The sequence below is a fragment of the Lacerta agilis genome, chromosome 5 (genome assembly GCF_009819535.1).
Source record: "Lacerta agilis isolate rLacAgi1 chromosome 5, rLacAgi1.pri, whole genome shotgun sequence".
Classification (NCBI taxonomy): Eukaryota; Metazoa; Chordata; class Lepidosauria; order Squamata; family Lacertidae; genus Lacerta; species Lacerta agilis.
The window spans coordinates 77,532,339-77,593,286 of NC_046316.1; the positions used below are offsets into that span (position 1 = coordinate 77,532,339).

A 60,948-nucleotide genomic window follows, 5' to 3' on the forward strand; every position below is an offset into this window, starting at 1 on the left:
GACAATGACAATAAATAAATCTAATCTAATCTAATCTAATCTAATCTAATCTAAACATTAGGAAGAACTTCCTGACAGTAAGAGCTGTTCGACAGTGGAATTTGCTGCCAATGAGTGTGGTGGTGTCTCCTTCTTTGGAGGTCTTTAAGCGGATGCTTGACAGCCATCTGTCAGGAATGCTTTGATGGTGTTTCCTGCTTGGCAGCGGGTTGGACTGGATGGCCCTTATGGTCTCTTCCAACTCTATGATTCTATGAACCCAAATCACATTTAAATACCCTCCAGCATTTCTCCTATGAAAATAGGAATGCCATTCCTCCTCCTCCTCCTCCTCTTCTTCTTCTTCCCCCACTCTTCTGACTGGGTTGCCGCAGCGACTCTGGGCGCTTCCAACATATATAAAAACATTAAACATTAAACATTTTAACAAATGCCCTTTAAAGGCCTGTCTTCAGATGTCTTCTAAAGGTTGTATAGTTACTTACCTCCTTGGCTCGGGTGTCGCATAACTCCATACCCTCCAACATTTCTCCGATGAAAATAGGGACATCCTAAGGAAAAGCAGGACATTCCAGGATCAAATCAAACGGGACAACTTCGGCAAATCTGGGACTGTCCCTGGAAAACAGGGATACACAGTACTTGGAGGGGCACTTGGAAGTAATTTCATGCACACCAGAGGAGGTCATTTTCCAGAAAATGTATCTGGGTCAGGATAACAGCCTTAGAGCTCAGCGCTATCCTTGTTTATGACAACAACAGCTGTAAACCTAATTAAAACTGCTTTGATTTATTCATTGGAGCTTACTTCCTAGTAAGTGTACAAAGATAGCATGACAGCGTCTGCTCTGCTCAGGCACCTGAAGGCAAAGGCGTAATTTAGATTTAGCCCTCAAGTGGGCGGGCAAGTTGATCAAGCCACGTGGGACAGCTATGCCTCATTGAGCTTGGGAAAAAATGCTTATTGACTCTCCTTCCTCAGTTTGCAATTAGCTTGACAGCCGAGTGCATCTGCAGCACTCTCTGATCCCAGTACTGTACTTGAAAGGTGAGACTTTATTCTTTTTTGAAATGGGCTATGGGAAATACAGCACACCCTTGTCTGGAAAGACACAGGATAACCTTTTATTTATTTTTTTAATTTAAGATGCTTTTGTTTTTTTAAAAAGTAAAGATGTACTGTATAACTTGGTGGAGATCCACAGTAAAGTAATTATAACTTACATGGGAATCGCAAGTTTCTTTCCTCTGATTCTTGAAGGCAGTAAGAAAGTCAAGAACATTCGAGTCTGCTTGGAGAGATCAGGCAGTATCTTATCAGTTATCCAGTTGGCAAATAGAAAGAGATCTTCCCCGGTTTCAGTTTCTGTCCCTAGTTTCAATTACTGTTTGGTTCTCCATCCTTGTAGAATTCAATGTTTTGCCCTCCTTCAAGTAAAGTAGTGTTTAAGGGGGGAGCTCTATCTTTTGTGACAATCTCCATTAGCTACTGTTTTAGAAGGTTCCAGCGAGACAAGGAACCTAGAAGACAGTTTTATACTAAACCAGGGTTACAGATTGGAGATATTCCCGGCCGTTCCTGGAGAGCCTGGGGATTTAACCTTGGGTCTTCTGCATGCAAGGCAGATGTTGTACTACTGAGCTACTGCTGCCCCTATGATTTTGCCCTTCACCTCTTTCCAAGGGCCCTCCGTGGTATATGAATCTCGTAGCCTTCCTGGATCTCCACAACCAAGTCTCTCTGGGGCTGGTGGAGACCAGCGGTCTGGTCTCCCATCTCCGCTTCGCTTCCTTACTCGGGTTGTCTGTTTGGATCCAGCCACATTCAATTATTGAATTACAAACAACTCCCCCACCCCCACCCCCAGCTACTGTCCAAGAAGTCAGTAAGGGGGAGCCCATGGCTGAGCTTAAACTGTTAAGGGGGCAGGTGAGATGTGAGGCATGTTGACTTCTTCACCTCCATAATTTGAGCATTGTGAAGAAGTACAAAGCAGCCCCATCAATCCAGGGATGGAGGATAAATTTCGCTTGGGTAAAATAAGAATTGGTTTAGGCATCAGACTGATCAGACTTGCAGCTGGATCTCTTCATCTTCTTACCACACCTGAGGTATAGCAGACAAGGCAGCCTCAGACTGCATACAAATATAACATTATCTGAGCAGTGTGAGCTGCTACGGAACATTTTTTTTCCTTCAGGATTGAGCATGGGAAACATTTATTCTATGAGTCTGAGCTCTAGACACTGGCTGTGTGCGGCAACTGATTGGCTAGCGCCAGTGCTGCAAACTCCCTTCCTCTTTGCTTTAGTGGTTTTGCATTTCTTTATTGAATAGCTTTTGTTTAGGGAAGTTTTTAATCTGTGATATTATAATGTATTTTAATATTTGTTGGAAGCCGCCCAGAGTGGCTGGGGGGACCCGGTCAGATGGGCAGGGTACAAATAATAATAATAATAATAATAATAATAATAATAATAATAATAATAATAATAATAATAATAATAATAATAATAATAATAATGAAAAGGTGAGGGGTGGACCAGAGACAGGGACAGGCAACCCACAGCCTTACAAGTACAAATTGGCCATGCTGGTTGAAGCTGATGGGGGTTGGGAGTCCAACAGTATCTTGATGTCTGCAGGTTTCCCATCCCTGGTTTGAATTAATGAAAGAATAATGTGGTGCTTTATAAAAAAATAAAATAATGTAGTATGCAGATGTCAGACCGATACCTTGAACTGGCATTCAAATTGCTGACATATTTGTCTTTTACAAAGTGAAGTCGAAAAAAGCTGAACTCGCATAATGGCAGGAAAAAACTCATTAAATGTTACACAAAGCATTATGAATCCCAGGTGCTGATGCTTACAGATTGCAAGTGATGTTCAGTATGTACTTGAGCAATGCTCTCATTTCCCTTCTCACTGACAGAGCAGAAAACTTGACTTCTGACACAGACCTTGAGTTGTTGCTGCAGTGAGGGGTGGGGAGCCTTGTGAGGAGAATGAAGAGTCCAAAGGGACTAGCACCTTTTCGCTTTCTTACAATTCCCAGAGTTGTTGTTGTTGTTGTTGTTGTTCAGTCGTTCAGTCGTGTCCGACTCTTCGTGACCCCATGGACCAGAGCACGCCAGGCACGCCTATCCTTCACTGCCTCCCGCAGTTTGGCCAAACTCATGTTAGTAGCTTCGAGAATACTGTCCAACCATCTCATCCTTTGTCGTCCCCTTCTCCTTGTGCCCTCCATCTTTCCCAACATCAGGGTCTTTTCCAGGGAGTCTTCTCTTCTCATGAGGTGGCCAAAGTACTGGAGCCTCAACTTCAGGATCTGTCCTTCTAGTGAGCACTCAGGGCCGATTTCCTTGAGAATGGATAGGTTTGATCTTCTTGCAGTCCATGGGACTCTCAAGAGTCTCCTCCAGCACCATAATTCAAAAGCATCAATTCTTCGGCGATCAGCCTTCTTGATGGTCCAGCTCTCACTTCCGTACATTACTACTGGGAAAACCATAGCTTTAACTATACGGACCTTTGTTGGCAAGGTGATGTCTCTGCTTTTTAAGATGCTGTCTAGGTTTGTCATTTCTTTTCTCCCAAGAAGCAGGCGTCTTCTAATTTCGTGACTGCTGTCACCATCTGCAGTGATCATGGAACCCAAGAAAGTGAAATCTCTCCATTTCTTCCCCTTCTATTTGCCAGGAGGTGATGGGACCAGTGGCCATGATCTTAGTTTTTTTGATGTTGAGCTTCAGACCATATTTTGCGCTTTCCTCTTTCACCCTCATTAAAAGGTTCTTCAATTCCTCCTCACTTTCTGCCATCAAGGTAGTATCATCAGCATATCTGAGGTTGTTGATATTTTTTCCGGCAATCTTAATTCCGGTTTGGGATTCATCCAGCCCAGCCTTTCGCATGATGAATTCTGCATATAAGTTAAATAAGCAGGGAGACAATATACAGCCTTAATTTAATCAATCCCTCCACCCAGGGAACTCTGGGAATTGTAGCTCCATGAGGGAAATAGACGTCTCTTAAGAACATTCAGCTCCCTTAACAAATTGTAGTTGTCCAGATTCTTTGGGGGGAAACCCTTGGCATCTTAATGTAGCATGACACTGCTTTAAATGCATCGTGTAGGTGGGGACACAGTCTGTGAGAGAGTTCTTTATTGCTCCCATTTTACAGATGGTGAGAAAAAGGCTAGGCAATAAAATGCCCAAGACCATCCATCTATTCCATTGGTGGCTGGTGCCCCCGGGACAACTAGGGAAGAAGGCAGGGAAACTAACAGTAGGTTAGTTTCCAATGATTGACAGAGCCACCCTCCAACTGGTGGTAAGGGAAAAGATGAGGGAAAGCTGAGATGGATGGGGCACTGCCTAATGCATTGGCCCTCAATGATCTATATTCCCCTCCGTCCTTTAAAAAAAGCACCGAGCACATTGTTAATGCTGCAGGGTCTGCTGAGGGTCCTACATAACATTATTTGAAATTTCAGCTTTGTCTACCCATCCCATCATGATACTATTCCTGCAGCACCAGAGGAGTAAAAGAAGTGCCTTTGCGCTGATGCTAAAACATCATCCTTCGGTTCCTCCGACCTGTGGCATTTGTACAAACAGCTGACTGAGCATTTAAAAAAAAAAAAAAAAATCTCCCCCCCAAAAATGAAGTTTTAAAGCTACAGTATTTTTAAGGAAATTCGCAAAAAGCAAACACTCACTTCCAGCATGGGTTGCCAAACTCCTGGGTTTCCCCGGACATTTACAGTGTTTTCAGACAGTCTGCCTGGACGAATCCTGGCAGCCCTAGACTGAATCAAATCACACAGCAAAATGCTGGGGCACAGGAGAAATGGAACCATCCCCCCGTAGGCTACCAACCCAAGAAAAATCAGTAATACATCATTCAGAAAAAGCCTTCTGTGTTTGCTCATACAGGTACACTTATTCATATCTAAAGGCAGTTACGTGGATATTGCCAAAAGGCACATACAGCATTTGTATGAGCAGGTGCTGCGTCTGATTTGCTTTAGGTGCCTGAATGTGCTTTTGGCCCTTGTGCCAGATACTTGCTCCTTTATTTCCCTACCAATGACGTACAGCTCAGCAACTGCAAATAAGAGCCTTCTAAAAGCTGAAATTAAAGCAATTAAAACAAGGAGTCTTTGTTATATTTCGAGTTGACCCACAGGCTGCAGTGTTGTGTACAGTGGTATCTCGGGTTACAGACGCTTCAGGTTACAAACTCCGCTAACCCAGAAATAGTACCTTGGGTTAAGAACTTTGCTTCAGAACAGAAATTGCACGGCAGCGGTGTGGTGGCAGCAGGAGGCCCCATTAGCTAAAGTGGTACCTCAGGTTAAGAACGGTTTCAGGTTAAGAACGGACCTCCGGAACGAATTAAGTTCTTAACCCGAGGTACCACTGTACTACTAATTCAAGGGTCTTGCTTACAGATAAAGATACTTAGGGCTGAGTTGCCAAATCAAAATTTCCCACCCTTTACATGAGACTTTTGTCAGCAAAGGTATACTGAATAATTATGAAATCCCATGAAAGCTGATCCGTTGGTTTGGATTTCATTTCCCAGTGTGTTTGTATTGCTTGGAAAACTAATGCTTATAAAGGGTGTTATTATCTGTTAAGAAATGCTCAGTGGGATTTTGCATAATAGTTTTTAGGTTTCAAGACAGATGAAGCAGTTCTTCACACAGCACTTAAATTGTGGCACTCACTCCCACAGGAGGGAGGGGCACCGACCTGCATGGCTTTAAAATATTGGACAAATTCATGGATGAGATGACTATTAGTGGCTACTACTCAAGAAAAATATGCTTTGGATGAAATATGCTTCTGAATATCGTTCGCCTGATCCAACAGGCCACTCTCGCGTTCTTATGTTCTTCCATGCTCTGGAAATGCTAGTGTTTCCCAACCTGCTGGTGCTGTTTCTGTTCCACCCTCCATTAAGTAATGATCAAAGTCCTCAAGTAGGTGGATTATTTCCACAACAGCCATAAGTATGGAAGTCTTCTTTCAAGCTTGTCTTAAGGCATCCATCCAATTGAATATGGAGCAACCCAGTCAGAAAGGAGACATGGAGCAATGGATTCAAACCACAAGAAAGAAGATTCCACCTAAACATTAGGAAGAACTTCCTGACAGTGAGAGCTGTTCGACAGTGGAATTTGCTGCCAAGGAGTGTGGTGGAGTCTCCTTCTTTGGAGGTCTTTAAGCAGAGGCTTGACAGCCATCTGTCAGGAATGCTTTGATGGTGTTTCCTGCTTGGCAGGGGGTTGGACTGGATGGCCCTTGTGGTCTCTTCCAACTCTATGATTCTATGATTCTATAAAAGGATTTTATTATTATTAACCTGCAGAACTTATTACCAGGCTAAATGCAGACCAGCAAACATGTATGGCAGTGCACCGCAGACCTGGTAGGAACCAAGCTAGATATTGCAGAGGCAGAGCTCTCAACCTTCCTTTTTCTTTTCTTTTCTTTTTTTGCAATGGGAAACAGCGCTGGAATAAGGGAATTTCCCGCAAAAAAAAGGAAAAGTTGACAGCTATGGGCAGAGATAGGCAAAGTGCTGTGCTTCAGATGTTATGCTCCAGCTGCCATCCGCCGCAGGCCACAACAAGACTAGCCATTTTCCAGGAATGCTTGGAGTTGAGGTGACGTTTGTTTTTTGAAAAGCTAAAGAGCTGCCACATAGGACATGGGGGCAGGATCTCGATTGCTGCGCACTTGATTTTGATTAAGAAGGCTGCTCCCCCAAGCAAAAATGGGGAAGCTCAGTACCTTCAGGCCACTGTGCTTGTCTAAGAGGCTGGCTTGGGTTGCCAAGTTGAACAATCTGCACTCACTTAGGATTTTATTTTAATGGTGGTGGTTATAGGGGAAGGCACTTTCTGTCTGCCACAGTCCAGGCTGCTTTCCGATTGCTGAGAGGCCTGTCTCAATGTGGAGGGTGAGGTTTAATTTCGTTTCATTTATTAGACTTATTAGTCGCTTGTCACTCCAAGGTCTCCAAGCAAATTAGGGCAAAACACCCCCCCCCCACCCACCCAAGATAGACAGCGTTGCTTTCACTTAACAGGCAACTTGGCCCTTTCCAATACCTGGCTGTAGTTCACCTGCTTGGAAGATTCTGCCCCAGTCCACTTCATGCATTAATTGGATGAAGGACGGTTTCTTGTGAATAAAGGCCAGCCCTTGGAGATCCATGGGTCTCTGCTCATGTCAACATGTTGCACGTGGCTTGGATATGCATAGGGTGAAAGCTTAGCACCCAAAGGCCTCCGTGAGAGGTGGAATCCAAGTTGTGCAGGGCTCCTGTGAAAAGGTTCATATGTAGCAGTCGAGGTGCATAAGCTTCCCTTCTCCATGTGCGGATTTCAGGGGGGTGGGGCGAGGAAGCCCCATGACCTCAGGGGTGGTGCTCCTCTGTCTTTTTAATTGCATGCCCCCCTTCACATGTGGGGGTCCCGAATTACAGACAGCGGTGTGGGCATCTGGTAGCTGAACGACCAGAATGAACGACCTGTGGGTCTGCCCAGGTCTATGATTCTGCAAATGTAGGCAAGGCCAATGTTGTGTTGGAGTTGGATTCAGCTAAGTTATTGTACTAGTGGAAGCCAATGCCATGAATCTAGCTAGTGCAACAGATGAGAGAGAGGAAGGGAGATTGTTCCATATGGCAACATAAATGCATGTGCTGACTGAGCAACTGCCTGAGCAACTGCTGAATTCTACCCTTGGGTAAGGTTTTTTTTTTTTTTTTAAATTAAAGATAACGGTAAAAGACCCCTGGATGGTTAAGTCCAGTCAAGGGCGACTACGGGGTTGCGGCGCTCATCTCACTTTCAGGGAGCCAGCGTTTGTCCACACAGCTTTCTTGGTTATGTGGCCAACATGACTAAATTGCTTCTGTCACAACGGAACACCGTGACAGAAGCCAGAGCGCATGGAAATGCCATTTACCTTCCCACCGCAGCGGTACCTATTTATCTACTTGCATAGATGTGCTTTCGAACTGCTAGGCTGGTAGGAGAACAATGGGAGCTCACCCCGTCGCGGGGATTTGAACTGCTGACCTTCCAATCGGCTAGCCCAAGAGGCTCAGTGGGTTAGCCCACAGGGCCACCTGCATCCCCTCCTAAAATGGCCTGGTCTTCAGAAGCATTTCTTCCTCCAACTGTGGAAGCAGAGCACAGCTACTATGGCGAGCAGGCATCAAGAGCCCTCTCCATGAATGTGGCCAATCCTCATTGAATGCCATCTAGCTTGATGGCCATCACTGCTTCCTGTGGCAGCGAGTTCCATAGTTTTCATATGCACTGCATGAAGAAATGCTTTCTTTTAGCTGTCCTGAATCTTCCAACACTCAGCTTCATTGGGTGTCCATGAATTCTAGCGTTATGAGAGCAGGGGAAAACCTTTCTCTATCTACTTTCTCCATGCCTTGCATGATTTTTTAAAACTTTTTTTGGGGGGAAGAGACTCTAGAACAGTGATGGCCAAACTTGGCACTCCAGCTGTTTTGGGACTACAATTCCCACCATCCCTGACCACTGGTCCTGTTAGCTAGGGATGATGGGAGTTGTAGTCCCAAAACAGCTGGAGGGCCAAGTTTGGCCATCACTGCCCTAGAAGCACCAGGGGAGGCATCTCTTTACATACCGGTATGTGTATCCCATGGGCTTTTGTGCTGGTGACCCACCCACCTCTTCTAGGTCAACTGGCTGATCTCTAATTTGTATTAAATTATTTAGCATACTTTCTGATACAGTTTTTTTTTTTAACATGTTACTTTATTTTGACACTTCTGGTGTTTGTAGGTTGCTGACTATGTTTCTCCATTGCTTCTTAGGAGTGGCAAGAATGACTAATCTTCAGGAAGTCGTGAGTGGATACAGGTAAGAATGAACTCATTAGTCTTGCACAGAGAATACCAAATTTCCTTCTGTTAGGGAATGTCAATGTTGCAATTCCTTTACGTACTGAGTTGTCCTTCGCTGAGCCATTCTGGATAAGCTTGAATGCGGTCAACTTGTTTTTAATCGTTGATTTTATCTGTATTTTAAATAAGCACCCCACACTGTTTTATGCAAAGCACTTAAAGGCTTTAAAAAAATCATTGTGGCACATGAATAAAAAAGAAAATTTAAAAATGGAAAGGCCTCCGAAATATATGCCCTTGATTGCATTTGGCAATCATTCTATATCCTGAACCTTCCAAATGTTTTATACTAATATTGTTCTGACATGGTCACATATAGAGCTCAATAGGTTGGCACATCTGTGCTTTAGTACAGGTGAAGAAACTTGACTTAGGGAGGCTTTTGCAGAGGCTGAAAGAAACTCAGGCCACTTCCAGTTATTGAGGCTACTAGCCATAATAAAAATAAGAATGACAACATCCAATCATAAAATAAGGCATCAAAGACAGAGTGAGACATATAAAAAAAATTAAGACTCTTTACCTGAGAGTGTATTTCTGATATGCTGTAAAACAAGTTGTGAAACCTGACATTTATTTATTTTTTTGAATTTTTGATGTGTCTGAATTTCAGGCACTCACCTGATTAGCCCTGAACCTAGGTCTGTTGATTTCAGTGGGTCTGCTCTGAGTAATACTTATTTAGATACAGGTAGGTAGCTGTATTGGTCTGCCATAGTCAAAAAATAACATCTCTGCTGCCGCCCTCTGCCTGACGAATGCGGCGGGTGGCCGGGGGGGGGGGGCGGGGAGGGGCGGAGTAGATGCTGCTGGATCATCCCCGCGGCCTCTGTTGGCAAAAACAGGCTTGTTTTTGCTAACAGAGGCTGCGGGGAGGATCCAGCAACATCTCCTCCGCTGCCCACCGCCTCTCGTCGCTTGCTTGACAGGGAGCCTTCGTTCCATAGGACGCACAAACATTTCCCCTTCCTTTTTAAGGAGGGAAAAAGTGCATCCTATGGAGCGAAAAATACGGTAGTTACTCATTTCCTTGACATCTGATGGGAGGGAATTCCACAGGATGGGTGCCAATCTATGTAGAGGCCCTCTGGCTGGTTCCCTATAACTTCACTTTTTGCAGTGAGGGAACCATCAGAACTTCAGAAGGCCCTAAATGCTGGACCTCAGTGTCCGGGATGGACGATGGGGGTGGAGACGCTCCTTCAGGTATACTAGGCTGAGTCTGTTTAGGTCTTTAAAGGTCAGCACCAACACTTTGAACTGTGCTCAGAAACATACCGGGAGCCAAGGAAGATCTTCCAGGACTGGTGTACTATGGTCCCAGTGGTCACTCCCAGTCACCAGACTAGCTGTTGTATTGTGGATTAGTAGTAGTTTCTGAGTCGCCTTCTTCTTCTTCTTCTTCTTCTTCTTCTTCTTCTTCTTCTTCTTCTTCTTCTTCTTTAAAAAAGATTTATTTTTTAAAGATTCGACAATAACAATAAATCAACAATAACTAATACATCAATTGACTATTTGCTACAGTTGACTATTTTAAACAATAGTTAACAAAGGTAGCACCATGTAGAGCAGGCGTCGGCAAGATCAAGCCCACAGAGATTGTCCGTGGGCCGGACATGCACAGCGTGATGCTGGAAATCACATCTGCGCATGTCCACGACACTGGAAATCGTTTCTGCGCAGAAGCGATTTTTGGTGTCTGGAAATGCGCAGACGTTGTTTCTGGTATCTGCGCATGTGCAAATACCATTTCCGGCATCACTCGGCAAGTCCCCACGCCACGCCGCACTGCACTGGTTTAGCATAGCGCGCGGGGGGCTTGCTGAGCGAGCGGCTCGGTTGGTGGGCTGCTCGTGGGCCGGTAAAACGGCCTTCGTGGGCCACATCCAGGCCCATGGGCAGGAGGTTGCCAACGTCTGACAAGAGTGCAAGCATGGCTGTTCAGGGGCAGTTCCAAAGGGCTGGTTTGAGTACAGTCGTACCCTGGTTTTCAAACAGCTTTGTTATCAAATGTTTTGGCTCCTGAACGCCGCAAAGCCGGAAGTAAAAGTTCCGATTTGCGAACTTTGTTTGGAAGCTGAACGTCTGACGGGGCTTCCGATTGAGTGCAGGAAGCTCCTGCAGCCAATCGGAAGCTGCACCTTAGTTTTCTAACGTTTTCGGAAGTCAAACGGACTTCCGGAATGGATTTCGTTCAAGAACTAAGGTACGACTGTATGCGTATCTTTATCTGCAAACCCCCCCCCCCAGGGATGTAACCCCTGAGCAAGACATGATTGCCCCGTATCGTTTTTTGAAAATGAAAAACAAAACCCCTAACCCCAAAAGATTGTTCTGTCTTCTCAGTTTCCTCCGCTCCCAGTTCAAACTGTATCAACCACACTTTGTTGCTCCAACAGGACGAACTTCAAGAAGCAACGATTAATGGCGGCGAGAACGATGAAGAGCGTGAAGGATTTTATCTACTGGTTTTATGTTCAGTACCTGCTGGTCACGTGTGCCATTGACATGGAACCCTGGGAAAAAATGCTGCTGCATTCTTTCACCGCCACCACTCTGACTATGTCGGTGTTCACAGTTTATTTGTTCATTCCTACCCATTTGAACCAGGCTTTCCAGTTCTTTCTACAGCTAGTCAAGTAGCTGAAGTGGATGCTTCATGACCGAGCTTGGATAACTAGATGTATTTTCGCCATATTTCTGTAAATAGAACAAATTGGAAGTACGTGCAGGTCTCTTTTCCCCTTGCCACTTTTAGTCCAGTGCATCGGTATATGAGTTTGCCAGTTGTGATGACCATTTTTTTTACAACAGTGAATCACAGAGGAACACAGGAAGATGAATCAGAGCACTGTTCCACCTGACCATCCCCAGAATTTTAGACGGGTCCCTTCCCCACCCTACTTGGAGATGGTTGGACTTGAACCTGGGACTTTCTCCATGCAAAGCCGATGAAGGAACGCTACATGCCACCTAGTCCAGCAACAATTTCTTTTAATTGTTTAACTCTCTTCTAGTGAAGAGGAAAGAGAAAAGAAAACGAGGCAGTAAAAGCAGGGAACAGAAAGAGAGAGGGGGGGGGAAATTGAAAGTATACATGCTTAAAAACCATTGCAGGTAGGCCCCATGTTACAGGCTGGCACTAAAGGCGGGTCCTTGGGTTTGAAAGAAAATTGAAGGCTGCTGAAATAAGCTATGGTTCTAAGAAAGGACACCCTACATTATGGATTTTTTATTTTTTTTTGCAAGCCACACTGTTAACACCTGCAGTTGACTAGAAGGCACCTGCAGTTGACTATGTGTGGACAAAGAGAGCCATTGCTGTCATGACTTCTTACGTTAGCGATGTTTCCTTGGCCTGCTAAAACATCCCTGGCTGATACATGCTCAACAAGTCACTGAAAACTCAAAGGGGAGAGAAGCCACAAAAGAAAGAAATCCTGCCCCCCATTAGCTTGCAGCAATTAAGGTAACAGGACTAGTTGTCCTAATAAAGTAACCTTGCTGCGAGAGTCCAGCTGTAGGAGAAGGAGGCAAGGGCGTAGCAAGGGGGGTGCGGTGGATGTGGTCCGCCCCGTGTGCCCCCACTGAGGGGGGTGACAAAATGGCGGGCGGCACTCACTGCAGGGCCTGCAGCGTGCCTGAGCCATGCGTTTCTCCTGGGAGTGACGCGGTGGCTTGAGCGCCCGCAGGCTCCGCCGCTGCCCCAAACAGTTCGTCCGTTGCCTCCCCCTCAGCTATAGGGCGGCTGAGTGGGAGGAGGCAGGCAGACTCCTCTGAGGCCCCACGGTGCCCCCATGGACAGTTGACCCCGCCCCTGGGTGCAGGGCACGCATGCTGCCCCAGGTGCCCGATTGGCTTGCTCCGCCGCTGGCAGGACGGGTGCTGAGTATTTTAATAATAAAACCAGTCACTCAAGTTTGAAATTGTCCTTAATTTAGCTACATGCAGCAACTACTTGGGCCCGTGCCATTTAAACAACGCTGTAGGTGTAGGAACTATGGGATACAGTATGGTTCTAGCACAGTACAGCAGCTCAACAAGAACATAAGGGCTCTTTGAGAAGGTCAAGGATCCTTTTCACTCAGTGGCCAGCTGGGAAGTCAGCAAACAAGACCCGGGTGCAACAGCATTCTCCACATTTGTGATTCCCAGCAACACATTCAGAGGAGTGTTTGCCTTCAACAGTGGAGGCAGAACATAGGCTTATCTTCCATACATTTGCCTCGTCTTTTAAGACATCACTATAACTTGTGGGAGAAAATTCCAGAGTTTAACTGTGCGCTGTGTGAAGAAGTGCTCTTTTTGGGTCTATCCCAAATCTTTCTGCTTCGTTGGATGGTCCCAGATTGTACAGTGGTACCTCTGGTTACGAACATAATTCGTTCCGGAGGTCCGTTCTTAACCTGAAACCGTTCTTAACCTGAGGTAGCACTTTAGCTAATGGGGCCTCCCGCTGCTATCGTGCGATTTCTGTTCTCATCCTGAGGTAAAGTTCTTAAGCCGAGGTACCCTGAAGTGTTTGTAACCTGAGGTACCACTGTAGTCGTATGAAAGGGGGGGGGGAAATGACAAAAGTGTCATCCCCCCCCCTCTTTCTTACGACTACAGTGACACATTTGTCATTGCCTCCACATCATGGATAATCTTGTACATGTTCCACACCTTTCACCTACACTAAAAAGCCCCAAATGTCACAACCATTCCCCATAAGGGAGTTCCTCCAGTTGCTAGCAGTTGTATCATAAACACATATAGGAGGAAGATGGTTGGCATTGGGGATGTGATGCAAGCAGAAACTCACTTACACTTCATCCCATTAACTCTGAAGCCAGAGGCAGGTGCTATGGAGTTCAGTGTCAGCTGGCAAGCAGCAGCTTAACAGTGATTTATCTGGCTGCATAGGGTGCTTAAACACCCCGCATCTTTATGATAAAACATAATACTGGTCTGTTACTTGGGTGTTGAAAAGATAACTGAGAGAATATATACAAATTCTAAAAGTAGCTGTACACACAGAGAGTAATAAAAATAGAACAGCCATGGCAGGATGATAGCAGTTAAGCTGCAAGCTGGGGCTTAACCACCTGCATGTATAAAATGTGCAGAAAATGCCGCCAATGTGCAATTTTTCTTAATGCAGTTTTGTTTCTGTTATCACAGGGAAGCCCCATCATGAGGGAACTGAAATGTGCCATGTCTCTAATAGAGAAATGCACCTTATGTTTTCTTATAAGCTTTCTTTCTGCCTGTTGGAGGCTGGAGTCCTAATATGCAGTCTCTCTGTCATGTAACAACAGGAAAAACTCCTGCAGCTTGACAAGGCTGATGTCTAGAGACCCCTGAAAGGTACAAAATGGAAGCTAAATGATTCTGCCGCCTTTGCTGTGTCTCTGAAATATTTTCCTTCACTTGCGCACAAAGGTCTAGTGGTTAGATGACTGGGGTTGAACTGAGGAGACTAATAATAATAACAAAAAAATGATTTTTAGAATTAGGAAATCAAAGGGAGCAAAGAAGATACTGCAGGAAATAGATTGGCGTCACCCAGACTGTTGAATCCTGCATGCTGTTTAAATTAAGGACATTCCTTATATTTTACATGATTTCCCCCTTCTTCCATGGTCTGGTGGCAAAGCAGAAAACCCCATCTTTCTAGTGAGCCCTGCTGAGCTAAGCCTTAGCATTGGCTTAGCATATCAGCCAAACAGGGACACATGGTTAAGCTTTCTCCTTACTCATATGTAGCCCAAAACAAACCATGGCACAATAAAAAGGACAGAGGAAGAACTGGTTCAATTTTCATGTCTTGGCTTCTTTCCGCCCAGAAATAAAACTTTTCAAAAACACATTTAAAAACAAAAGCAAAGGGGTTTGCAATGTTCCATTTTCTTTCCGCATTCAAGAAAGAACTTGAGAAATACTTCCTATAGGTGCAAGGGGCAAACCTAGAATTGTGTAATACAACCCCGTAATGCCTAGCATTACAAAACAGTGTCTTAGCATTAATCTTTCGATAGTGTTTGGAGATTTTTCTTTAGTTCTTATGTCCTAGTTGAAAAAGTCCTCTTCAGCCTTCTCTTCCAGCCATCTCTTAGTCACCTTGCTGCTTTTGTTTCTGAACATCTTGAGGTGAGTTGTACACATGCTCGGTGCTTACAGCTGACACTCACTTTGCTAGTGGGAGCAATTATGAGTGTTACATGCAAGACGAGAACTAATCCAGCCACATCATATGGTGACAGGGTATTATTATGCAAACCCACACGGTTTTATTGGATTATATCTAAACTCTGAAGCTGAGCTCTCCAACGCCTGAGAACGCTGTCTTATCAATGTAGAGATGTAATAGTCACTTTCATAACTTATTCTGTGTACTCCCGACAGCTGTAAAACAGGACCCACCTATCACTCACAAAGAGCATAAAACAAGTTTATACAGGTTAAGGCACATCTTTTTCTTCAGATGTGGCTGTGATTAAAGACAAAGGTGGTGGTTATTTATTTACAGGCACGAGCACACAAGGTTTAATTATATTACTGTATAATGAAAAACTGCTGAGATACTAACAAATGCATATTTCAGTTTTCTCTTCACACTGTTATTAAATGTATCTCTTTTCAGTCCAGAATCACTAGCATATGCTTCTCATCGGTAAAAGATTATCTCTAATCTACTAGTGTTTTGTTTTGAAACAGGCCTTAATTCAGCCTTTCCATACCTGTATTTGTCTTCACATGAAAGCATTAATAGATCAATTGCCAGCTCTTATTGCATAATAACACATTTGACAGATGACTCTGCAATAGTAGGGTTGCCTTTTCTTTTGCCGACAAAGTCTTCTGTGCACAAGTGCACGGCAGGAGCAAATTGCAACAGCCAGGCATCCCATTACTTCATGTCCATGATAGGAATTTCTGCCTGACACACAGCTACAAAAGGCATCTTAAAACCAACCTAGTTCATGCTGATTTTTCCCGATTTTCCCTCTTCCTTCCCATGCCTCATCGCTATTCTCAATGGTAAACCTATGGGCTGGTCCTTTGTTGTGCTTTAATCTTTGCGCAAACACATCTTAGACACTTTATTAATAAGTGTTAAAAGAACAGGAACCTTGCCAGGGAAAAGACAATGGCTGAAATAAATGTGTTTGGGCTGATGACATGGAACTCCCTCAAAGAAACAGCACCCTCCCGACAAGTTGCATAATTTACAACACCGCCTCTCCCAATTGTGCATCCCCGATTTGAATTGGTTGCATCTTGGCAGGTACCTCCGAGATCAAAGATCCCCCAATTTCTTTTCCCCATGAACCTCTTGCAAATTGTTGAGGGTCTTGGGAGAACCACTTAACGATGTTTATGCCTGTTGTAGTAATTGCAGTGTGGTGTGCTAGGTGCTGTATGATTTTTATTTGAATTTTTGCTGCTGCTTTTATTTCTTATATCTTGTTGTGTTTTATTGTACTGAAGCCAAACCATGATAAGCTGGAAATGAGTGACATGACTCATGTGAGATGTCATGCACTGGCTGGACACAGAGGAACAGTGGGAGGCACCAGCTGGGGAACCCCCAAGGGAAGAAGGCTCAGAACCAAGGGACTGGTGGTGAGACGATGACTAGCAGGAGGGAGAAGTTTGGGCGGAGGTGGTGTTGGAAGCAGAAGAGATAACAGGGCTTCGTGATTTCAAGGGAGAGTCTCAGAAGCGGAAGCAGCCTGCTTTTATTGAAATGTTATAATACGGTTTTGTTTCTCCGCCTATAGTTTTACTGATAGTACTGTCTGAACCAGCTCACCTAGAAAAGAGTTGTTTTTAACGAAATGAGTATTACTTCAGACCTACAGCACTGTCGGTTTTCTTTACTACATGGGTATAACATGTGATGAAGCAGTTCCAGAGTCAGAGAATGCTGGTGGGCTTGAAATGGAAGTGACCAAAGACTTACTAATGAAAAGTATTTACACCATATTGTGCTCTTGCCTATCACCCACCCTGCACCAAATTTAGGAATCTCAATGACAAGCTCATAATGCTGTACTAGGAAGTAGGCACTATATGGGGCACAATTTTGATTCTTAACACAAAGGAAGATTGTATAACAACTCTGATCTAGTGTTTGATCTGGAATCAAACGTTTAAAACAAACATTTTCAACTACAAGTTACATGAACCCCGCCAGCCCCAAGGAGCTAGTTTGGTTGAATAAAGAAAACTGGTCCATGGCATTCTTTTACACATGCACATCAGTTCCCTCCAACTGTGCAAGAGACAGACATGTAGAGATGGATTTCCAGAACAAAGATGCAACCTCCTAAGCTTCCCTTCCCTTCCAAGAAAAACAGTAGCCTGCCTCAAAGGGACTGATGCAAAGATAACTTTTAGAAAGCCTGAGCCTTAGATAAAAGGTAAAGGTAAAGGGACCCCTGACCATTAGGTGCAGTCGTGTCCGACTCTGGGGTTGCGGCGCTCATCTCGCTTTACTGGCCGAGGGAGCTGGTGTACAGCTTCTAGGTCATGTGGCCAGCATGACTAAGCTGCTTCTGGAGAACCAGAGCAGTGCATGGAAACGCCGTCCGTTTACCTTCCCACTGGAGCGGTGCCTATTTATCTACTTGCACTTTTGGCGTGCTTTCGAACTGCTAGGTTGGCAGGAGCAGGGACCGAGCAACGGGAGCTCACCCCGTTGCGGTGATTCAAACTGCCGAACTTCTGATCGGCAAGTCCTAGGCTCTGTGGTTTAGACCACAGCGCCACCCGCGTCCCCAAGTCCTAGATAGAACGTAGCTAATTTTCAAAGCACGCAGTAACATCTCCACTATGGGGCATCAGCTGCCAATAATGCTAGAGGGAATTAAAATTAAGCCTCTTGTAATCTAGGGCCTATATTCTAGACAGTTATTAGATAACTGTATTTCGGAAATATGAGTTCCATTCACTTTCCCCCATTGTTCATTTCCTGCAGCTTCATACTGTATAGCTATTGAATGTAAGATTCGTATTTCTAACTAAACAGTAGTTTAAAGTAGATTAGAACAGTTTTTGAAATCACTGAGAGCAGCCCTGCAACACATATGAACACAACAGAGATCCCAGCTGCAGATTACAGATTGCCAAAGCATAAACAAATTCAGTGAGTGACACGGCTTTGGAAATATCTTTATATTTGCATACCTATACAAATTTAGACACAAGTGAAAATAATCATAATCACACAGTCTAAAAGCCATTCACAATGCCATTAGTATATATTCCAATGCATTTATTAGCCATTAATGACACTTTCCAGCATGATTTATTGTTGAGCTGTTCAAAACTTGCTGTGATTATAACTTTGTATATCAAGTTTACGAATGCCTAAAATAGGTTCCTGTAATAACTACTTTTCCTTAAGGAAGAAAAATGTTCACATTAAGAAGACCTATCAGCTTATTCTGTCAACATATCAGCACCTTCTCCGCCAGTAGCATCTTGAGAGATCTGAAGATCTTCCAACATTTCAGCAAGGCTGATCCGGGGAATACCCTCATCATCTGTGTCACTTTCTACTGGAATGACTGCATCTATAAAACCATAAAGCAACGTAAGACCTCAAAAGATAAAATAAAAATCACTTTATCTAACCAACTGAGCTAGCTGTCAAATAGCTAGCCATTCTTTAAGAAAAAGAATGGGGACCCACAACAAAACAATGGAGATCCTTTTCAAAATATCTGCTCTCTTCCTGCACCTCCGCAATAGCTATATTGCTCATGTTCAGGGCTGGGGAAATGCCTGCTTTGCAGTCTAAACCTGTCAGGGGAGCCTCCAGAGGCAGCAGAGAGCCAGCTGGGGTGGAGGGAGGCACCTGGGATGCTGAGAGTACCCAACACCGCCCGAAGCAGCCTGAGGGGGAGGGAGGCTGAAAGTACCCAACACCTCCCGAGGAGCCCAGAGACTTCCTGTGGCAGTGACAGAGTTCCGTGGTGGAAGGGCAGTCAGACGCTGCAGGGTCCCGACACCAATTCAGCAGTTCAGGGACGGAGGGGGAAACGGTAGTTCCGTTGCCCCAATTATGCAGGGGGCTCAAACGGAAAGAGGAAAGGAGGAGACTGGGGGGGTCCCCAGGTTTTGTTGGAGGCGCCATCGGAAAGCGCCACTTCCGGAATCTGAGAGTGACTAAGGCAGTCATGGAAATTTGGAGCTCTGTCTTGTACATATCTGAATAATAAAACTGATGTAAATATACAGATCCTGAGTCATTGCCTTTTACTCATGAGGAGCACCACGAACCCTTACAAAACCTGAGTGATGGATAATTACAGTGCAAGATTAATTAGCAACAGAATAATTAATTAGGAATAGAATACTAATTATCCTTCCCAAAAGGTTGAAGAGAGCAAGCAGCAGACCACTTGCTATAAGTCCTTAAAAGCTTATAGCATCCTAGTCCTGAAGAGAGAACCCTAATTTTATTTGCTCCTCCAGGGTAATCTTAAATTGCTAAGGGCAGTCCAGTTTCCTCATCCTGTTTGCCAACTTCAGCTCATCAGATGCTAAACTAATGTCAGACAAACTGTCCCTTCAGGAGGGTATTAAGTATGCTTGCAGGAGCACAGTATTTCCTTGCATGCCAGAGGATGCAGCATGGTCAAGACAAAGCTTCCTTAAGTTGATGTAACCTGGGGAGATAGATGATGATGTACTACAAGTCCTAAGCTGGTCTAATGCACGCTCTGGGAAAGGAAGAATGCGACAGAAGACATGCAGGCAGTTACTGTGTACTTCTGTAGCTTCTCATCCCCAAAAGTGTCATTAGATTGGCATTTAGCCCCAGATACTTAGATCAGGACAGTAGACAGAAACAGTGGACAGAACCAGGGGCGTCGCGGGGGGGCGGGCAGCGCCCCTACTGGGGGTGACACATCGGGGGCGGCCCTGCCCACTGGGTTTTTTTAAAACTTGTTTTAATTTTTTTTTATCAAAAAATTCTTTTTAGGCTATTTTCGGCACTGCCGGGGTGGAGCCGCAGGGGCGGCCAGCGAGGGGTGTCACCCCCCCTCGCTGGCTGCCCCTGCGGCTCCGCCCCAGCAGCGCCGAAAATAGCCCCCCCTTCCAGCGGCGCAGCTCTGCATGGAGGCAAGGGTGCCACCCCCTCCTCGCTGGCCCGCCCCTTGCCTCTTTGCCGAGCTCCGCTGCTTGCTGGCTTGCGGAGCCGGGGCATGGAGAGGGGCGGGCCAGCAAGGAGGGACACCGCTCCTCGCTGTCCCGCCCCTCTCCCTGCCCCGACTTTTGCTCCGCCAAGGGAGCCCGGGTGGCGGATTCAGGAGTCTTTGCAACCCGCAAAGACTCCCAAATCCGCCGCCCAGCACCCCTTCGTGCAGCGGCTGCTCACGCAGGCACAAACAGCCGTGGTACGAAGGGGTGCCGCCGCCGGGCGGAGGCTTTGGGAGTCTCCCGAATCCGCCGCCCAACACCCCCGTGGCAGGGCGTCGCGTGCGTCATGATGCACGCACGGCGATGCCCCGCCCCCAGGGATGCCCCCGGCAGCCAAGAGGCTAAGAACGCCCCTGGACAGAACACATATTAGTTATAAAACAACTAATTTAAGAGTAGCCACCATTTATTGCGAATTCCAGACACCACTGTAGACAGACAATATTTCTGGACATGACAATACGGTAAAAAAAGGTAAATACTTCATGTAGGAAACTTACTTTTATAAATATTGACATTTTTTCTAATAGCCTCATCTTCTTCAAGATCTTCTAGGAAGTCCTGGTATTGTCTATAAAAGTAGAAATAAAAGTGAGCAATTCTACTACTTTTTCTGGGGACTATGTACATTCTACACCATTATATTCATAAACTATAAACAGAATACACAAAACTAAACTAAATATTTTTGCCTGGAGGCTATATAAACTATGTCTAACTACTGGGAAAGATGAAGATGAACAGAAAACAAACAGATCCATGGGAAAACTGATGTCGCCCATCCTAGAGCTACCTGTAAGGTTAAGAACAAGCAAGCACACTATGATGTATACTACTGGGAAACCACACTCCCGCAAAGGTAGAATGCACTGTTAGGATCCTTCCACAAGATAAAAGTTCTCTTAATAATTTAGCAAAAGCCTATCCTGCTATTTCAAGATGAGGCAATCTCTAACGTTTGAAATAATCTGTGTTAAGTCCTGTAGCATCCAGTGAGTTGGAGTGGATGGGTTTTGGGGGGTCTAATCTAGCAGGACTGCTCTTGTGTTCCATCTTGGTTTTGAAACTCAATGAGTTTTGTGCTCACTGACTCATAGGGAGATTATAGTAGTACTTTAGTCTAATATGGTTATAAATCACCTTGTGATTTCCTGTCTAGATGTTCAACTTTTGCAAACTTTCAAAAATGCAAAATACAACAGGGCCAGTTCTCTCCCCCACCCCACCCCCCGAGCCTACTGTCCCACATTTGCCTCATTTTGTGAAATCCATGTTGTAGATTGTAGGTTTCAACACTAGAAATCTTCACATGGCACCCATGATAGATTTCAGCCACAAGCCTCAGCATTAGTCTAAATTGAGGGGGAGCCAACTTGGTGCCCTCTAGGTCAGTCCCAGCCAACATGGTCAATGGTCAGGGATGATGGGAACTGGAGATGAACAACATAGGGAGGATACAACTTTAGCTACCCCTGGTCTAAAGAGCATGCGTGAAATCCAATAGTTGTTTTCTCTGCCACCTTATTTTGCTCATAAAATTATGTACTGGGTGGTTGAACAAATGGGAAATAACACAGGAACCCCCCCCCCCAATACCTTTCATCATCTGTATCCATGCCCTCTCTGTCTCTTTCTAATTCTTTCAGTTTCCAGTTCCTACGACGCTGACGTTTTGTGCGATCATAACTCTTCTTGATCAAAACCTAAGAATGGAAAGGGGAAGGTGAGGTACTGTGTCAGAAATACCACTTACAGAACAATACTGAGGGATCCCTTGAAAGAAAAGGCTTAAATGAAAATTGGTATTCAGGGCAGTCTTTAGCATATGTACCACCGGGGTGCAAAAATCCGCCCAGCGACCCCCAAATTTAGTTTACTCCGCATCCAATTTTTTTTTTGGGGGGGGGGGCAAACTCAAAAGTCGTTGAGGTTTTTGTGCCCCCCCCCCCCAGAATACATTTGGCACCCCCCAGAATTCGGCACCTGAGTGCTCTGCACCCCTGGGTAAAGACGGCCCTGTTGGTATTTGACGTGTAGTGTTAAAACTGACCACAAGGGGCAGTGGGGGGGGGATATTAAAGAAGCTATTAAATATTTTTGTACTGTACTGCTTTCCATAAATGCTCAATATACTTCATATATATTGTATATTACTGTAAGATATGCCAGCATTACTGCCTCCATGTTAATGTCTGGGAAAGGAAGACAGACACGGAATGTGACATATTATACATACTGTCAATTCATGGGTGGAGTGACATTTGAACCAGAGACTGAACTCATTGCTCATACTCTTAACTATCCCACAAGAATATTATTAAAGTGGTGTTAAGATTCCCATATGACAAAAAATAAAGAAAAAATAGAAAGTAGTCCCTTTCAACCTTAGTATAAAAACACTAGAGATTTATTGGCAGGACTAAATAATGCATCTAAGAATAAATGACCAAAGGTACAAATTCAGGAAAAGCAGGAGGGTGATTTTGATTTTTAGCAGTATCAATGACACCAAAGGCCACCATAGCAGGCTAAGCAACACAAGCTGCATGGGCTGTATGTGGACCACCAAGGCTCTGCAGTTTCTGCTTCTGGAATGACTACACATACTGGGAAAGGTATGGTGAAGTGAGCCTTCATGACCTTGACAGAATCAACAAGGTTTCCATTGTCTAGCATTATGCAGAAGCAAAAGATTTGAAGGAGAAGAAGGGGGAGGATTTTCATTAAATGACACCTTTCTTGACCCTAACAGGCAGAAAGCACAGAGACACTAGTGGGAGACAAAGGGAGCCAAGTTGTGCAGGATGGGCATAAGGCTTGACAAAAAGCTTAGGCAGACAGGAAACAAAACCCAGACATATAAAGGTAATAAAAGACAATAATAATAATAATAATAATAATAATAATAATAATAATAATCTTTATTGAGGTCCAACGACTCATAACATGGATTCAGAATAAAATACAGATTCATACAGACAACCCCCCAGAGAAGGGAGGCCGAAGCGTCTATATAAAAGACTATATAATTTCCTATGCTAGCAAAGAGATTAAAATTCTTGGTCTATATCATGATGATCTTAAAACTGTTCATCAGGGCCCAAATGTTTGTTTAAGGAAGGAAAGAAGTATCCAAAACTTACCACATCTGGAACATTATGTGGGTTCATCTTATTTGCAAATTCATCGTTTAGATTGCAGTTCACTAAGTCAAATCTAAAATAATAATATGAAGAAGGGTTTCTTTGTTAACTGTAACATACTTCTACACAACTCAGAAATGTCAATATTTCTAATAGAAACAGCAAAGCAGAATGGGAAAGAAAATGTAGCAACAGCAACAGCAGGCACTGCTGGGATGTTGCAAGAATGAAAAGTTTTGAAAAGCAAAGTATGTTCATACAGAAAATGTAACAAATAATCAAAACAGTAACAAGAATGGAGACTTGCTAAAACTCAAGACCTTGTACCTTTAGGAAATGTCAAATTATCCACCTACTTGGGCTGTTTTAAGGCTGGCATTGAGAAGATTTTAATTCTGTTTTAAAATTATATAAATATACCCATTTAACAGCTTGGTATGAGATATGTTATAGAGGCTTTGATATAATGGTGACAGACCAGAGCTCCATGCATTTTGGCTTGGCTTACTTGCTACTTTTATTATATATGGTTGCCATTAGCCCATTCTGCTCTGCTTCTCCCCCACTTCCACAGCCTCAAATCCTCTGCATGAGGATTTAATCTCACTGCATTCTGCATGGGACTTTGGCAGAAGCCTGGAAAGAAACTAATTTTGTTGTGCATTTGGTGTGCCAATGATTTGTTGGCATTTATAACACTTTCCACTTTTCCAGCTGTAATATCGACGACAATATTTATGATGGGCATCTAAGGAGTCAGCATGCGAATGACACGTTACAGCCCTCAGTGTTCTCTTTTAATTTTCCCAGTCCTGAAGGCATGGCAAAATGCCACCTCTAGAAAGTTGTTGCAACGGGATGTTTTTAACTGTGGAGTCCTGAAGCCTGTAACAGGGATGGCCGGCCACCAGCTAATGTGCTGGAAATGGAAGAAGAAAAATTCACTCTAAGTGTTCTAAGAGGACAGGTCTGGCATCAGAAGGGCAGAAAAGCTGAGCATGGCCTTGTTGTCCTGATTAGAACCTGTTGCTAGAACATCTCTGCTTGTTCTGTGTCAAGAATATTATTAAGCCTAGAAACAGGATGATGCCCAGGACCAACAGCTATTGGTGAAGGTCTCCAAGAGAAAAACAACACAGTAGCATTTATCGTCAGGATTAGCACTTACTGGGGGTATGCACAGAAGTCCTTTAAATGGCTTGTTAAAATCCAGAGAACTCAGGCACTTGCTAGAAAGGGAGAGGCACTCACCATTAGGGAATGGGTTTGTAGAACCCCGCCTCCGACAAAAGTAAGAAGCTGATTACAAACAACCTTGAAATAGCTTCTATTGTAAACGGTTATTTGAACAAGCATTGCTCTTAAAAGATTCAGCTTTGTGAATTACTCTGCCTTTTAACAAGTAGGTGCATGAGGGTAATAGCACTAGCTATTAAAAGGAAGTTCTTCCCAAATTTTCCTCTTCCTTTTAATGCAATGTTGTCATCAACTTTCCCTATAATCAAGATATTGCAGAAAACTCAGAGGTGTCTACCTTGCCCAGTCCTGTAGCCCTCATACCTCCCCAGCTTTCAGAGTACCTTAAGGTTTCAAAAAACCAGTTCCAATTAGCATCAATTATCAAAGTTATTAGTTCTGAAGGGGCATAGTCCTGCAGCCTTCTAAAGTGGTATGCAAGCATGGAACTGAACATCAACCAGAAGCAGAATAGAGCATTACAAACCCCAGCACAAGATCTCCAGGATTCAGAAGATGCCCCAAGTGAGTACGACAGAAATATTGGGTATCGGTATTCAACTCTGATGTTTTCTGCACCCAGGCTTCAGCAAGTGTATGCTTCAAAATAACAAAGGGAAAAGAACACATATGATTAAAAATGAAAGCTGGATATGTTAAGAGTTGAACCAAAACTTCTCTCACATTTTATAATTCAGAATCTTAATTTCCGCTCAAACTGCGAATTTCCCCCAATTTTTCCTTAAGGAAGCATGTATCAAATATATTTGTTGCATGGTTTTTCTAGCATTGTAATGAAAATGCCATTCCATGTTTCAATGGTATATGCTGGTAGCTACACTGACCTACAAATTGATTTTGCAAAACATGTCATGTCATGTAGAACCAAAGCTGACTAAATAATGTAAAAATAAAGCAAAACCATGCAGATTCGCTTAATTTATATGCCACAAAGACAAGTTTGCTTCACATGGAGTCTGAGTCACTTTGATGCAGAATTGTGAGTTAATGCACTTTGCACACACAAAGTGTACAGTAAGAATTGATTCATAATAATTAAAAAGGATTCTCTTATTTTTCCTTCTTTATCTACAGCAAAAGTTGGCGTATTCCAATGTGGATAAATGCTTTTAATTTTAAATGCACAAGGATGGACATGACCTACTTGGGAGTGACATCTCAAATGTAGAACTCCCTTTCAAAAGAAGTACACCTCATTCAAAAATTCAAGAACTTAGACTAACATATAATTCAGGGACATAGCTCAAAGGCAGAGCACCTGCTTAGGAAACAGAATGCCCAAGGTCAATCCTCAGCTTCTCCAGTTAAAAGGATCTCAGGGAGCAGATATGGGAAAGAGCTGCTGCCAGTTAGACTAGCAAACTGGGCTAAACAGATCAATGGTCTGACAGCTTCAAATGACATGTGACAGAGCTAAACAATTCCAAGGCAGGAAGCAAGATCTGGCCAAGCTTTTAGAAGAGGTGCAAATAAGAGAATAACAATTCTTACTTTGTTGGATTTCATGCCTGCACCAGCACCTTGTTTTCTCCCATGGGCCTTGCTGATGTCCATTACAATAAATTCCTCCAACTGCTTTGGCTGGAACAAGCTGTTAAAAGGATGACGCCAGTAAGTGTTTCCATCAACTTCAGCAACTGAAAGACAAGAAATATAGAACTAATGCAGATGTTACTTGTAAGCCACTATTATGATTTGTGTGTGCGGGAAAAGTCACATAGGACTGATATTCTTTTCAACGCACCTGATGCCATCACAGTAGCCTGTAGCTTAATTTTTCAAATACATCAACCTCAGGGAGCTCATATAAATTTCTGCTGATGGGTGTGCGATTCCTATTAGTATTACTGGATTAGATTTTAATATCAAAAGTATCAAAAAACTTACTCTGCAGTGTATTAGGATCAATGAGGTGAATGGCACTAGTTATTCGGAGGCAAATACAAATCTGGCTCATATTCCCAAGGCTTTGAGCCAGCTTTGGAGACAAGCATACAACATTGTCCTGAACACACAGAGAGAAAAGAAAGCAAGCAAAGCAATTAGAAGACAAAAACAAGAAGCTCATCAATTCCCATTGTAAATCTGCTGTTAGAATTACTAAAATGCTGAAAGGAGGTCCGAGGATTAGGAAACCAAAAGCAACTAATTAAATCCTTTAGCTGAATTTCTGTAAAAGCTAGTAGTTAAGATTTCAGACCATAAGAATTGTAGGCGCATTTTACTTGTAAAATTTCTTAATCTCTGAAATCTTTAGAACATATTATCCAAGTCTTTCCCAAACACAAAAGTTCCAATTGAAAAGCAAACACTTCAATATGCATTTTATGGCAGTATCAATGTGTTGTACCAGCAGTCTAGAGGAAAAACTGTTACTGCAGTTCAATAATTAACATTCTCAAGAGTATTCACACATACTTGTTTAGTACTTGATGACTCCTTATGTGTTGTGTTTGGATATTGTATGGTATGGTATGAAAAATTCTAGCTATGACATCTCGCTCACTCATGCAAGTTATCACTTCAAACTACACTGAACCAAAGATGAAGATGTATGTGTAAATCTGTACACTGGCCCTTTGAAATTCATGCTAGCATTGAAATAGATAGCTTCTGTTTTCTCATGGTATTGTGGTTTTAGGCTACAATCCTATATAGACCCACTGAATAAAATGGGGCTTATGTCTTAGCAGATATAGCTCCTACAGCACTGGCAGTACAAACAATCCATCTAACAGGCAGTCCCCCAAGCACAGTTTCTTCTTGATTACGGGCTAGGAATCAAGTCAAAAATACCTTGCATACTGGAACAATCTCCACAGAAAATGTGCTTTTGTAGTTATACGTATTGCTATGAATGTCATGAGAGATCAAACGCTGGGATGACTTAGACCTGAAATTAATAAAAGCAAATCCAAATCAGAGAAAACAAGAAAAAAGGAAATTCTATGGCTACAATAACAAACTGGGCAGGAAAGTGAAAACCCCACAAATGACAAGAGAGAGAATCTTTGGCTATGTTTAACAAACCACTCCTAAGTTCTCAAACTGTAGGTGTGTGGGATAAGGGACCCTAAAGGGGAAGTTCCAGGGCGGGGGTTCAGCACCTTGAAGGCAGAATAGAAAGCTGCCTTCTCTTGACAATTAAAGTTTAGCATTGTAGTTGTTGCAAGCACCTACAAAAAGGCAAGAGGCAAAGGCACTACTGCTACCGTTGCTGTCTCTGTGATATAAATAGATTCCCTGATCCAGGTAGAACAACACTGAAACTATTTCTATGCACTAGCTTCAGTTGGACTAAAGCATCTTGATCAATTATGCAGCTATCCAATGGATCGCACACTTTAAAGAAAGTCTTACCTACAAGGAACTGTGCACTGAAGAAAGTCCACCATCTTTTGAGCATGTTGTTTTGAAGCATAGTAGAAATCAAGGCCATCTGAAAGCATGTATATGGAATTAAAACTCATGGCGGTTCATACTGATATATTATCACAGGGATCTATATTCTTCAGAGCTTTCATGTATTTTCATGCAAGTCCCAAGACTACTTCTCCCTTCATTAAGAATATATTATGCTTATCACAAACAAGCTGTGAGGGAATGGAAGGTTGGATGAGGAGGAGGTGGCTTGGTGAGCAATACAAGCAGGCATGGCAGCCCCTAGTAATAAATATACTTCTCATCATCTCTATGCAAAATATTAATTATATGGGCGATATCTACTGTTAGCCACTGCAGAACCATTGAAACCAATGAAGCCCACTGATTTCAATAGGTGTACTCCAAGTGTGACCAGCGTTGGATATCACCCTATATATGCACACACTAACATTATATACACAAAACATCATATTTATTATATGCCAAACCTCTTATTTTGAAAAGCCTAGCATCTCCTTCATGCCTGCAAGTAATTCGTATCATATTTGCTTTTACAAGAACTTAGTTGCTTCATAAACACCACTCACCATGAATTTCTTTAATCCGAAGAGTATTCTGGTGAAGCCTATGTTTTAAAATCAATTGCTCCAAGTAGTAGAAAGTCTTTTTATGTAGAGTCTAATATTTAAGAATAAAAATAAGATTTGTACAGGAATAGACACATCACTTTCATGTAAAGGCCCCCAGGGCATCTGAAAATGTGGTTGATCAACAGGGTTGCCACTTCACCCAAGGTCCAAACAGATCGTAAGACCCTGAAAATTACTAAAGCAGGAATACATAAATATGCAGCACTATATTGTATTTACTCAGCATTAAGTTCGAGCAAGTTTAGTGGAACATACTAGGACCTAGGCATATGTATAATTGCCAAAAACATTGAAGCATTTTGCAGCTTATTTAAAATTCATTAAATTTCCATACCATCCTTCACCCAAGCATCACAGGGGATATTACAATATAAAATACGTACCATAGTAAGAAACAAAAACAATACCCCACAACCCAGTTTAAAAAGCCATATAGTTTTTACACAAGTTCTGTACACGAGGCAACCACAAATCCATGTATATGTAACACAGATATACCTTCTGTCTAATTTGTACCACTGCTTTCCAGAAGTCCTTAGCTTCAACTCGATGGCAGTCATCGCACATTTGAGACTGAACAACATACTCTATTATAAAGACTTGCTGAAGAACTGCCCCATTGATCACCTATGGAAGGAAGTTAAGCGCAAGATTAAGTTTTTCTGTCATCTCTACTAGGTTGTTTATGGGGAGTAACCTTTGACGGTCTACCTGTGTGTTGAATCCAAAGAGTAACATGGTAGAGTGTTATTTCACCCCCTGCCACTTGTGTTATGGGGTTCCACAGGGTACCATTTGGCCCCATTGTTATTTAACATCTATATAAAGCCACTGACAGTGGTCATTAGGAGTTTTGGAACATAGTGCCATCAGCATGCTGATGGCATGCAGCTCTATTTCTTTATAACATCTGAATCAGGCTTTGCAAGGCCTGGACCTTAATGAATAATAATATTAATTTTTATTAATATAAAATTAATATAAAATTAATTTTCCGAAACCTGGGCTCAGGGCGGCTAACAACAAATTTAAAACACTTAATTGTAATACAACATAAAAGCAGCATACAGTATAAAAGCATGAATAACAAGGCTCCAACAAGGAGCACACTGAATTTGCAGTCAATAAGTGATGATCCCACCCAAACTGACACATTCTTTTTTCCTTCTAATAGTCAGTATTAAAAGAAGCATCAAACAGCAATGGTCTAGTTTTCCTGCCTGCAACTCCTGGTGACATGCTATTCATGTTGCCATTGTGAAATAAAATAAAAATCTGTGCTTTCAATATTCAGAGTCAAATTGTACTATTTTCATGCACTAAGCAGAAGTTAAAAATTCTGGTCACCCTCCATTACTTGCATACATTTTAAAAACATTTCTTCAGTGAAGAAATGAAGTGGTGGAGTAACTTGCCTCAACTAGAAGTCAGGTATTTAGAGTTGCCAACCCCGTGCTATGGAATACTCTTCAAGCAGAGATTTGCTGGGTATCCTCACTCTTGACTTTCAAGCATCTCTTCACGTTTTTGTTGCAAAAGGTCTTTGCAACTACTTAATTTTTGATTTGGCAGTCATCTAAATAATTGTATTTTAGAAAAATTAAATGATCTTTTATGTTCCATAGTTTATGCCATCTTTTATAATGTGGTGGTATAGAAATACTTTCATATAATTTTTGTATTTTATCATTGTAAACTGCTTACAGATGATTGCAGTTTAGTGGTCAATAAATTGTTTAAATAAATTAAAATTAAAAAGTAACTGGCATTACAAGATACAGTTAATAGCCCAAATGCTTTGAAGTATTGTTAGCTCAATACTCTAAGCTTTCTACCTAGCTATGTTTTCTTACTGACCTCACAATAAAGTTGACTGATTCTTACTGACTGACCTCACAATAAAGTTGACTGATGGAAATGGAAGGAATGCAAGTGGAAGGAATACAAAGATCATTAAGTCCAGTCCCCAATCCTAAGTCTGGATCCCTTTAACACTTCAATGTATAGAAACCTCTAGCCTAGTTCTATACACACTTATATTCTAGTATTTTAATGGGACTTACTTTCATGGTGCATAATACAACTGCAACATTATTCAGAACTCAGCAAGTCACAAAACAAGAACATCCTTGAATTCCTCTAGCTAACACAACATAACCTGGTAACATACTCCTGGATTCTCTAATAATTTTCATTTATAATAATCACTCCAAAGAAAGTCTAATCACCTCTTTTTGTACAGTCAGCTTTACTTTAAGTCTTTTGGAATGTGGTTCAGTCCATACAAATCCTGCTTCGATCAACCGCACCTGTCAGGAGGAAAGAGCATGCATGAGTACAATTACTGTATATTTCTACAAATGCTGAACAACAGAAATGATGCCACATAGGTCTGGGCACCTACATTCAACTAATGTCACTACAACGTGTTAAAATATAAGGAATGATACATGGCATTTATTAAAACTTTTAATATTCCATTTACTATTATGTATGTCTCCTAATCAACAAATGATGACAATAATCCCTGCTTCCATTTCATGTGCTGTTAGAGGCTTGCTTCTGCCCATTGGCTTATTGACTTTTGCGTTGAACGTCAGCTCACCTTCATGCACAAACTGGAAATTCATGGAGTGAAATCCCGTACAGAGCCATAAACTGCTGTTCAGAATATACCCCACCCATCTGCTACAAGAATCCCCTAAGTCAGCAGCAAATACCTTACACCAATGGAACCTTTACACCAATGGAACTGCTACATTAAACACATCCCTACACCTATTAGCACTTTAAATAAATCATCATCTCTTTGCAAGCTACATAACAGCATAATTTGTCTGAATGCCTATTCAGACTTGGGCCATATACTCTAGATGGATGAAAAAATATTTCATAATTACATTATCTGTATTTTTAAAGTTTTATGCTGTGCCTTATAGTGTAGCCCTGATGTTTTATAATATGGCGGTAAATAAATCTTTTTACAAATAACTTTTCACCCACGTTCCTACTACTCTGCTCTGAATCTCTTGGCCATGACAGCTCTCAGGGAAAAAACCACAATGTTGTAGCCACCCAACTTTAAGTGATCTTCATAGTTTGGGGTTTTGTCACCTAGGGTTACAGACCCTTCAGGTTACAGACTCTGCTAACCCAGAAATAGTACCTCAGGTTAAGAACTTTGCTTCAAGATGAGAACAGAAATCGCATGGCGGCGGCACGGGAGGCCCCATTAGCTAAAGTGGCACCTCAGGTTAAGAACAGTTTCAGGTTAAGAACAGACCTCCAGAACGAATTATGTTCTTAACCTGAGGTACCATTGTACTGCTGATGTCTTTCACACCTTGGGACACAAGGAGCACCGGGAGAAGTGGTGTTTTTACTCAGATGATCCAACAGCCATTCTGCTTCTCAATCTCTCATACAAGACTGCTTATTGAATGATGAAGGTATTTCATGTAGCTTCCATGTCTAGGCACATCATGAAAGTGGTATTTCTTCAGTTCTTCTTATACTGTAATTTTAACTATGCTTTTCCCCTCACAAACTGAACGGGTCAAGAGTGATAACCCAGTCCACTATGTTTCTGTGGATGCTTATGGGTACAGATTCTAATGGCATAGGTACTTGTGAACACAGAATCAAGGAACAGCTCTTTTGTGGTAAACATGCCCCTGTACATACCATTAAGGAACTATCATTGTATGCAGTGCCCTCAAAATAGAACTGGAAGGTACAACCAAAGTACATCTGCTTGGAGAATCAATTCATTATTAGTGGCTAACTCCACGTAAGAATCACAGCTTTCACAAGCAGAATGAAGTTTACAGAAATATAGTAGAGTCCAATTTCATATAAAAATATAGAGCTACAAGACTAACCTTACTAAGGGAAGCTTTGATTTTTTTAAGGCATAATGTCAGAAGTTCTCTTGATTCCAAGGCACACTGAACCCAAGTTCCTGGTGGTTGAAGGTATCTAAAATTGAAAAGAAAAGCAATACATGAAATTGATTCAAACAGAATATATACACTGATGTGCCTATATTTAAATAGCATTATAACTACATAACATTAATAATGCCAAAAAAATAAATTCCTAGTCTTCTGGATCTGAAAATTCCCCATCATCATTCAACAACTCATTGTTTTCTACTGAATGCCACAAAAACAGAGTTTTATGGCTCATTTAATGTTACAGCCAGAAATGGTCAAAGCAGTTGTGATTAAGTATGATGGATTCATATGCACCTGCTAATTCAACTGATCAACATGCACAACAGATGTAAACAGTGAAAGGTTTTAGAATTTTGACTAACAATAAGGAAAGTTTAAGTCAAAATGTCATTAGAGGCTGGAGGTAACTGACAACTGTGGAACATTACAACAGAATATAAAAACTCAACAAGTACCTCAATTAAGACAAACTGACCTTCTAAGAACATGCTATACAGTGTGAATATAATATGAGCTCTTGAATTCTCTAGACAACATTCTCAGGGTATTATTTATTTCATAATTATCATCAAGTTTATTGTGTTAGCCAAACTCCATGACAAAAGCAGAAAAAATACAAAATATAAATCAAGGCCTATTAATTTACACACCACCCTTCATCTGGGGATCCATGGGATGGTTCACAGTATAAAAACACAGAAATACATAACATAATAGTGAACAAAACAATAACCCCCTCTACAAAACAATACCCCCCAAAAACAATAATGCCCCCATAGTACATTATAATGATATTCAACATTAATGTATGCTGATTATATTAATGTCCTTATGTCAGACAGCTGCTTTTTTAAATAAAATGTAATATCTTGGCATGAATAGCAATGATTTATAGTCAATGCAGCAGTCCTATTCGCTTTAACTGCCCTTATGCAAAAGAAGTTTCTGGTGGATTGCACCTGACTGGTGACACCAAACAATAAATTTTAAAAAGATGAGACTGTCTCACATCACGCAAAAGAACAAAGTACTCTGTTTCAGAAGACTCTCAATCTGTCTCCCCACACCTGCCACTAAGTATATCATCCCTTATTTCTTGGAAGGTATGCAGGTAGCTACATGGTCCCCCCCCCCCCCAAGTTGGAGTTCTGACATTTCTCTCTTTAGCAACTAGACTCTGAAAATTCCTAATGATGTTGTGACAATTGATGTTGTGGTAATTATGAAGTGCTTCTTTCCCCACTATAAGACTTACTATCTGTCTCTGCAATGTGTGTCACAGAAAGAAGGCATGGTAATTGGCAATTTTTGTATTTCTAGAGAGAGGGAACCAGCCATTGTTAAGCTGATGTTTCCAATACCCTTGGTGAAACCTTTTATCTACTGAAACATGCAGAACAATCCTTTTTGAATACCTGCTTATTCTGCTTAAGGACCCTGGCCACAAGCAGACTCAAGGCCTTTGCACACTATTTTGCATTTTTTCCCTTAGCCTAAAAAAATGGTTTTGCTTTGACTGTGGATTAAGGCATTTTTTTCTGGATCTACGCATCTACTTTTACTTTTTAAAATGTTTATATAAGCACTCAGGAAAGTTATGTTATGTCAGCGCCCTAAAGACTGAGAAAACAGTTGGTACCTTCCACATTGTTTGCAGAAATGAACAATGACTTGCTTAGGAATTCCTTCAGTTATGTCCACTTGAGTCCGTAAACATGCTACACACATGTTGGCTGGATTGGGTGGAATTGCAATGCCACACTGGCAGCACAGGCTAGAAGGAAGAAAGAAAATGACCATTGAAACTGAAATGCACAAAAGACAAAGTCATGATTATTCCCTGGACAGCGTTATAATTCAAACGTATGAGACCAGATATCAGCTTTTCAACATCACGGTGTTTCGCCAGCCAAACATCATAGTTTGGCGATATACCGCGATGCTGAAAAAACAAACTGCATTGGCCTCTGCCACGGGGCACCTGGTGAAACTGCCCCAGCTCTCACCTCGGGAACTGAGGCAGTTTCACCCAGGCACTCGTGGGCTGGGACAACGCAGCTTGTTTGCACAGCTCCCCAGCTCAGACGCAAGGGGCAGGAACGCCAGGGCTGCTTTGCGCAGCTCAGCTGGGGATCGGGATTCAGCTTGTTTCTTCCTCTGCATCGTATGAGGGCAGAGTACAATGGCAGTCTCACTCAGTGGTATATTGCTGGTGAAACTGCCACTGCTCCTGAGTCCCTCTGTTAGCAGTGCCGCTGGAGGAAGGAACGGTGGTGATATACCGCTGAGTGAAGCCGACATTGCGGTCTGCTCCTCATAATGCTTCTGGTATATCAATATACCGTATTGGCCTGAATATAAGTGTCACTTCCCCCCCAGATTCTGACTGTGAAAAGTTAAAGTGCGGCTTATATTTACGACCTTACAATATTCAGCCAGGAGCGTGGGGCAAACAGCGCCAGAGCGCGGCAAAGTGGCACCCGTCCCGTGCATAGTCCCCCATCCTCTCCCCTAAGGCCAGGAAGGGAGAGAGCGAGGAAAGGGGAAAGTCCACCCCCACTTGTATGCAGCCAGGAGCAGTGAGGAATGGAGCAGCTTATATTTGGGTATGTTTTCTCCCTCCCCCTCCAATTTTAAAGGTGCGGCTTATTTTCAGGCCAATACGGTATCACCCAGGCCTACTAACCACTACACTATACTGACTCTCCCACACATATATTCACATGGAGGACAACACTCCTTCCTGTATGGCTGCCAAAGACAGTATGTTACTCACATGTTCCCCTGGCTGACCGTTGCAGGCTCTTTCATGTATTCCATCTCTAGCTTCACATGTGTTTCCCAAGAATGAGACACGCATTAGCACCTAGTGAGGTGAGAGCACAGGTTAGGGTCCAACTACTACAGAGTGTCTAACATAAGAAGAACCCAACTGGATCAGATCAAAAAGACAAATACTTAAATATCCTGTTCTCATTGTGGTCAACCAAATATCTATGTGGGTGGGATGTTCTTATGTTTTTGATACTGATGAAGCTCAAATAGTGAGATGTAAGTACTAAAGAAAATGGGGTAGGGTGGTAACATATGTCAGGTCACACCCGTAACCATACATTTAAAGAAGCTTTATACCACTTTATACATATAAAAATATGTTGTGGATGTGTGGGGTCCCAAAGCTGTTAAGGACATCAATGCTGGCATGAGGGGACATTGAGCTGACTGTGTACGGCAACAAATTGCCAGTTTAATACACTATTAACATTATTATTATTATTATTATTTAAATTGGGTAGTCACCTCCATGGCAACCCAAAGTGACTTGCAATACAACACATTTGGCATCCAGGAAAGCAGGGGCTCTCTGACTGGCTGTAAGCATGGGCATAGCCAGCATTTGTGTTGGGTGGGGGCAGGCTTGTTATGGGGGGGCAGCACCTCAGTTATTTAAGTGTTTTTTTAAATTGATTTAGAGGGGCAGCTGCCCCCTTTGGCTATGCCCATGGCTGTAAGGTCAAAGCAACACGTAGTGGGGAGGGGGGGAGCAACACAGTACTGTACTGAAAGAAAACGAAAAACAGATGCCTCTTTCGAGCCTACTCAAACGAGATTTATATCCTTTTTTTAAAAAAAGCACACCCAAGTAGGAAAACCCCCCCCCCGCAAATCAACCATTTAAGTGATAAAGCCACGCTCTACGGCAGCCTTTCGTCGCCTTCCCGCTCTAGGTAGGGGTAAAAGTCGCGGGGTCAACTTGGCAGCAGCGGCGGCGGCAGCAGCAGCAGCAATCTGCACCCGCTCAGAGGCACTCTTGCCCGCATCGCAACACGCGCGGCAAGCTCCCGAGTTTCGAAAGCAGCGGGTGAGGACAGCCATATATCCAGCCACGGGTGGAGAGGTAATGTAGCGCTTCGGGCCGGCGGTTAAATTAAGAAGAGGAGGAGGGGAAAGACCAGCCGAGGCGACACGTGGCGGTTGGGCCAAGCGCGGCTGAGGGCGCCAACGGTCGCCTTGCGCGCGCCGAAACGGACCCCCCCCCCCGCGCGCACGTTCCTCTCCCCCCACACAGAGGCACCACAAAGCGACTCGCGCTCGGTTTCCCCCTCGGCCACTTACTTTCTTTCGCTTTACGGTCAGGTCTCCACCTCGCGTTCCAACGTCCTGGAAGTGGAGAGAGAGAGAGAGAGAGAGAGAGAGGAGGCACAGCTCTCGCGAGAACGTCTCGCCCCCTGCGCGAACGGTGGGGGGAAAAAACGCCTAGGAGGAACAGGAAGTCGCCATGTGAGTGGCGACGTTAGAGGTAAGGAAAGCGTGTTCCCTCCCCCCCCACACCCGCAGGTTCAGTTGAGAACCGGAGGCGTAGGGTTGCTCTCGTCGGGTGCGCTAAGCAAGCCCCGTTGTTCAGATGGAGGCGGGAGTGGGAGGGGAGGAGAGATAGAGACAGAGGCAGGTGGCGGGAGAAGTGCACTCTGCAGATGCTCAGGGGGTCCCTTTTTCTTTTTCTTTTTTTTAAACGCTTTGCATATAAGCTTGACTCGTTGTAACAGGGAGATTGCATCTTAGCAGAGCAGGCGTCGCTTTCCTTTCCTTTCTTCGCTTCCAATAAGTATTTTATTTTAAAAGAGCAACGAAAGTATCACCATCATTCCTCCTCCATCAGTAGCATTTTAATATACCGCTTAATGGGCAAAATCCCTAAGCGGGTTTGCATAAAACACAGCAAGATAATTAAATAAATAAAACCTGAAAATGCAAAGAAAGGCAACAGTAGAAACAGAGCAGTTGTTAACAAAGCTTTCAGTTAAATATCAATAAATAACAAAACAGATACTGTATGTGCATGGGATATCTATTTTGTAAATATGCAATATAAGATTTATTACATTTCTCTGCCACCCTTCATTCAAACAAATCTCCAAGCAAGCAAGAGTCCAAAAATCCATCATGGTGTATTTCTCCTCTGGCCCATTTCTCCTCTGGTACCAACTGCCAGACCATCTTTTAAGCATGAATTTTACTACCCCTTTCTTATTATACATGATTTTCAACCATGTCACCATTAATGTTGTTGGCCTTCATGTTTGCATGTACATCTTTGTAACACAGAGCTGTAACACAGGGCCTGGTGCTTTGGCCACTGATTTGGAATTTTCACCCTTAAAACAGGTCTACAATATTGACTTCAACCTTGGCAAAAAGAACCCCCACTGTTATACCCAGGCTATGGCTTAAAAAGCAGGAATTGGTTTTGTCCGTCCTTTGTCAGACACAATTGCTTTGATGGCTTGAATGAAACTGTGGTTCTGAAGGTGCCCAGCAGATGGCAGAAATGCTGTGTCTAAACTAAAGCAGGTACCAACATCTTTGCTGTAACAATTTGAACTAAACAAAGTAGTCACTGGCTATAGACCCTTTTTCAGTTGTTGGTTTTTTTTAAAAGTTTATTCATACGGTTTGTTTATTAGGTAATGAGAACAAAAGCCAACAGCAGTCAATCTCATTGATATGTTATATAAGACTAAAAAAACTTAAAGAGAAAGTGGGAAAAAGAAGAAAGAGGGGGAGGGAATAACTGGGGTGTGTGTGTGTTCAAATATTACTAGAGTGGTACCTTGGTTTTCGAACAGAATGCATTCCGGGACTCCATTCGACTCCCGGAACCGTTTGAAAATCAAGGCGTGGCTTCTGATTGGCTGCAGGAGCGTCCTGCAGCCAATCGGAAGCCGCGCCGCAAGTTCAGCTTCCGGAAATCGTTCGAAAGCCGGAACACTCACTTCCAGGTTTCGATCGTTCAGGAGCTGATTTATTCAGGAGCCAAGATGTTCAGCTTCCAAGGTATGACTGTATCATATTTGGTTGGGGAGGGGGGAATGAGTCAATATGAAATAGGAATGTTGAATTCATATATTGTCTGTTCCTCTTCTATAATTATATATAGAGCATAAGACAGTATATCAGATGGTTTCAAAATGAGTTTAGACAAATTAATGGAGGAAAAGGCAATTATAGTATGCCTCTGAATGCTGGTTGCTGAGAATCAGAAGTGCTGTTGCACTCAAGTTTTGTTTGTGGGCTTTCCATGGGCATCTGATTGGCCATCGTGAGAACAGGATGCTGGACTCTGGCCTCATCCAGCAGAATTGTTTCAAGTTCTTAAGGTTCAAATGTTTGCGCCAATGATGTATGGGCAGTGGTCAAGGGAAGCAGCACTGTGAGGCATCCATTTGGCCAGTGATGAACACAGAATACTGAGCAGGCAGCATATGGGCACATGTTCGATTCAGCAAGGCCTGGGGTACCACTCATAGAATCACAGAATTGTAGAGTTGGGAGGGACCGCAAGGTTCATGTAGTCCAACCCCCTGCAACGCAGGAATACGCACACAGGGATCAAACCTGTGACCTTGGTGTTATCAGCACCACACTCTAACCAAGTGAGCTATCCTGAGAAGATAGGGTTTGGAACATTGGTGTAGCCAGGATTAACGGGGTACTTTCAATGCTTTTCAATAATAGATGTGGATCGGGGGGGGGGGGGGGGTTGCAGCTGCTCAGCAAGCAGAAGTTGTTATCAGAGTTCAGGGACACATTCCAGCCTGGCCAAAACGCTCACAGAAGGAAGTAAGGTGAGGGCTATGGCCTGAGGAGAGTTCAGTGGGCCAGATATAAAGGTTTGGAGGGCCACATTTGCCCCACGCCCAGCCTGAGTTTTCCCATCCATGTCACAGATGCCAGTTGTAGGGCAATGCCTGAAACAGTTTTACAGGGATATTGCATGGAAAGCAGCAGAGAATCTGGCGCCTTAAAAGACAAATGGCGCGTCTCCACGAAATTCTTCATTTTTTTCACGGAGTTCTAAACAACTGTTGATTATGCTACCACATCTGAAATGAGTTCAGGCCATCAGCACTCTGCTTTGTTTTGCCCTGTACCGTACCCTCCTCATTCGCAACCCTTTGTGATTCTTTTGAAGCGCGAAATACAGCTTTGGAAATTACAGGCTTTTACTTAGTGCTGGAAGAGATGGGACATAGCCTATCCTTTGTGTGAAATGGGTCTATTGTGAAGTCAGAACTGTCTAATGTGAGACTCCGCTTCCATTACAGGTTTATTTTTAACCACAGATATGCTGAACCTCAGCTCTCTTCGCGCAAAATAAATATTCTGATACCTTCGTTTGCTCGGGACATTGGCAGTGCTTCCACTTGCCACATGAAGATGTATTTGTGTTTGCTTACAAACCATGCTAAGAAGCTTTTTTAGCTCCTAGGAACCAACAAAGCAGCCCATACCATACCGGAGTACCATTTACCTTAGCAGTGTCTGCTTTGACTGGCAGAAGTCTTTCCCCTTGGCCTGCAACCAGATCATTTTAACTGGACCTCCTGCATCATACAAAGCATTTTCTATACCACTGAATTATGGTCCAACCAGTTGAAAGGTAAGGCTTATCAGAGTGATGGGGGCTACAGTCAATCCCATTCTCCCCTAAAAAGCCATCAGTTTCTGCCATACCTAGGAAGTCTCCAAAATTTGGTGACAACTTGGGTAAGCCCCACCAGTGAGTGCCTGTTAAGGGATGGTGGAGGCGGAAGGGTGCACAAGCTAAAGAACTTCTTCCTGGGAGCCTGGTGCAAAGTGAAAATTGGCTTGGTGACTGGGAGTTATAGTCCTACAACATCTGGAGGGCACATTGACTACCCCTGATATTTCCATTGGGCACTATAGAGTCGTCAAGTGTTTATCCACTATGCTTTTTATAAGAGTATAATCATACTGAGCAGTGGTTATCGCATTATCTGTGTGCAAACCTGTTGCAACTCACAGACTTATCTCAGCATCTCTCTGTGTTCACTGGGTTGCCGGGGATCTGTGAGAGGTAGGAAGGAAGGGTTTGGTATGTGTAGAAAAATGGAGGGAGGGTGTTTAAACAGCAATACAAGCCAAACCTGAACTGCCAGCTTTATCAGGCTTGACCATCACTAGACCTAATACAATCCAGCAACACTTAACATACACCAAGTATTTGGATACAGGCTGTTGCTCAACTTGCAGGAAGACTATGAACATATGAAGAGGCTGCCAAGGGCCAGCCTAGTCCAGCACCCTGTCCTCACAGTGACCGACAGATGGGTGGGGTATAAATAAATTATTATTATTATTATTATTATTATTATTATTATTATTCCAGCCTAAGCCTGCGGTACTCACTGCTGCATTCTTTCAAAGTCATCCGAGTTGGTGGCCATCATTGTCTCTTATGGCAGCAAGTTAACTGTGTACCATCATTCAGTTTCAGAAGCAGGGATAATCAAGAAAGGAAATTGTGCTACAGAAAGTTACCTAGAGACAGACACAGAATGAATTTAAAACAGGCTGCATTGGCTGCTTCCAGACAGGGAGGTCTTGTACTCATAAATCACCTCTTCTTCTGTAGCCTATAAGCAGAATCCCAATCGGCTTTCCACACTATGGAGGATACTGCATTTTTCTGCATGTTCATCTTGTTATGTTCCATCTATACTGTTGAGTGCAACATACGTCCTGTAAGGAGAGGAAGGTCCAATTCACCTCAGTGGACATTTGGGGGGGGGATTCTGAGCAATCCTTAATAATAAGAATTATTAATTTTGCATTAGGCATTTTATTCATTTAAGTGTGGTAGCTTTTTGACATCTTATGGGTAATAATGGGCTAAGTGTTCAATTATTGTTTTTGAATTAGAACTGTTTAGTGGAAAACATGTTGCTAAAATGGCGATGAGCAGAAAACAGCTCTTTTTTAAAAAAGCATTTGCTGCTACAGTGTTATAAAACTCTCCTAGAAAAGCATGCAACCACTATTATATTTAAACATATATATATATATATATAGCACTAATTAATGTACTGATTAAAACATTAACTGGCCTATAAAATAGTATTTCTGGAAAAGTTAATAGTGAAGATGTGCCAAAAGCTGTATCATCCTTGCCTGCATCGAAACCATAGCTTTTGAAAGAAAGAGAGGATGAATGGGAAGAGCACCTATTAACTGTTGAGTTTGCACCAATCTTCTGTCCTCCTTAAAAAAAAAGACACACAAAAAAGCAGGCATACTTTTTGTGCCAAGGAAAAAAAGATGGAAGCGGAACCTGCAAAATGTGAGTGAATGAGGCATGGCAATTCCACAATAAATGCATCATACAGAAACAGCCATTGAAGATGTTAACACCCTTCTCCCAACCTGGGCTGCAATCCTGCACCTATGTGCTCAGGAGGACAGGGTGAGGAGTGGCTCCCATAGGAGGTCTCTGTTAAGATGCAGCTGTATTGGGCACATGGATTGATGTGCTTGGAACATTGAACACAAATGATTAATTTCTGCAGGAGCATCCGACAAACCCTTCTTCCCCAGATCTGTTGGCAGCTCACACAATTAGGAGGGGTTGTGGGATGCGTCTGAGCATGGGAAGAGCTCCCAACGGACATATTTCATTTCTTCCCCATTTTGTATATTGCTTCTAATCTACTGTTTCTTCCAGAGGAAAACCCAAAGTAGGAAAACAGCACTAAATATAAAAACGCGTATCACTCGAAGCAAAACATAGCAATCTATCAAATGCTATAAGCAAAATGTAGCAATCAGAATAAAAGGGCAAGTCAAAACTCCAAAGTCATGGCATCTGTTAAATCCTTACGAATTCATTTAACAATTCCCACTGACAGTAAAATAAGGCTATGTACACACCAGCAGCTTAAAACTCAGCAAGGTGATTTCCCCCCTGCTCTCCACACACCAGGTGGAGAGAGAATGGGGATGTTTTCACCTGATGCACATTACCTGATTTGCTTCCTTTATAACGGAGTTGTCATCTGCATGTGTGCAACAGGGGAGTTGAACCTGGGGCCTTCTGTATGCTCTACCACTGACCTATGGCCTTTCCCCTTTTGTCTGAGGTTCATCTCTGGGCAGAGCTGGGACAGCACTGTCTGTCAGTGGAGACAATACTGAACTAGATGAACCAATGAGTCTGGCTCCATATAAGGCAGCTTCCTATGTTCAAATGAAAAGCATAACACTACCATACGCATACAATACAATGATTATATTATCCACCTTTGGTCCCCACCCTGCAATCAACTCCCCTAGACTCCTAGAAGCTGTCAGCATGCGACAGAGGCCACACCACAGGAAAGGGTTTAGACTGGTTGGTTAAACCAGGTGAGGGAAGCCAATGGGTCTCAAACTCTCGGTGAATTAGGGACTTCCCCTGCATGTGAAAACAGGCTCTGGCAGATTGAGCAGATGAGGACAATAGTGGGTACAATGGTCAAGAAGGTGGCTTTTGCACATGCTGTAGAGGGGGCAGATGTGGCTTGTCAACCTGGGACGGTCTTCTTCTTCTTGGTGATCACTCGTAGCCGAGTAAGATTGTCTTCCATAAACATGGTTCCTAAAAAGGGGTGCTCAGTCATGGATACAGCTGCTGAGCTGCTCAACTGCCTCGTTCCTTGAGTCAGAACAACTGAATCTGTATCCACCGCCCATGTGCCGGATCATGACTAGGGGCTTCCAGATTCATGATCCTGCCCCCGTTACAATTTGCCATGGGACTTTTGGGGTTTGGGTTGGGTTTTTGGAAGACGCCTGTGCGTGAATTTGTTTTATGTGTGTAGATCAGTGTGTGCTGACCAACGCACAGTCTTTGTAGTAGGGCTCTGTTCCGATGGCATGAAGTGGTCACGACAAACCGGTAGATTCCTATCTGCTGCAGCCTTCATTCGCCTTCACAGCCGTTCTAACATACCGCTTGTTATCATCTGCCTGTTCTGCCGTTGAGGTCTTCTTGGATCATTCTTTGACTAGCTCCTTCCCTTTGACCTTACCACCTTGGGTGACCCTGCTGGGAGTACGAGATTCCCGACGGCTTCGCTCACAAGGGTCATAGGAACATGCATGCCCACTCACCACGACAAGGTGATGATCCAGCGAGTGGGCAACCTGGGAAGGTAGCCCATCTAGGAGAAGGAAAACTCTGATCCTAAACCTCCAATGCCTTGAGGGATATCTTCAAGAAAATAAAAGGCTAAGGAGAAAACCCTACACAAACTAGGAGTAGAGTCCCCAAGACAGTTGGATGGAGCCTTGTGCACCTCCTTTCGGCAACTCCTGCAGCTAAGCTGGTAACAAACATATTGTTCTGCTTTCCTTTGAACCACATCAGCAAGGCCAAGGGGGGGGGGGTTCTTGCCATCTGGGCAGCCCAGGACCGCCATACACACTGCCCCAGGCTTGCACCCCAGGGAGGTCACTTCAGTGCTGCTAACACAGCAGTTTGACTTCACCCACGGATGTACACTCCATTGATTCTCGAGATGGACAGAGGCCAACGACAATTAAGAAGCAAAGAAACAAGAGCATAACAAGTGCCTGGGGGTCGTTTAGTAGTACGAGGAGTGATAATGAACCTGTCTTAACAGCTGCCTTGACCCCTTCTCTCGCTACGCATGGAGTGAGCAGAATTGCAGCCCTAACAAATAACACACAGGCACATCTTAAAATAAATTTAACTTTATTCTTGTTTCTGCAAAACAGCATACATGTTCAGATCTCTTAAATCTTCAAGACACGTCTTTGTGACAGAAACAATGTGACTTGCTTTTTTTTACATGCAGTGTCTCACACAGTCTGCATAAAAGAAGCAGTTTCCTGATATTTTGCATGTAATTTTGCAAACACTGAGTGTTATTTACATTTAACACTTAAAATCGCCTCCAGCAGTTGTAGAGATGCGCATTGCTGCAAGAAGCACATCTAGCAGATATGCAAGCTTGCCCTGTGTGGCATTCATATTTCATTTAGATAAAAGTATTGACATTGGCACGTTTAAAAGGCAACAAGAAAACTCGGCCCAAGGGCAGCTCACTTTTTGCTTTCTAAAAAGGAAATCTCAGTACTGAATCTTCCATATAAATGCTTCTAGAGCCTCTGCAGTTATTTGGATATTGCCTCTACCTCTATAATAGCATGAACACATGCTTTATTTACCTCCTGTGAAAAGTAACAGAATAGAAAGCAGTTCTGTATTTGGCATTCAGCAAGGTGAACTCCATGCTGCAAGGCAAAACAACAACAAAACCTTCACCGTAAACAACAGGTACAGCTCAGAGTCTGTTTCCTGCAAAATGTCAAGATTTTTTAAAAAAACATACAGTATATATTGCAATGGCTCCTCCCCTCAAACCCAGATACACTTTCCTGCCCTGACAGAACTATAACATATTTGAGATACAGGCTCTTGATTATTTCATGTTTGGGACCCAGAAGGAGCTTTACTTGAGGGAAAAACACTTCTACTCCTCCCGTAAGTCCCCCCCCACCCCATTTCTGCCAAGTCCTGTCTCCAGTGGCAGCCACCTGCAATACACCCAGCACCTTCATGGAGGGTCCCTCACAGGACCAGCTTTTTTTGGGAGGGGGGGGGGAGCAAAAGGTCTGCTGTGGGAGGAAGGGGAGAGAATACCCCTCTGTATAGGCAGATTTCTGCTTAGCCGGATCCAAACCCAGGTGTGCATTTCCCAATTTTGCCCTTTTCTACTCAGAATACATAAGGTGAAAGTCATCCCTTTAAATCCAGGTGTAAAGTCCTATATAAAGAGCTACTTTATATGTCATCAGGGAGGAACTGGAGTTGGGGAAGCATCACAAGAGAAAAAGTTACTGAATTTTTTATAAAAGCATCGTTTTCAAAAGAAAAAGCCATAAAACGTCGTAATTGTAAGAGGCCTTCTCTTACCCCTAAACAAAAATAGTCACAGATTTATCCATTCCTGCTAGATAGGAAAACGCTCAAGGTATGAGGTGTGCAAGACAGGTGAGTGAACCACATGCAAGCCTGACCCAACAGTGGTCCCCAAAAGGTGATAATGAATCAGGTTCGCTAGGCATTAAAGATGTGTCACATAGGAATGCAATTCATAGAGTTTCTTAGCCAAGCAACACATTCCAAGGGGAAGTTGTCTCCAACATCCCAAACCTATGCATGTCTACTTGGAAGTAAGTCCTGTTGCGTTTGATGGGGCCTACTCCCAGGTAAGCTTGGACAGGATTGCAGCTTTAAACAGAATAGAAGTTGGTCCAGTGAGAGAGAGCCAGCTGGTATTGAGGGCAATGACAGCCTGGCTTGGCTAAGAGAAGGCGGAATCTGCATGCACATAAACCCACATGTTCTAAATTGCTTCCAAAACTAATATAGTAAAAAAAGACGACGACTGTGGTGTTTGTTTTTTTCCACTGCATGCAAATAACTGCTTGTTGGTGCTGGAGGGATCACTCCATAAGTGAAGCAGTACTTTCAGGTTGACTTCCAAATATCTGCGAGAAGAACTCAAAAGCCAAGCGGATGTGGATGGGGATGAAGACGTAAGCCGTGTAGACCACCATGGCAACCACCGTAATTGTGATGGTGTGAAACATGGATTGTTCCCAGGGCTCCAGGACGTAGCTGCAGGTGACCAGGAGATACTGGTAATACAGCCAGTAGATGTAATCCTTCATCCGCTTCAGATCCATCGCTGGCTCAGGCGGGCTTCAGGAAAGCGGATCTGCGAGAGAAAACAGGAGAATACAGATGCAGAGAGGAGACGGAAAACTTTGCAGCAGGGAATCTGCAAGACTGGAATTACCAGTGCTCTTTGCAAGGCAAATGCATTGCTATCCTTATTTGCAGAACGGCTTAAAAATAACCTGGTGTGCTGGGTTTTTATTTCACAGCTGCCCGATAATCCCCATCATCAGATGTGTGTTAATACACAGGAAGACCAGTGAAAGGCCATAGGCTGAATATATGTATGGGTGCAGGAGGTTGTCTACAAGTGACTATCCTAGGAGTAGCCAAGATTATGTCCTCTAGGTGTTATGGAGAGCAGCTCCCAGCATCCCTACCTGCTGCCTTGAGGCTTATGAAAATTGCTTTTGCCCCCCCCCCTCGCCCAACCAGCCTTTGATTTAAAAACAATACAAAATGAACACTTATCTTAAAAAACCATTTCTTTTTGCAGTTTTTATGATGTTTCTACGCTACCTTGAGATGGACAGTGGTACCTCAGGTTACAGATGCTTCAGGTTACAGATGCTTCAGGTTACAGACACCAGTAACCCAGAAATAATGCTCCAGGTTAAGAACTTTGCTTCAGGATAAGAACAGAAATCGTGCTCTGGTGGCGCAGCGGGAGGCCCCATTAGCTAAAGTGGTGCTTCAGGTTAAGAACAGTTTCAGTTTAAGAACGGACCTCCAGAACGAATTAAGTTCTTAACCTGAGGTACCACTGTATATAAAAGGTGATTCATAAATATAGCCATCATTATCATCTGAGGGATTTAGTACTCTACATCCTAGAGAGTATTTGCAGATGCCCAGATTGCTGAGGAGCTCACACATCCCATGGTGTCACAGGAGCGTGTTTGTCAGTAATAATACAGTTCAAAATTTAGGTGGTAGCTGTGTTGGTCTGACGCAGTCGAAATATATATAAAAAATAAAAAGATTGTCCAGTAGTACCTCAGAGACCAAGTAAGTTTGTTCTTGGTATAAGCTTTCGTGTGCATGCATGCTTCTTCAGATACATAGACAATCTCAGGAACAACCCAGACATGATAATTACCGGTAAAGAGGCAGACGGGTAGAGCTGTCATCATGATGAACAAAACTGATTACATCCAGGAGGCTCACAGACAACTCTCCAATAGGCCCTTTTACAAAAAACTGGACTCAGACCCCACACAGGAATACAAAAAGGAAGCGAACAAGATTGTTAAAGAGCTACCCCCACACATCCAAGAACAGATCCTCTCAAACACACCAGCAGAACCTCTACCAGGAACCTTCTATCTTCTACCCAAAATACACAAACCAGGAAATCCAGGACGTTCCATCATCCCAGGTATTGGCACTAGGTATCTGAAGAAGTGTGCATGCACACGAAAGCTTATACCAACAACAAACGTAATTGGTCTCTAAGGTGCTCCACAGACTTGGTTGAGTGTCCGACCTAATGAGCAGAGCAGCTCACTCCCGGTGATCTTATTCCATGAAATTAAGTTGCTGAGACTGAAAGTTCCCACCTCCTCTCCAGGGCTTTCCCCAAGCAATTAGAGACTGTGCCTGCATGCATCCTTCGCCCTTTTAATGCCTCTTCTGGTTCTGGGAGACAAAGGGGAAGGGAGCTTGTTGCAGCTGTTGAGGGAGACACCAGCGATTCTTCACCACCCTGCCTCATCCCTTCCTCTTGGCTTTCCTCCTCCCACACTCCTGCTTCTTGACTTCTCTCCACCAGAGAGCCTCCTGTCTGTGATTCTTGACTTCTCTCCACCAGCAGGGGCGTTCTTAGCCCCTTGGCTGCCGGGGACGGGAAGCCAAGGGGCACCCCTGGGGGCGGGGCATTGCGGTGCGTGCGTGCGTGCGTCATGATTCGGCAGACTCCCGAAGCCTCCGCCCGGCGGCGGCACCCCTTCGTGCCGCGGCTGCTCGTGCCTGCGTGAGCTGCCGCTGCACGAAGGGGTGCTGGGAGGCGGATTCGGGAGTCTTTGCGGGCTGCAAAGACTCCCGAATCCGCTGCCTGGGCTCCCTTGGCGGAGCGCAATTCGGGGCAGGGAGAGGGACGGCCCCTCTCCATGCCCCGGCTCCGCAAGCCAGCCAGCAGCGGAGCTCGGCAAAGAGGCAAGGGGCGGGCCAGCCAGGAGGGGGTGGCACCCCACCTTGCTGGCCCGCCCCTTGCCTCCAAGCCGAGCTGTGCCGCTGGAAGGGGGGGGGGCTATTTTCGGTACTGCTGAGGCGGAGCTGCAGGGGCGGCCAGCAAGGGGGGGTGACACCCCTCCTCGCTGGCCGCCCCTGCGGCTCCACCCCGGCAGTGCCGAAAATAGCCTAAAAAGAATAATAAAAAAGTAAAAATAGTTTTTAAAAAGCCCAGTGGGCGGGGCCACCCCTGGTGTGTCACCCCCAGCAGGGGTGCTGCCCGGCCCCTCCCCTGCGACGCCCCTGTCCACCAGAGGTTACTAATCCCTGTTACCTCTTCAGCTTTTGCCACCTCCTCTTCCCAGAATTCTCCCTCTTCTCCCTCTGACCACCCATTGTTGTCCCACCACCACTACCCTGGGCTCTGAGCTATCTTCCAAGTAGTTCCCCAGCTGGTTCCTCCCACCACTCCTCTGCATCCAACCAGTCCAGGACACAAGGCAACCACCCGTGTCTCCCTAATGAGGTACAACACACAAAGGGCGATGGAGGTAGACGTGGTGTACTGCAAACATAGAACAGGGAGTAGGCAGGGTGATCAAATACATTGTGCAAATGAATTTATTAAGGCAAGGTTGGTATTCAGCTAAGTTTAACTCAGCATAAACCTATTGAAATTAATGGACCTATTCTCTCCCCCCCCCCCCGGGTGGGTCTACTCTATGAATAAAAATTAGCCGTCCTAAGTATTTATCCCTCGGTGCTCCAAGTCTCAACTCATATTGCCCAATAAGTGCAATGTCACAATCCCGGAGCGTCACTCCAACAACACTGCAAGAATTTGCGGGATTCAAATGCTCAAAACAACCTTATTGATTTTGAGCTAATCCTTTGTTTTCAGCATCCGAACAGAAGCCAACAGAGCTGGCGCCAACGTCGCTGAAAGAAGGCTTGAGTGCCAGTGGTATGAATGTAAAAAAATTCCAAATTATCAGATTGCACCAGAAACGCCTTAAGCTACTTTGAATCCCTGTGAGAAATGGAAGGGGGGGGGTGTCATCCGATTAAATCGTGTATTGTACCAAGTAACTGGAGATCAGAGCAATATTCGTCGCATGCATTACATCCGGCTCCTTGCTGTCTGGAACAGTTAACCAAGTTTGAGGGCATGACAATTGTATACTGTACTACCGGTATTGTAATCAGGAGAGGGTGGCCACTGGCCATGTGCCTTGACTTTGCAAAGAGCATTCCTCTATCCGAAGGGCTGTAACCAAAAGATCTGTGTGAACATTCAGCACCGCAGGCCAAATTCTATGGAACTCCCTTCCAGTTGGGGTGCAACAGTCTCCCAATTCCATGGGCCACACAAACACCCGAGTTCACTGTTAAAGAGTACTCATTGGAAGTGCGACAAAATATTGCTTGGTCTCTTCACTTCCTTGCAGGAGAAATTGCAGAATCCCAGAAACGTAGAGTTGGAAGGGAGCACAAGGGTCATCTAGCCCACCCCTGCAAGGAATGCTCTTGTTCAGAATTCCAGCCATGCCTTCCTCCAGCATACCATGGATTCATGCATATGCCATGCCAACAATTATTATTTCCTTTTTCCAACGAGCACTCAACACCCTGTGGTTACTGAGCATGCTCAGTCCTCATTGGACTTTTTTCTTTATCGTGGGGAGGGTTGCCACATTTCCCCCATGTTTGTTTCACTTCTGCATGGACAAAATGCATGGAATCTCTCTCTCACACACCTTACCCTTCTTGTAACTGAGCTGTGGCACTGTGGCAGGCAGGGATGAAGCACCAGCACATACTTTGCAGCAGGGATGCTGACGGCACCTCTTTGGGTGCTGTTTGCCAGTCCTCAACATGCCAAACAAATCAAGTCTGCCCTTCTATTCACTAACATCCAAAGAACCCTCTTGCTTTCTTGGTGGTTTCCAAAGCTAGGTGTCCACTAGGGGGCACTACTGTAGGGACAAGCCAGAAGCATTCCCATTGCAGCTGTAATGTGTGCTCCATCCTGTCGCCAGGAATTGCATCCAAGGAGGCCCAGTTCCATGCTGATTGCTGAGCTGTTGGATTTAACTTTCTGATAGTTGACACATCTGATGTTGCATCAAATATGATTGCCACTCCTAATACAAGCATCTAGGGCTTGCATCGCAGAGATGTATGCCACCTGGGAAATTTATTATGAGCCAAGTAATAAATATAAACAAACAAACAAACAAACAAACAAACAAACAAACAAACAGAGAAAGTTACAGGTAGGTAAGAAAAGAAGATTCCACCTAAACATTAGGAAGAACTTCCTGACAGAGCTGTTCGGCAGTGGAATTTGCTACCAAGGAGTGTAGTGGAGTCTCCTTCTTTGGAGGTCTTTAAGCAGAGGCTTGATAGCCATCTGTCAGGAATGCTTTGATGGTGTTTCCTGCTTGGCAGGGGGTTGGACTGGATGGCCCTTGTGGTCTCTTCCAACTCTATGATTCTATGATAGCCGTGTTGGTCTGCCATAGTCAAAATAAAATAAAATAAAATAAAAAAATCCTTCCAGTAGCACCTTAGAGACCAACTAAGTTAGTTCTTGGTATGAGCTTTCGTGTGCATGCACACTTCTTCAGATACAGAACTAACTAAGAACTAACTTAGTTGGTCTCTAAGGTGCTACTGGAAGGAATTTTTTATTTTATTTTGTTTAAACAGAAAGTGTGAGAGCATGCAGGTAGCATTCCTATCTTCACAGATCGTTTAAATTTAGTACCAGAAATTCAGGTGGTGTGCCACTCTAGTCTTTTTCTTCCTGATGTTGTTGTTCAGTCGTTCAGTCGTGTCCGACTCTTCGTGACCCCATGGACCAGAGCATGCCTGGCACGCCTATCTTTCACTGCCTCCCGCAGTTTGGCCAAACTCACGCTAGTCGCTTCAAGAACACTGTCCTCTGTCGTCCCCTTCTCCTTGTGCCCTCCATCTTTCCCAACATCAGGGTCTTTTCTAGGGAGTCTTCTCTTCTCATGAGGTGGCCAAAGGTGGCATGGCTACAGGGGCATAACTATGAGGGCTGTCGTAAAAGAGCACCTGCACTTCAGAATTTGCCACTGCTTGGAGCAAAACATTATAAAGAGAATCTGAAAAATGGCTTTGGCTCCTTGCACCCAAAACCAGATTTTCCGGCTTATCTGTTGCATACCACTGCTCAGATCAGTTTGATCTACTAAGTGAAAGATCGAGGGCTTCTTCCTGAAGGGGAGGCTCACATCTCTAAAGCCTGTCTCCTTTAGAGAAATATTTCTATCCCTGGCCAATGCCCATTTAATTATTGGGGCCTGAGCGGCAAGCTACACATAATACTAACCAAAAATATGGATAACTAAAGGGATAACTAAAAATATTAAATCAACGCAGCTCTGTGGGGGATGGAGAAAAGGAGCAGGTTGCATTAGGATGGTGCTGCAAGAAGGGTTAATGTTTTCCTGATGGCAACACCCACCCAAACTGTTTATGGTATCTACATTGTGTCTGATTCCCCTGGCCAAAAAAGCAGGCTTTGGTGGGTCAGCACTTCTGATCACGTGTTGATAGTATTAACTCTAGTGGCACAATGCCCCAATCTAATTTATCCTGCCCTTTCCTTTATAAGGCTTAACAAAACAGCCAGAGAGTGGATCACTGGTCTCTGTACTGCGTAGAGTTTTGGCTCGTTGTGTTGTGACAAAGCAACTTGAGGCAGGAGACACACTTAGTTGTGCTTGCTCTCTTATTTGATTTTATCTCTCTTCGCAACACCTCGACAGCAGTTTTGGAAAATTCCGGGCACCAGCCAAGTATCTCACCTTATGCACAAGAAGTGGAAAGGAGCGCCCCGCTCCCAGGGATATCACACCAACAATCCATCGCTCTTCTACCGTTCCTTGTTAAGTTTTGCCATATTACAGCAACCTAGAACCAGAGAATTGTGGAGCTGGAAACGAGCCCGAGGGTCATCTAGTCCAACCCCCTGCAATGCAGGAATCTCAGCTAAAGCATTCGTGGCAGATGACCATTCAACTTCTTCTTAAAAGCCTCCAAGGAAGGAGAGTCCACCACCTCTCGTGGGAGACTGTTCCAATGTCATACAGCTCTTACTGTCATAGAGTTCTTCCTGGTGTTTAGTAGGAATCAGATGAAGTCATTGGTTTGAGTGCTTCCCTCCAGAGCAGGGAAAAACAAGCTTGCTCCATCCTCTACCTGCAACTACTCATTTTCATTTTTTTGAACTGACACTCAGAAGAATCTTAGCACCACTGGAAGTAATAATCACCAGAGCGTACTTGCTGGCCTAGTCACTTGCAACAAGAATTGCCTCCAGGTAGGCAGGCCAGGAAGCTTTATAAAAACAGAAATTCTTCCTCTCTCTCTCTCTCTCTCTCTCTCTCTCTCTCTCTCTCTCTCCCCCCCCCCCAATTCTCTTCTTCTGTCAAGCCACATGTGGCTGACGGAGGGATGGATGTATGTGCAGGCCAGTAAAAAAACAAAACTGGCAAAACAAAGCAAGCAACTTTTATGAGTTTACAGTGTGCACAGAAGTACATTGCTTGAGGCATCAATCTGAGCTGTGAAAGCGCACTCGATACATTGTCAATGGACATAAGAAAATAGTCCCTGTAGAGGACTGAGTTCACAGGCAAAAAGACCTGCAAGTGTGCAGCAGTAACCAATTGTATAAAATAAAGGTTGGCTGTCTCAAGTAATATCACGAATCCACTCTCCAGTTGCAGCTTGCCAGCTCTTTGTTGTTGTTTTTGAAACCTTTAAAGCAATGGATTTACATGAACATGTGCTTTAAAAAGGGGTAGGGGTGGAAGGAGAAAATGACACTGAGATCCGCATCTTAAATCACTGCCACATCTATCTATCGAATGCAAAGCATGGGGGAGCCGATATCCATAGAATCATAGTTGGAAGGGACCCCAATGGTCATCTAGTCTAACCCTCCCCCAATTCAGGAATCCTGCCCACAGTTATCCCTGCGTGGGCTCGAACAACCAACTTTCCGGTTAACAGCTGGACGCACTGACTCATTGCTCTCAACATGTTTTTTTTTTTTTAAAGGGAACACAACCTTATTTGCAAGACTTGTTTAGCTATTATTTTAGGATATACCATAGAGAAACCCAACTCTACCGAGTTTATTAACAACATACACACACTGAATATCATAGGAAATGGTCAGGGATAATGGGAGTTGTAGTCCAACAACATCTGGAGAGCTCCACGTTGGTCATCCCTGTTCTGTGTTAACTTCTCTTGCCACAAGATAAGCATATTTGCAGAAGCTTTCCGTTTTCCATACACAACAGCAAAACAAAGGAATCAGGGTTTAAAACAAACCAGGTTCACAGGTTGCAGGCTGTATTTCATCTGCATGCCTTTAATACTGGAGAGGTCACATGTGTGATGCCTCAGAGTGGTCCACAGTCAAGAAAAAAAAAAGCATTTGAGCATCTCCAAGTTGATGGGCATTGCCATTCAGATGGTGTGTGTGAGAGCCACATCCTGTGACTGATTGTGCAGGATGGGACTTACCTGCCCCCCCCATATTTTATTCAAGTTAGCACCCATTTGGAATGCTTCCCCATGCGTCTTCTTTGCAATCTCATCCTCTCTCTATCTACCCTCAATGTGGCTCCTGGGCTGACATTGGCTCAGGATGACTCAATCCATCATTCATTATATGGGCAGAGACTCATTCAAACAAAACAGACAAAGAATTAAAAATGTTTTTTAAAAAAATCCTTCCAATAGCACCTTAGAGACCAACTAAGTTTGTTCTTGGTATGAGCTTTCGTGTGCATGCACACTTCTTCAGATACAAACACAAAAGATATCTGAAGAAGTGTGCATGCACACGAAAGCTCATACCAAGAACAAACTTAGTTGGTCTCTAAGGTGCTGCTGGAAGGATTTTTTTTTTATTTATTTTTGTTTTGACTATGGCAGACCAACATGGCTACCTACCTGTAACTAGACAAAGAATAAAATCATGATAATTAAAACATCCATTCACAGTGCTCATATCAACAAGGCTGCAGATCTGAACCCCGTATGGGACAGCTGCATATTCCTGCAATGCAGGGGGTTGGACTAGATGATCGTCAGGGTCCCTTCCAACTCTATAATTCTATATTGTAATGCAGAGGATAAAGACATGAGGTGCAAATTGCAGTCAAAATAATAGTGGCTGCTGCAAGAGGGGCATAAAAACCACGATAGTGCCTTAGGAGAATTCAAGTCAGAGGCTAAGGTCCCCACCACAGAGGCAACCAGAAATAGTTTCTCACTTCTTGTTGAGATCAAGGTGTGAGATTGTTTGGGGGTGGGGTGGGTGGGAGGGGAGAGAATCTGTGCAAATCAGCTTGATATCAAGGTTTCAGAATATTCCATTCCTAAATTAAACAGGACTTCTAAAAATCAAAAGCAAAAATTGAACACACGTCAAGTTTGTTCTGCAAAACTCAAAATTTAGCTTTCTGCTTTATGGGTTTTAGGTCATTCCGATAAAGGCACTATGATACTGTTTCCTGTTTACTCAGGCAAAGCAATCTTTACTCCTCGAGTAAGTATGATTGCGGTGTCATGCCTGTGCTATTTCATGTCATGGGGCACCCCTGTGCATCTTGGATTAGAAACAGTAGTAGGTGGTGCACATTGCAACTGGGAGGGCAGAGAGGCAAGCAGTAGGTGGAGACAGAGACAGAGACGGCCTGGTTGGCTGTAAGTAAAGATGGCAGGTAGCTGGGGGAGGCCGAGGGCAGACTGAGGTTGGTGGGGCAGTGCCCCATTTGCCCTGAGAGTCTAGTCTCCACTGCTAGCAGGTCTCACTGTGTTCAATGTTTCTCTATGGAAAAAACTTTGTAAACACTGGCAAGTTGGGGAAGTGGTCTAATGATACCAGTCCTCTACACATAAGGAGATTTTTACAGCCACATTAAAACACACACATACAGCTCCTCTTGCATCAAGAATTGGCACAGTTCAATAACTCTGTCACTTTACCATCCCATTCAGTGCAAGAATGGAAATTCACAATCTCTTTATTACATTTTACATCAAACCTTTCTTCCAGTACAAGACTGTGCGCTATACACTGGGTTCCTAGATAATCCTCCCTACATGGGAACCAACCAGACCTTCTTAGCTTCAGCAAGACTGTTGCATTAGATCACGGGTGTCAAACACAAGGCCCGCGGGCTGAATCCGGCCCGCCAGACCTCATAATGTGGCCCGTGTAGCTGCCGCTGGCCGCAGGGGCGGAGGGAGGCTCCACGCCGCCTGGGGCGGCAGCGCGTAGGAGGCACCCCCCCTGGGGACGGGGCGTTGTGACGTTGCATCGTGATGTCACGACGCAACGTCAGGACTGAGTGCGCATGTGCAAAATGTCACGCATGCGCACTCCGTTGCTGGGCTCCCGCTGCTGCTGCCGCTTCCGCAGTGACTTTGCGAACCCGCCGGAAGAAAAGGCGGCTTGGGGGCAGCTGCCAATCGCGCGCGGCAGCCCCCCCCCCCAAGCCGCATTTTCACTCAGAGGGCTCGCAAAGTCGCAGCGGAAGCAGCAGCGGGAGCCCAGCGACAGAGTGCGCACGCGCGACATTATTACTTACATTATTACAAAAAAACAGTCATAATTGAATGCAGTGACAATAATTTATGATAATAAAGAGTGGACACATAGTCCTACAGATACAACTGGCCTTTTGAGGGTGACCAAACTGCTGATGTGGCCCCCGATGAATTTGAGTTTGACACCCCTGCATTAGATGGACTCAGGAAAAAAAGTCCTGGGGTATTATGTGGTTGGACAGCTAGAGGCAGTGGCAAGTTTTAACAAAGCTGTGGGGCGGAAAGTGGAGCAGACTAATCACTGGGCCAACCTGAAGCAAGCAAGGCCAGCCTGGAGCTCATCTGCTGTCCAACCATTTATTCTGTTTAGCCGAGGTTCCCCCTAACTCCAGCCCAATGCAAAGGGGTGGGTGGGATTGCAGCCTTACTTGCAGTCCTCTCCCATTTCTTTGGGAAGACATGTTTCAACTACCTTGTTCCTGGGTACTGTGAAACTCATAAGGCTGGGTAGTTTATAAGCAATTAACAACTCACGTGAAGCTTTTTATTATTCTATGACATCAAGGCGTCAGTGCCAGCCCAGAAGATGCAACAACAATTTTAAAAGAATGTTCTCCCCCCCCCAAAGAACAACACACCACCTTTATCCCCGAAGAAGAGTTTTGTAGCTGTCAAAAGCTCATGCCCAGAGCAGTGTTTTGAAGCTTGACTAAGCAAGAGAGTGCTTGCCTCACCGATAATACTTTTTTTTTAAAGGATGCAGTTCATACATAAATAGTGCTTTATGTATGACTTGGAAGTCATTCCACAAGAAAAAATGCCTAAATCCAGAGTCAGGCAATACCTTTATGGAGACCAACGATAATGTCACAAAATATTTATTTGTTGCATTTATATCTCACCCTTTCCCCAAGGAGCTCACGGTGGCATACCTGGTTCCCTCCCTCCCCATTTTATCCTCACAACAACCCTGCAAAGTAGGTTAGGCTGAGAGACTGTGGGTGACCCAAGGTCGCCCAGTGAGTTTCATATCCAAGCAGAGATCTGAACCACTCTGGTCACCACACCATTCTGACTCTAGCATGGTGGGGAAGTTTTCTAGTTCTCCAGAATGCTTCACCAGACGGGCTGGCAAAGCTGGCTTGATGTTGCTGCCACAAGCCCCTGTGCTGTGTCACACTCTTAAAATGGAGTAAAAGAAGAGATAAGCAGACCTGTAGCATGATCCTAACCACGTCTACTGAAAAGGAAGTGCTGTTGGATTCAGTGGGACTAATTCCCAGGTAATTGCAGGTAAGAGTGCTGTCTTAGGATCCCCTCTGATACCACTTATTTGGGAGAAAGCCACACCCAGCTCAGCAAGGGTTGTGATGACATGGTTACTTCTTTGTAAGCATACATAGGTTTGCACCATAAATCTCACTGTGTATAATGTAATATATTCCTGGAATAATCTGGTGTGTGTGTGTGTGTGTGTGTGTGTGTGTTGCCAGTGCTTTTCTTCTAGAAAAAATGGTGCTGGTGCAACATACCCTTGAGTTCCCCCAGAATAAAGCACTGTATGTTGCTTAATAGTAATAATAATAGAAATTGAAGAAAAAAGAACTCACCACAGTGTTTCCAAAGTTAGACGAAGGATGCTCCGAACTTCTTTACTGACTTGACTCTTCACTGCACAGAGAGATTAGAGGACCGAGTAAGAAATTTCTCCACCTTCTACTCTCTGGGCTGCTATCCACCCACTTTGACTGCCAACCCAGTTCCAGGAACAAATAACTGACAGCGCAAACAAACACACATGACTTTGTCCACCTTCATAGGGAGCAGCTTCTCAGTATGCGAATTCTCCTTTGCCGCTACTGGCCGAGAGCCAAGCACCCCCCCCCCCCCAAGCAGCCAATGCAACCAACAAAAATGCACCACCTATACCGTTGGGTGGGTTGGTGGGTGTTACCCTGAGCACATGGAGCCACTGTTGATGCTTCCACCGTACTGCAGCTTCAGTTTATATGCTGGGGGAAAGGCTATTTCCTCCTCCATGGCCAGGGATATTTAAAGGAGGGCATCACGTCGGCAGGGGTAAGGGGGGGGGGGGGGAGAGAGAGAGAGATGTGTGTCTACGAAATCAGGAGAAGGAAAAACAACAGGAAGGTTTCGGGCATTTAAAGAGGGGGGGGGAAGAGAAGCCGTTTCATTTTGCTTTCAGCAGATTCTCCCGCCACCCCACTATTTTTGCGGGAGGGGGAGGCTGTTGGATGCGCCAAACCACAACACCCAAAGGCTGCCAAGATCGCTCCCTCCGCACCCCCCCCAGCCTTTATTATAATAAAACAGTTAAGCACCTTACACGGCTTAACGCCCTTCTTATGGCACGAGCTGTTCATTTGGGCTCCACAGCAACTAAGGGCATGATAATAAACGTCGTTAAAGTTGTTGTTGCCGTGTTTGTTTGTTTTTTTAAAAAAAAGGTGCCCCCGGCTAGCTTTGCTACGACAGATAATATTCATAATCATCATATTAAGATCATCCCCGGCGCTCCTGGCGTGGGGCTGCCCAGCCTCCAACCGCGTCCTGCAAGCGCCTTGCTTGGGAAGGGAAGCCACATCGCCGCCGCAGCCCGGAGGAAAGGAAGGGAAAGGGGAAGGGCCAGTCCCCAGGTCGTCCTTGTTGCGTTTTGCATAGCGAGGAGGAAAAAGAGAAGGCAGCATGGCAATAGCTCCGAGCAGGGAGGACACAAGCGCAAAGGCAGCCCCGCGCTCAGAGGAGGGGGAAGGAGGAGGCCGTTACCGCAGTGGTGCATCGCGACGGAGGCGAGGCGAGGCGAGGCGAGGCGGGCTTCCCTCCCCTCAGGATTCCCGCCGCGCCCGGGGACACGAGAGCATCCCTACCTCGACCCGCCGCCGCCGCCTTCCTCTAAGGTGTCTTCTGCTCCATGCCGAAGGATGGCATCCCCAGCGCTCGCCTCCGGCCGCAGCGTCGTCGCCTCGATTCGAGGGAGCGCGGCGTCTGGGCAGCGTCTGGCGGCACGGGCGCGGTGGCGGCGCTTTCCAGCTGCGGCAAAGGCGAAGCCAGGGGACTTCCTTCGGCAGGAGAAAACCGCCCGGGGAGGAATCTTGGGCTGCGTTAATTCCGAGCACCCCGGTCATTACGCTATGAATGGAATAACAAGCAGCCATCCTTAAAATAAAAAAAAAGTGTGTGTGTGGGGGGGGGGGGAGAACCTGGTGCAACAGAACACTGTGACGGAAACCAGAGCGCATGGAAATGCCGTTTACCTTCCCGCCACAGCAGTACCTATTTATCTACTCACACTGGTGTGTTTTCGAATTGCTAGGTTGGCAGGAGGTGGGACAGCAACAGAAGCTCACCCCGTTATGGGGATTCAAACCGCCAACCTTCAGCAAGCCCAAGAGGCTCAGTGCTTTAGACCACAGTGCCACCCGCGACCCAGTCCAGCAATAGCTGGTAGGCTGAAGGTTGCTCCCACCCCCCACCCTCAAAAAAAGGCCCACTCCCACCAACCACCTTGGAGACACCTGTATGAAAGAGAACAGCAAATCCTTCACACCACACACTGTACCTTCAAAGCACCTTTGAATGTCTTGCCTTGGGCACTGGCAACCGATGCTACGCCACTGTTCCAAGTGATACTGTCCAACTGGCATGAAAGGTGAGCTTCTTAGCAGCTGTATGCTCCAAAGTCAAGCATTTAAGTACACAGAGTGAGCACACCATATGCTTCAATTTCATAAGAATGGTCTGCATGTTCTGTCACGAAAAATGGAAATTCATAGAAAGCACACGGCGTACTCGCAATAATTTGTTCATGCATGCACAGAGAAAATAGTAGATCTGGCAGAAAGGCAACCCGTGGAGAATAGCAACAGTTGTTGCAATGCACCCCTAATTTTTATTGTGTAATTGTATAAATATAAGTTTATTGCATGATCTTAGGAGCAGCACGGCTGTGAGCAGACACAGCTGTGACTATCACAAAGAGACCCCGCACTTCTGAATTTGCCACCATACCACTGTGTTTGACATAACTTGTGAAAGAGGGAACATGCAAATGTTTCTTCATATGTTCAGGGGAGTCTCTAGCATATGCGCCACTGGGGTGCAAAAATCCGCCCAGCACCCCCAAATCGTTGAGTCTGACAAGCGGCGCCGTTGTGAATGACAAGCGCTGCTGCTGGCGCAGCGCGTCTTTGCTAAATAAGCACACAAAGTTGATACATTTCGGTAATACCTAGGTATATATGTACAGTATTTCATTTTTCTAGCTTGATCAAGATTATTTATTATTTTATTACAGGTAGATAGTAAAGAGCTTAGGCGGCTTCAGCGGCAGGCGCCTGCTTCCCCCCCGAATTCAGCCCCTGGGTGCCCTGCACGTCTTGCACCCCCGGATAAAGACGGCCCTGCATAGGTTACCTCAAAAGTGCACAGCTGGAGGCTGTTAGATGTCTCAACAGTTACAGTTTCTGCTTTTTGCTCTCCAGTACAGTATACAGGTACATAGCAAGCAACCCTCTTAGTGTCCTCAAAGTCAGTCAGGTGTGTATTATCCCATTTGCACTTGCAGGCCTGTGGTGACAAACCTCCCATCCCTTTCTTTGTTAACTGAAGAACCAGTTACAGGTAGGTATCTGTGTTGGCCAGATGGCACCTATTTAAGGAACCTGGAGGTGAACCAGGGATACTCACCAGTCACGCCTTTTTATGTTAGATCACTGTGCTGCAAACTTTATAATGCTGGACATCTCTTTGAGGATTTAACTGAGGCTGCTTTTGCACTTTTAAACTTGTTTCATGGCGATCTTTTATGTTGCAGATGATGGGACAGTGCAGCAGGCTGGTGTACTGTGGATCACAAAAGGTTAGAACTTGACAGTTGGAGACTGTTAGATGTCTCAACAGTTACAGTTTCTGATTCTTGCTGTTAACTGTCCTTTCCTGTATACGTAAAAATCAACCCTCCTACTGTCCTCAGAGCCAGTCAGGTGTGTTATGTGAACAACCTCAGACTTTTAGGAAAGGTGGGGTATAAGGCTGCAGTACTACATATGCT

The 60,948-nt window shown here is 44.3% G+C and overlaps 2 protein-coding genes across 2 annotated transcripts; both read right to left on the reverse strand.

Annotated features, from left to right (window-relative positions):
- Positions 1–18,212: 18,212 nt before the first annotated feature.
- Positions 18,213–36,738, reverse strand: NMD3 (NMD3 ribosome export adaptor). The gene is made up of 16 exons (XM_033150576.1): positions 36,674–36,738; positions 35,334–35,423; positions 34,197–34,331; positions 32,483–32,579; positions 30,830–30,910; positions 29,100–29,228; positions 28,539–28,629; positions 27,928–28,006; positions 27,364–27,460; positions 26,455–26,572; positions 26,059–26,204; positions 25,034–25,146; positions 23,311–23,383; positions 21,764–21,870; positions 20,668–20,738; positions 18,213–18,534 (listed from the first exon to the last, which is right to left on the reverse strand). Exons 2-16 carry the CDS (start codon positions 35,375–35,377, stop codon positions 18,401–18,403), a joined length of 1,515 nt encoding a protein of 504 aa, XP_033006467.1. The 5' UTR covers positions 35,378–35,423; positions 36,674–36,738; the 3' UTR covers positions 18,213–18,400.
- A 9,078-nt stretch (positions 36,739–45,816) lies between these two features.
- On the reverse strand, positions 45,817–58,900 carry SPTSSB (serine palmitoyltransferase small subunit B). The gene is made up of 3 exons (XM_033150577.1): positions 58,766–58,900; positions 57,488–57,548; positions 45,817–46,143 (listed from the first exon to the last, which is right to left on the reverse strand). Exon 3 carries the CDS (start codon positions 46,109–46,111, stop codon positions 45,869–45,871), a length of 243 nt encoding a protein of 80 aa, XP_033006468.1. The 5' UTR covers positions 46,112–46,143; positions 57,488–57,548; positions 58,766–58,900; the 3' UTR covers positions 45,817–45,868.
- Between the last annotated feature and the right edge of the window lie 2,048 nt (positions 58,901–60,948).

Excerpts from the sequence above, each read along its gene's own strand:
- NMD3 (XM_033150576.1), bottom strand. The coding sequence starts at position 35,377 with ATGGAATACATGAAAGAGCCTGCAACGGTCAGCCAGGGGAACAT. Across the intron at positions 29,229-30,829 it reads AGCTGACTGTACAAAAAGAG|GTGATCAATGGGGCAGTTCT; the intron begins GTGATTAGACTT and ends TTCCTTCCATAG. Across the intron at positions 27,461-27,927 it reads CAGTGCACAGTTCCTTGTAG|GTCTAAGTCATCCCAGCGTT; the intron begins GTAAGACTTTCT and ends TATTAATTTCAG.
- SPTSSB (XM_033150577.1), bottom strand. The coding sequence starts at position 46,111 with ATGGATCTGAAGCGGATGAAGGATTACATCTACTGGCTGTATTACCAG.